General features: G+C 43.5%; 1 protein-coding gene across 1 annotated transcript; it reads right to left on the bottom strand.

The window, feature by feature from the left end:
- Window positions 1-42,607: 42,607 nt before the first annotated feature.
- Window positions 42,608-66,676, bottom strand: LOC147901138 (uncharacterized). The gene is made up of 16 exons (XM_087375722.1): window positions 65,965-66,676; window positions 65,438-65,529; window positions 65,077-65,182; window positions 64,636-64,764; window positions 64,437-64,528; window positions 64,246-64,299; window positions 64,050-64,121; window positions 63,729-63,803; window positions 63,454-63,546; window positions 62,940-63,089; window positions 51,123-51,221; window positions 44,103-44,207; window positions 43,774-43,869; window positions 43,520-43,599; window positions 43,269-43,356; window positions 42,608-43,070 (listed from the first exon to the last, which is right to left on the bottom strand). Exons 1-16 carry the CDS (start codon window positions 66,077-66,079, stop codon window positions 42,987-42,989), a joined length of 1,530 nt encoding a protein of 509 aa, XP_087231848.1. The 5' UTR covers window positions 66,080-66,676; the 3' UTR covers window positions 42,608-42,986.
- Between the last annotated feature and the right edge of the window lie 5,413 nt (window positions 66,677-72,089).

Here is a 72,089-nt window from a genome sequence, read left to right as displayed (position 1 = left end):
AGAGAATGAAAAGCAGATTTGAAGACGTCGAAAAAGTTCGGGATCATGTATATTTTTTGAAACTCGGATAATGAGGATCTCATACGTACATCTCTTCCTGAATTCTGTGGCACCGATGCTCTGCTAGAGGAAGACGTCTTTCACAAACGCGAGGAGTAGACTAGACTGCAGGGCCCTGGGAAGAAGTGCCCGAATTGAAACTACGTAAAGGACTTGATGAGGCATGGTCTACCCTGATAGCTCGCCCGTGCAAGGAATAGGTGCCCATGTTAGACAGAGCGACCTCGCCATCGGAATCCAAAAGGTAAGTCACGAATCCAAAACCTTTGGATCTGCCAGTGTCGGGGTCTTTGAGGATGCGAACGTCTATGACTTCACCGTGGCGAGAGAAAGCATTTAAGAGGTCAACTTCTTGGGTTTTGGGAGTGAGGCTACCGACGAAGATCTGGTTTGTGGTGAATCCTCGCGAGGGAGGGTGGGACGGAAAGCTGTCGAGGAGGAGGGAGTGGCGAGGCGAGAGCTTGTGCGCCATGGCGCCATGGACGAGAGACACAGACCAAACAGAGAGTTCAAGCAAACAGCAACAAATAATGGACGGAACGCCTGGCATGAGGCATGTGAGATCGAAAAGCAAAGGCAAAGGCAGGCAGGCACGGAATTGAATTTAGAGAATGAAAATTGAAAATAGAGCTCAAGGACTGCAAATAGAGGGACACGTAAGGAGAGCTTGGATTTTGTGTTTGATGGCACTGATGTTGTAATTTACATAATGCTCTAGGTGATTTGGTACAATGTTTGTCGGTAGAATATTGTATCTATCATTTTTGTCAAGGATCCATGGTATGGATCTCTCAAAAAAAAAGATTCTTGACCACCTTCTCTTTTCCATTCAAAAGAACAAGTCACAATTGGAAGAAGATTTAAAAGGATAGTACACGCTACACTCTATTTATAGGGAGCTATATCAACAAGGGATGGGGGGTGTATTGCATTGAGCTATTGATGCCATGGAGGTATCCTAAGTCTTAGCACATTATTTTGATGGATTTTGAAAAGGCACGACATGGCTGATTATACCTCCAAGAAGATTTTGCATATGGAGGGTATTATTGGCTCACTCTGTTCAAGGATATAACAACATATTGTAAGACATGTGAGTTATGCTAGTTTTTTGATTTCAAAAGTTTTGTGGCTCACAAAGTGTATGTTTGTGGCAACCCATCACATCATCAAATGGGTTGAATCTATGGCTCTTCCTACCACAAATGGTAGAGTAGTTTATGATTTTATTTTCAATTGCATCTTTGTGGACCACTACATTTCGATTATCTATTATCTAGCATTGAATGGTCAAGTGAAGTAGGCTAATTGTATCTTGTGTAAGTCAATTGAGAGGCCAATACCAAGGCATTACAGCTAGTTGGATCTTAACGTGGCTGTAGCAATCTGGGCATACGTAATCACACACAAGGCATCCATAGGTCACACTCATTTTGAGATGGTGAATGGAATGGGAGATGTCTTGCCATTGGAGTTTGAGATCCCTGCTCTGCAAGTTATCATTGGAGGTTGAGATCTTAGCTCTACAAGTTGTATCAGAACAATAGTTGTCTAATGTAGAGGATGGTGTATATTGCATCATACCTCTAGGGTATAGGGAAAAACCCTAATCCTAACCCTAACCCTAAGGGATTCACATGTATATATTCATGTTCATGTTCAATAAAAAATAGTGTGTAGGTAGCTATATCATTTACACTCTTCTCTCTCTATCTCTCTCTCTCGCTCTCACTCTCCCAATTTATCATGGTACCAGATCCGATGGTACCTCCACTCCCTTCATGAGTGTCAAGCCCTCCTTCTATGAGGCATCCTCCACTGAGAGAGTTTTTTGTTAGAGAGAGAGAAAGCCCTTACCCTTGTCAAGGCATCAGGCACAAGCCCTCCCTACTGAGGCATCTTCTTCATTTCAGTAGCTCCATCTCGTAGAGCTCCTTCCGTTCTTCATTTTGCTTTAAAAAGCTCCTAGATCTGATATCTGGAGCTCAAGTTATAGCCATTTTCATCTTTGATGTTCTTTGAGAGATTTGAAGGTCCATTTTGAGATATTTTGGAGGTTTATGAGAGAGAGAGTCCGACCCAAGTTTCTGTGAGAGGAGCTATCAAAGGAAACCACCTCTCCTGACATCTGGCAATGCTTGACCGGCTTCTTCACCGAGCTCTAGCGATCCAACTCCAAAGCCAGCCCTACGAGCATAGCCATAGCTACAGCTTACTAAGACGAACAGGTCCAAACAAACCTTCACGAGAAGCAATAGCATCTCTGTCTAACAGCGGCTCCTCAACAAAGGCACTCAACGCCACTGCAAACGTGCCTCTGGCACCACAAAGCAAGGCGACAGATGACTATCTCCTGCCAACAGCCGATAAGCCTGGCGCCTCCGGTTCCTGTAGCCTCGACAATCCATGGGCGGAATCTCCTATGACACCTTCAGTGGCTATCCCTCAAGCACCCTTCATCGGCTCCGAAGCCCGAACTGCTCCAAAGCTCATGGACAACTCCTCACAGACACCTATGATAGCAACCAGCATCTCCCGAGCTCCTGAACAGCTGACCACCGCAGCAGCTCCTCTACCTATAAAGGCGACTGATCCATAGCGTAGCAGCTCAGCTCCATGCCTCCGACTACTGCAGCCACACGAGCACTACCTCTCAGCTAAGCGAAGTCTACCACGCACAAAGCCTAGCAGAGCTCGAGACTACGAGCAACACTCGACGCCATCCTTGGACTGAAGGAAGCACTGACTACATGCACGCGAGGATGACCAAGTGACTGCAACCGGCACCTACAACAAAGGCTGCAACCACGGCTTCTATGACCACTTCAACGCCCGAGAAGACAACAAACACTTGGCTCACCCACATGGATGCAGCACCGCACTACAACGAAGCTCAGACAACGATCGCCTTCATGAAGCCCCTTCAACGACTCACAAAACGACGACAACGGCCCTCACGAACTACCAGCGACCGCAACTTCAACAATGCTCGCAACATGGGCCAAACAATGGCTCTATTACAGCGGTGCTAGCATACAGCTCTGAGCTAGCGTACACCAGTTCCTAGTGACTCCCAGCTCAAACGCCGCCTCCAACGCCGGCTGACATAGCTCACGGCGACACCTTGACAGAAGAGACGCTGAAAATGGCATTTCGAATGAAATCTTCTTATCCCTCCCGCTTACCTGCCAAGGTCACTCACCACAACCAACTATGGTTACCCAATAGCCACGTGGCAGCCTATCGCTGGTCACGTCACACTATCCATGTTATTGTGGCTCTCCTGCCACGTTACCCCACCACATGGCAGCCGCTTGCCACATCATCTCACCACATAGGCTTATCATGCCATGTCACTTGTGACATGTCATCTCCATGGGCCATAGTGCCATGTCACTATCCTAGCCATGTCAGCAGTCAGTGCCACATTAGCACTGTGCACAGTCAGTTGTGACATGTCAACATCGCTACCCCTATTGGCCTAGTGCCACATCATCATCACAAGCAACCACATCACCTACCTAGTCAGCATCCACTGACACATCATTAGTGCCACACAACCTGCACAGTCAACAATGCCACATCATTAGTCGCAACCTTAGCATGTGCCATATCATCAGTGGTCACCTTAGTAGCCTAGCCTAGCCACCTCATCAATGCCACATGGTAGAGAGCCCTTCTAAAAACAATTGCCTCTCCATAGGGACACAATGCATTTAGCATGTGACCTTCCATTGCCACATCACCCTTCATGCCACCTCATCATTTTGATCACCTTGTAGGGATCAAACTTTTGGCTATCCTTCCAGAAGCCATAACTTTTGATCTAGGTGGAATTTGGAGGTGATCCAAAAAGCAAAAATGATCGCCAGATCATGTTCTATATGGTGAGAACCTCAGTTCTACCATTTGAACTTTCCATAGGTCAGAATCATCCATTGCATATCATCATTAGAATGACCTCCAGATCCACTATAGCATACCCATCAATAAAATGAATCAAGATAAAATTCATTTGCTGCATTTATCACTTTGATGTGTAGTCTAGATATAGACTAGTACCGCCATAGAGGAGATACAAGTCCACCAAGCCAAGTAAGCGATTGCCATATTACTCGATTAGTTCCCACCAGCATCAATCCCATCGGATCTATCATTGGTGTACACATTCACACATCTAACACTAGCTCAGTCTCTTGGCATTCGGTAGTTCATCACTTCAGTGTGACACTTGGAAGAGTGATCTTCCTCAGATGGGGATTGTTCCATTCTTCTTGCACACACATGCTACCCATGTAAAGTCACACATTGTTGACTATTTTTTGGCATTGGTTCCTGCACACATACATTAGCCTTATACAGCCTCTTGGCTACTCCCGACACCCACTTGTCGTCATTTCACTACAGGCTTGATCTTTGGCGTACAAAGAGTTCTCACATGACTTGGTTCACAGATTGGCATAAGCCCCTCAGTGGTAGCTTTTACAGTGTTCTCATAAGTAGACACTCTCACCGCCGGTAACGGGTAAGCCTAGAGCACTAGTCCGCATCCAGCATGGAGCTCTTCACATCACACAATTGATGATACACCAGTCATGACTTTGGATGAGATTTGTGAGTGGAAAGAGAACCTACTTCGACCATTCATTGCCATAGTGTATGTACCAGTTTACGACGATGACTTGTGCCCCATTGGTCTTGAGTGATTGGATGCAGATGTTCCACATGTTAGCATAGATCAGCCCATAGGTTTTTATCACAACACTTCTCAGTAAGACCTCAGCATGAGGCACATTGAACAGTAAGCCCTCAGCACGAGGCAGTCCCATCTACATCAGCGCAAACTGATTCTAGTGATGTATAACCATCACATTCATGCATGGATCCGAATCCATCTACGGTCACATCAGATGTAGATATAGAGTAGGAGTTTAGTTATGATCATGCAGTTATTTAGCAGGTAAGTACTCAATACGAGGCACCCACATCTTCTGCTGCATGCATAGACACATGCCACCATGCATCCAGCTCCTTAGGTGGCTCATTCTAGCATCCATCATTGATACCTTCACCTTTGACACAGAGCATACCTTGGACGCAGTTTCCATGAGCATTTCAAATCAACACATCAGTCTTCAGGACATTCCAGCATCAGCTCAGTCATGCCGCATTGCACCACCCTTGGATCCAATTATCACCACCACCTCTTTCGATTAGTAGACCATTCCTCAACTTGAGGATACCTATGCATTAGTGCATTCCTACTGCAGTTGGACATCATTAGGTTCAGCCATAGCAAAACCTTGGGAACCTTAGTGTTTTAGCATGCACTTATGGCCGTCGTATACAGTCCATACTTGATGCAGATTAGTGGTTGGATCCTGAACTTCAGATTAGTCTCAACATTAGCCTTCGGCACCTCATATGCCTCAGGGACATCATATGCTTTTTTAGTGATATTCTAGGCTTCTAGGACTTCATACTATTAGCTCCTTCTTGATGAGCCTATGATGGATGCTACATCCCATTCCGATGGATGTTTAGCCATGCACCCTTCGGCTCATGACAATTTAGCATATAGGTTTGATGGGTTGCCGTACCTTGTCCATTTTATGGGCCACTTCATCAGTAGATTAGAGTATCATACCTGCACCTTCGACCCCAAATTTTCAGCTCCTGGATCACTCTATCTACAATGACTATGTAGTCTTCTACAACCCTGCATCAAATGATAGAGATTACTAGACTATTGTAGCATACCTTTGATGTTGCTGCAAGTTCTCTTGTATGTCACAACCTCCTGGATTATTCCTTCATAGCTACACTGACTAGCCTCAGATATGGATGCCTCTTCTTCATAGTAGCTACAGAGTCCATGGTGACTCATGACATATTTAGCCATGATATGCTCATCATGCAACCATACACACAATTCTCCATAGAGTCATCTTGTGATTGACCACTCTTTGATCCAGGTGGACTTTACTTTATGCATATTTCCTTCCTCTTTCCTTTGGCCTATTTTTTGGGTTTTATTCCCAAAGGCAAAGGATGACCCACAACTTAAGAGGGGGAACACATGCTATGTACATGATCATAATTTATTTTCATTGTACATGCTTTTGCTATGTAGTCACTATGCTCACATAAGCACATAGTACTCTGCTTTCTTTTTAGTTTTCTTTTCAGCTTTGGATGCTATCATATGCACCAAATGAAACACAAAAAGGTCTTGTACATGCACGCTCTACTTACCCAGTGCCATTTAAGATGGGGTATTGAGGATGGTGTAAATTGCACCATACCTCTAGGATATAGCGGCAAACCATAACCCTAACCCTAAGGGGTTCACATGTATATATTCATGTTCATGTTCAATACAACCTAATGTATAGGTAGCTATATTGTGTGCACTTCTCTCTCTCTCTTTCTCTCTCTCTCTCTCTCTCTCTCTCTCTCTCTCTCACTCTCTCACTTTATCAAAGGAAGTAGAAACTTGATTACTTTAGCTAAATATGCTCAACAAGTTGTGGAAGCTTGCATTGCTACACACAGAGATCTAGAAGAACCAAGAAAAACCCAACTGAATGCCAAAATCTACAAGGGATGGGAACAACACTTCACTAAACGTGATCTTGTCTTGTATTTTGAGAGCAAGCTTGACCACCAAATGGATAAAATCCTTATTTTGATATGGTGAAGACCATGCAAGTAAGAGATACATGAATCACACGAAAGGAACTTGTTCAACATACAACATATAAAACATTTCTACATATAGCTTTGACACAGGCACCGGCATGCTATACACTCCGTGTTGCAAGGGGGAAATGAATTGTTGATAAAATAAATTTACCAATAAAATAATTGTTATATAGGAATGTGTATGATGATGTGGCTTGATTTCATACCATAATGTGGCCGGTTGAGATGATGGGGGAAGGATGTCAAAAGCTGCTCCATGGCTATCTATTGAAGTTATGATGGTGCCTTAAAAATCCATACCCAATGATGCAAAAGAAATTCTCTTTACATGAGGCTATATTAGGGGCATGTGGTGGTAGTTGGGATATCCATGCCCCCTAAGTATGCACTTTCCATACAATGTTTATGATAATTTGATGGATTCCTTACACTGCAAAAAGAAAGCCTCCAAAGAATAGTGGTATGGAGGGAGGGAATGCCCCAAAAGTGAAACTATGTGGTGGCTTCAACATATTTCTTGTCCCCATCATACACTTCCCAAGTCTTCTAGTATAGTTAGCATACACTTCTTCTTGCATTGCTATCTGGTACTTTGGATTTTGAACTTCTTCCTCTTGGCTCTTTTTTTTTGGGCAAAGAAAATTTGATTTCCTCTTGGCTCTTTTGTTTTAGGATGGTTGTCATGAGAGAAAAATTCATGCTTTTATCTTTGAATAGCTTTTTCTTTCTGAATATATCTTGATCGTGGAGGTTGTCATCTTTTTCTTGTGGATCTTTCAAGCTCTTGTACTTTGGAGGTTCATCTAAAATTGTTAAAGACTTTGGACTTTTCTTTTCATAAAGTAAATTGAGCAACACCTTTAATTCTTGTTGGGCTTCTACCAAAGTTGGTTCTTAAATTTTTATCATAGCAAGAAAATTCACAAAATTTTCCAAGAAATCTAATTAGTATAAGACAAATGGCTATATGTTATTTATAGAACTATAGAAAGCTTCAAAACTTCATGAAAGGCACTATGAGGGAATAAGAGACAACTCCAAAGAGGAGAAGGAGAGCTTGTACTCTAATGTGTACAATCAACACGTGAAGACCAAAGTCAACCATTTGGCCTTTTATACATGCCACCTTTTGAAGGGAGAGCCAACCCTAATCTCTTTATACCACTCTCTTTCCTCATTCTTTACAATCAACTTGGGCCTATTTGGCTCCAAGGCACAATCCTAGCTCTATGAACTTGCCACTATCCATCAAATGACATCAAATGACATCACTAACTAGTGGTGACATATTGTTAACCAATCGATTAATGTGTTCCCCCCTTCTCGTATTTGATCTAGTCCTCTAGATCATGCAAAGGTCATGGTTGTTGGAGCACTGTTGATGAAGATCATTCTTGGTGTGCACCTCTATGAACTTTTGCCATTTACAATGCTTAATAGGTCTTCATTGGATCTTCCTTATGGAATTGTTGATGGGAAAATGGATATTGCATTTGGTAGCATTGGATTCCACTGTAATTGGCATGGCATCGAATCAGTGATTGCAATGGCTAGAGGTTGGGTGGGTTAAGTACTTGTAATATTTCAAAGCAAGAGGAAGAAAAAAAAATATGTGGTGGAAGCTAGTATAGGAAGATGGCGCTAGTAGGGGTCGATGTAAGATCTTAGTCGTGTTAGGGTTAGTAGAGTAAGGAAAGTGAATACTCATGCTCCTCCTTCAGTCCTATACTTAAGGAAAGTGCATAGTCCCATACTTGATTTGAGTGGGACTTGTATTGGATTCTCATCAGACTATGTCTTTGACTTGCCATGTTTTGTAAATCCAAAGTTTTACATGTCATTTTTCCTTGCTTCTCTGCTTTGAAGTTCTTTCAAAATCCATTTTATGGATTATATTTCATTGAGGGCTTTGCTTGGAAGTATTTGAGCCCAATAAGCTTGTGGCACCATCTGGAGCTTTATTTGTTTGAGTCATCAAATCCAGAGGAGTTTGATAATACTTCATACAAACTCCTAGAATTAGAACTATGGCTTAAGAGGTATAGAGCATCTTGGGTTCTAGGAAAGTCCTCTAAATTAAAATTGATATCACCTTGGGAGGCTCAAATGGTTAAGTGGGTACTAGTATTAAGCATAAAAAAGAAGACTAAAAAGAAATAAAATGAGGAGGGAGATTTGGAGTTAGCTAATGAAGGGTGGGGTTAGTAAATGAAAGTGAAAACAAATCTTTGAGGATCACAAGAAACTCATCTAGCCCCATTTTAATATCATTAGACTCGCTCTGCAATCAAACACATCCTGTAGAGTTGTTGATGTAGAATCACTTGTTGTTCTATATGTGGAGGAGTGCCTTGGGATACCAGGGGTTGATGTGTTTTTTATTGGACCTAGACCTTGATGAAGTTATTAGGGTTGCATACCCTTTGTTGGTGAAGATTTTCTTTTCCGTGGTAACAACATTTCATTAAGGTCTCTGGTATCTTCTATTGTAGCATGTGTTTGTGGATCTACTCCATTTTTAGGAGTAGGTTCTTATGGATTGACTGCTATGGAGTTAAACTGAATGTTGTATTAAAGGAGTGGTTTTATATTTCCTCGTGGGAAATCTCTTCAAGGCCTTGAACTATTGTTGCCTTACCCTTTATGGATCTTATAGTAGGTTCTTGTGTTACTACTCCCTTTTAATGAGTAGGTTCTTGTGTAACTATTGTCGCTGTATCCTTGATTCTTGCAGTAGGTTCTTGTGTAACTATTGCCAGTGTATCCTTGGTTGTTGATGTTGTAGACTCCAACCTATTAGGTCAGTCCTTTGATTTTTGTGGGTCTAAAGGGGTGAAGTTGGCCATGGTATAAGAATGAGAATGTGTGCTAATATGTTGATGATGCTTAAGGATCCACATTGGCATCATAAGATCCTTGATCTTGTAGTAGTTCTTCTTGATCCCATCTTTCTGGTGCCTTTTGCAATTACATCCTCTAGCTTGTTCAACTTCCATTGTCTCATCATAATAAAGTGATGTATGTCCTCTAGAGCAAATGTGAGTAGGACTGTAGTGTCTCAGAGATCTATCTCGGAGATCTTCTGCTTTTGTTGAGCCCAAGTTTCTTTTGAGAAAGTTGCTACTAAAAATAATTCATCATTCTCATTGTTGGAAGTTCTTGTATGCCTTCCACTATGTCTGGCATGGTTGGTGTGACCTGTATAGTGTGACATGAAGTTGGGGGTACTAAACTTCATGCACCTCTTCACTTGCTACTACTTTTGAATTGAGTGAAAAAGATATTTATCACTGAGAAAGGGACATTAAAAAGAAGCTTTTATGCCAAGATACCACACCATACTTTCCTTCCTTAGATGAGAATGAAGATGGTAACATCCCAAGTGATGTTGTACTCAAGCATAGGGAGAAGGAAAGGATCAGCAGAGGCCATAATCTCAATAAGCCAGCTTGCGCTAAAGAGAAGAGCGATACGTTGTTGAAAGAAGATCTTGTGGCTCAATATGATATGAACTGATATACATTGAGGAGTTTGAAGGGGCTGATTGGGTTGGATGGGTAGGTTCCGAGGAAACATTACACCTCCTTCATAGATACCTTTACAATTATCTCAAAACACTCTGCAAATTGTCATTAGACACAAAGGCCTATAACTTTCAATAGAGACATGATATCAAAGATTCAAACACGTATGAGATACACCTGGAAATGGGCTTTGCAATGATATACATTTCGTAAGAAACAAAGAAGCGGCCAAAAAGTTATGGGTGGTTTACTAGACGGGGGTAAAAACTATCATGAAAACAGACTGTCAGACACACAGACTCATAACTTTTTGTAGTAGTATGTGATTCAAGGTCTAATCATAAACAAACATGTGCCTTGAAGAGAGCTTCGCGTTGATATAAGTTTCATTCAAAGCGGACCATTGAGCAAAAAGACGGGGGTAAAAACTATCATGAAAACAGACTGTTAGACACAAAGACTCATAACTTTTTGCAGTAGTATCTGATTCAAGGTATAATCATAAACAGACATGCGCCTTCAAGAGAGCTTCGCGCTAATATAAGTTTTGTTCAAAGCAGACCATCGAGTGAAAAGTTATGAGCAAAATACTGACAGGGGGTCAAACTGTTATGAAAAACACCTACTCCTTCTGATTTGGGAGAATACTACCTCCATGATTAGACTTCATCGATGATCCAAGTCCCATAGAGGTTGCTAGGAGGGAAGGAAGAGCTCCCTTTGTGACTTGGGAAATAGATAAACCGTGTATGCGCAATGAGCGGCTGAATAGACAACACTTTTGAGCACTTTGGAAGAGAAAACAATGGAAAAAGGGAAGAGGCACTCAAGAGAGAGAAACTGAAGTGGCCTTGATTACCAATAGAGTGAGACTCCACTCCAACGCAACTCAAAATACTATAAACACAAGGGAGAAGAAGAGCTTTCATACGTACAAGAGGAAGCGGAAGCTCCAAGACTACTCATAGAGAGAGAATGAACTAGAGAGAGTTGGACTCAAGAGTCTACATAAGAGAATATCTACAAGAGGGAGAGAAGGCTCATGGAAGAGGCTTGAGGAGACTAGAGCTATAGCAACATGAGGCCTAATGGTGGAAGAGGTGATGAACAAGGGAGAGGAGGGCTCCTTTTATAGAGATTTTGTCACCCTCCTTCACCCATTTACAATTGCTACCTCTAGATTCCTTTCCCCATCAATCACATAAGCTCGTATGTCACCATCCATGTCCTTTTTGGCTACCCTTGCCATGTGTCCCATCAAAAGATCCTCAAGACTTTTAAAATATTAAGAAAGTTAAGAGTCTCCCCACATGGAGCCCATAGGGACCCTCTCTTTTCCATATGTCCACATCCTCCTTATTTCACAGAGGAATTCTAGAAGGATTCCTCTTGACTCCACACTCCTCATGCTTGGCATAAGGCCTCTCTTATATTATTGGAACACATGGACATGAGCCCACCTCTTTATATGACTCACTCTTCCTATTTTCCAAAAACCCCATAATATCCCATACACAAATAACTCTCACCCCATACCAAGGTATTTATAATTCATACCTATGGTATTTATAATAATCCATTCCACTCATCCTCTCAATCCCATACAATATCTTAGAAAATAGAAATAAGTGAGAGCCACTAGGCTATCACTTGATACTCAAACTCTTATCAAACATAGAAGAAAACAATACCAATGCCAAATAAAAAATATCAAATTTTGGCGTCATAGTAGCTATCAAAAAGCTTGATGCCTAATTTCTTACTAAGGAAGGTTCTTGTAATGCTCTCAAGTGTAGACTCCCTTCTTTTCATCGCAGGATCTTGTCTCTTTTTTGGAGACAAGTTCTTGTGTAACTATCGTTTGCCTTGAAGATGATGTAGTGATAGTTTTGGCCATAAAGAAACCTATGGGATGGCATGATGAATTGCTTTGAGAGTTGTTTCAGATTGCTTCTTGACTGGTTGGGCACATCATGAACTACTATGAGAGTGTTTTTAGATAGCTGCTTTGACACTGCTATGAGTAACTGCTTTGAGACTACTTCCAGTACTGCTTTGTGACTGCTCACAATGCAAAAAGAGGGCATAAAGTGATATGATAGTTTTGGCCACAAAGAAACCTATGGGATGGCATGATGAAGTGCTTCGAGGGTTGTTTCAGATTGCCTCTTGACTAGTTGGAGACATCATGAACTTCTATGAGAGTGTTTTCAGAGAGTTGCTTTGATACTGCTTTTTCTTAAAGACTCTTGTCGTGCTCCTATACTAAAGTTAGAAGACTCACTAAATTGGATGCATACATTGGCTATAATAGATATGCAAGTGCTAGAGGAACTCAATTTACGCACCTTCACAAGGATACACCTACGCACCATTACACCTTTTTAGACCACAAGAGTGGTATTACCTAATTAAATTGAACCTATTATTGATAATGCCATTCATACTAAAGAGATAGATATTAATCCATCTCAACTTTGGGTAGAGCTGGACATCAGCAGGTGCAACATGCTGAATATAGGCCGTGGCAGATTGGCGAGCGAGCAATAACCTCATCTCCTTGGAAGCATTAAAACTTCTTGGCCTGGTACTCCAAGTTTGTGATTTTGAAATTCAATCCATAGGAGGTACCTCAACTGACAAACCCGACATTGAAGAAAAAAATGTCACCATCCAATAAGGAAAGTACAATACCGTTGGGTTTCCATAAGACTACTAGAGGCCTGGCGATATTACCTTGGAAACAATTATATTTGGGTACCCTAGGTAATTAGTGTAACAAGACCACCTCCATCATCTTCAAGTAGTAATGAGAATGTTCTCAATAAAGTGCACAAGAAAGATTGGAGGCCAAAGCCGTTAAAATCATCATCAACAACAAATTAGAGGCAAACATCATATTCTAGCCGACCAACTATGAAAAATTAAGGCAAAGATTTGAGAGCAAAACCACAAGAACCTACCTTGAAAAGAAAAGGACAAGGGCTGAACCACAAGAACCCTTGTCCTTGCGACCCAAGTGTTTTGAGAATAGAACCACAAGAACCTGCTCGCAAGGACAAGGGCAAAACACCAATACAAGACAAAAAGTAGTCAGAAAAAAGTCTCAAAGCAGTTCATCATGGCTCCACAACCAGTCAAAAGCCATTCAAAAAGCAGTCTCAAAGCAGTTCATCATGGCTCCACACAATCACAAAGCAATTTGAAAACACTCTCAGTGCAGTTCATCATGGATCCAATCATTCACAAAGAAGTTTATCATGGCTCCAACCACAAAGCATTTTCAAAGCTACCTCAAACACTCTCAAAGTAGTATATCATGGCTCTAGCCACAAAGCATTCTCAAGCAGCCTCAAAGAACTTTATCATGAATCCAACCACAAAGCATTTTGAAAGCACTCTCAAACAGTTTAAAAAGCAAGTTTAGTTGGTGCTTGGGGAAGTCTATGTGGCCCCTAGCTTGGAGGAGTCCACATAACCCCAAGCAGTTCTGAAGCAATCAAAAAACACCAAGAATTGGTAGCTTTATTGCATCTGATATTCATTATGGCCCCTAGTAGCCATATAGCATTTTCAAAGTAGTAGAAAAGGACCTCAATCCAAAAATCCATAGAATTTATAGGGGGACAATGAATGTGTAAAGCACTGTTGTGACTATTGGAAGTACCCAATAGCAGTCCCATGAAAGCTATAGAGCAGTGAGTGCACTGACCTGAGGTTCCTGGAGAAGATGGATAGGATTCTTCATGAAGCTTTTTTTGCCTAACCTCTTTTGACATACATCTTTCTTGTTGGGGGACACCCTTATTTCTAGAGTCCAAAATGTAAAGACAGTATCCTAAAAATCCTGTGTAATGCTGCTACTTCATTGTTGTTATCTTCGGCACATGGATAGCAACAACATTCTTTAATCTTCGACCAACAAACTAGATTTTGTAGAGTAAAAATTCCTTCTATGGACACCCAAAAGCTTCGAGGCTTTTGTAATTTAAATTCTTGGTATTTTGGTCCATTAGAATGCATCACCATCATCATGGTATACCGTTTGAAGAAAACTTCATCAGAGGTTCGTGGTGGCTACTTGTTGACATGAGTTAAGGTGCTGTGGATGCTGGATACAATTGCTCCTAGCTTGCAACAACTAAAGTTCATCATTGGCATTATGCAAATGCTTGACATGGGGATGAGAAATGATTTGTTCAAAGATTTCATTTCTAGCTACTGAGTCCATTCTGCTTGTTTGTTTCAACATGAATGACACATTGTGAACCTAATTTGCTATCTTTCGTCTCTTGTCCACATCAACTTCAACAGTAGCATGATCTGCAACAGCTTGCTTCATCCTTACTTTTTGTCGATGCTTTATTTTCTTCATAGCCTCATACTCTGTAACACTGTTTACCTCTTGTTCTCGACTGGTCAGATGTGTGAGTGTCCCTGCATTAACATCCTTTGGTGCGAAAGGCAAATACATTAGACACACCTATAAAAAAGAAACATAAAAGATCACTACGTAGATCACTACTTTCATTCTAAAATATCAATCAAGAATAGAAAATCCAATGTATTTCTTGCAACACAAGCAACGACCATTTCGTTGACAAAGAAAAAAGTACAAGAAATGCAAAGCTTGTAAGAAAAGACAGTGTAGAGAGAGAGAGAGAGAGAGAGAGAGAGAGAGAGAGAGAGAGAGCTTTTAGCATTCTCAAAGTAGTGTCAAAGCAATGTGCTGATAGAAAATTGCAAAAAGATAGAGGTTGGAAGAGCAAACAACATAAAAACACACACACACACACACACACACACTTGTGTGTGCTTGGCTAGGGAGTGGTGGAAGCAACATACTGTACTGTTTTGTGGCGCTATTGTGCGAGAGAGGTAGTGGCAACAGTGCTTGAGCAAACAATGGGAAAGTTGGTGGTAGAGAGTATGAAGAAGCTACAGGGCAAGATGGGACACTAGCAACTTAGATCATAGAAAAAAAGGGGCAAACTCCTGGGGTAAAACATGGAGGAGGTAGTGCATTAAAGGCATGAAAGGCAAGGAGCTTAAACATAGTAGGTAGTTAGGGGGTCAAGTGTCACAATCGGGGATGCCAGGGAGTTGAGAAGTCGAGTGGGGGTGGGAGGATTAGTTAGAAGGTTTCGTAGAGAGTTTAGTTTGAGTAATTATGAAGGAGTCATGTTTAGGGAAAGAGTTACGATTGAAGTAGAAGCTTGGATTTAGTTAGGAGATAGTTGGTTTAGTTAGTTAGGAGCTAGTGGAGTTTAGTGAAGATTAGAAGTGTAATGTATTTAGGTAGTAATTAGGGGTTAGTTGGGGGGGGGGGAATGAGAGACAAGTTGGGAATAAGGAGAGAAGGTAGAGAGAGAGAGAGAGAGAAAGAGAGAGAGAGAGAGAGAGAGAGAGAGAGAGAGAGAGAGAGAGAGGGAGAGAGAGAGAGAGAGAGAGAGAGAGAGAGAGAGAGAGAGAGAGAGAGAGAGAGAGAGAGGGTAGATAGAAAAAGAAAGGGGGTTAATAGAGAGAAAGATAGAGCGAGGAGCAAGATTAAAGAGAGGAAATTAGAGAGCGGGGGGGAAATTAGAGAAAAATGAAGTGGGGGGGGGTGTTAGGGTGGGGTTGTTTTAAAAAGAGGATGGAATAGAGAGGGAAATTTAGAGATAGAGAGAGAGAAAGAGAGAGAGAGAGAGAGAGAGAGAGAGTAAGTGAAGATAGAGGAGGAAATTAAGGGACAAAATTTGTGAGAGCAGAGATAGGGAGTGAAGGGTTAGAAAAAAATGTGCGTGTGTGACAAAAAGACATTTTCCTCACATAAAACTTAGGTGGGTACATTTAATAAAAAATTCCATCACATCATGCCTTTCAAACTAAGACTACATAGCCCATATTTAAAACGATCCAAGATACTTGAGTCCTATGCCGTGTTGCTCCTTAGATGCTTACCTTGTAAGTATAGGGACCAAGAACCACTCCCCACCATTCCAAGATCACAATAGTTATGTAACAAGTTTTGAATAGAATTGAAATGCACAATAAGAACATAATACTAAAAACACAATTCATGCATTTGTGTATGCATGCTTGCGTGTGCGCAAGGTCCATGCATGCATCCATGAGTGCATGCATGTGTGTGGGTGAGTGCATGTATGCATGTGAGCATGAGTATGTGCTCACGTGTGTGATTGTGTGCACTCCGTCTCAAGAACTCTCAGGCACACTCTCTTAGAGTTTATCGCAAAATCTCCACAGGTCTCTCATGGAAAGTGGACAAGATTCAAAATAGCATAACTTTCTCAAAATACCTCCATTTTAGGATATTTTTGAAGTAAAAAATGAAGGGAAGAGAAAGCTCTCTAGGGTGGAGTGGACCTTGGATGAGGCCAATCAATTGACACATTAGTGTTGGGTTAGTAAGCTCAGCCTCATGAGGTTTAGTTTAGTTAGCAAGTGAGTTTGCATGTCCATGTGGGCTCCATGCATGGAAAGAACCACATAGAAGAGGCTCTGAAGGGTACTGTTGATGGTGATGAGGGTTGACTCCCGCAAGATCAGAAAGGGAGCATGACCCTTGGCTCATACACACAATCAAGGGCAAGGTGTTTGCTGGCGACCACGTGAGGTAGCACACAAGTGGTGATATTGATGGTATTATCTCAGAGGATCTGATTGATTTCCTAAGTTGTTGTAGTCATATATGGTAGTAGTGTGTTATGCCTTCATGGCTTCATCTAAATGGTTGTAACGAGCAACAAGCCCCATAGGGATGAGATGTGTGTGAGAGAGTGGATTGTGATGCTTTAATGGGAGTTATTTAGTCATTTTAATATCTTGTTCTTTCTCCACAATCTTTTGTGACTTTGTCTTGATTAAATACATTTCATGCATCATTTTGTATAAGAAAATAGGCTTTCATGGTATCAGAACCTGGTTGTCGTCATTTTATCCTTGTGATAATTGTTGTGGTGGTGCTTCCATGTTTCGGTCTTCTGTACGGTGTTGGTTAGCAGACATCAAAATCGTGAAGCGACAAAGGAGTAAGCAACGTGAACAAAGAAATTATGTACACATACTTGTAGAAGCTTGCTTTAGAGTTCTTCTCAACCCTCATAGATTGTGAGGATCCATCCATGAAGGATAAGCATGGACATATCCTAATCACCTTTGATGGAAAACCATTTGCATCTTGGCAGTTGGCCACACGTTTGTTGTTCATGCAGAAAGGGCTATGGAGTATTGTCTCGGGCATAGAGAAGAAGCGGAAAGAGAGGTCGAATAATGCAAAAAAGATACCAGTGTGGGAGCAAAAAGAGAAGAAAGTGCTGGGGTATCTAGGTAGAGCTTTAGGGCTAGAGTATTTTCACCATTTCAATATCAAATCTAGAGCAGCAGGGAATTGGCAGACTTTGGAGACTCTCTTTGGAGTGCTCATGCAACACTCCAAGTCTAACTTGAAGCAAGGTCTCTCCGACTTAAAATGGATGAGTTAGAAACCTTGGGAGTCTTCCTCAATCATATAAAAGCGCTCTTTAGGTAGTTGAGTAATCTTGGATCTCAACAAAGCAAGAAGCTTATTCTTTTGAGAAGCTTACCCCCAGAGTAGTTCAGTGAAATTGTACGCATACTATGCCTCGACAATGACATGTAATTTTTGGATTGTGTAAGCATGCTTCTTAGTGAAGAGAAGTGCAACAGTTTCACTTGGCTTGATGGAATAATGTTTTGCTAGTGATTAAAGGAGGAAGCAAGCTCAAGATACATGTAAGTGCAACTACTGTGGCAAAGAAGAACACATTGAAAGATTTTGTTACACCAACCAGCCCTACAAGATCTTAAAACAAGACAAAGCACTAGTGGTGGATGATGAAGAAGAGAACACCATGATGGTTGATGTGGATCACCTCAAAGAACAAGACTGGGACTTTTAGATTGCAAGAGGGTAAAGTTTACTACTAAGCTCTAGGATCTTCGTGAGTAGATGATGATTGAGCTCTTTCTGAGCATGCTTTCAAGTTCTTTGTATTAGTTGTCATGTGTTCATGATGCTCTTTGTGAGCTTTACTTTCACTAAGAGTTGCTGTCAGTTGTCAAAATGCTCTTTATGAGTATAGTCTTTTGCAGGAGAATATTTTTTACTTGCACAATGTCATCTTTTCCCTCATTTTGGCTAGGCAAGGGATTGTTGGGGTTAGTAAGCTCAGCTTCATGAGGTTTAGTTTAGTTAGCAAATGGGTTTTAATGTCCACATGGACTCCATGCATGGAAAGAGCTACGTAGAAGAGGCTCCAGAGGCTATTGTTAATCTCCTGTTGATGGTAATGAGGGTTGACTCCCGTAAGATCAGAGAGGGAGCATGATCCTTGGCTCATACACACGGTCAAGGGTTAGGTGTTTGCTGGCGACCATGTGAGGCGATGATATTGATGGTATTATCTCAGAGGATTTGATCGATTTCATAACTTGTTGTAGTCATGTATTGTGGTAGTGTGTTATGCCTTTGTGGCTTAAGTGCCACTTAGAAGCAAAAGTGGCAACTACTACTGTTTATTGCCAACTTGTAATTACAATGTCAGTAGAGAAACATGTTCTAGCCGATGTGGCATACAAAGGTACCACATCATCACTACCACGTAGGTAGTCCATGTGGTGAATATAGTGCCAAGTAAGCACTGTACCCTCCACCTAAGCACATTGCATGCCTACCACATCATCACTATGCTTCACAGGCACACCTCATCACAGACACACATGACATGTGCATCTAATTATTATATCATCCATTTTAGGATCTCTAGTTAATCAAAGTTTAGAAGATAACACACCAAATCTAGTTCAAGAGAAAGGCCTTGTCCCTATGAAAAATTTCATTGGACAAAAGGATTGGTGAAAGATGTACACTATGCTCCAAAGCTCAACAAAAACCAATAAGCCATAACTTTTGAACTAGGAAGAATTTGCAGGTGCTACAATGAGCGTGAGGTGATTCTTGTTAAGCATCATAAAAGCTTGTGCAACATGAGATATGCTATAAATACCATTAATTAAAGAGTGATCCTCCAATTGTGAGCACCAATTTTAGTCATGGTGGTAAACCTCTAGTTGTGACTGTAAGAGCTTCATGATCCTTGTGCTCAACGAGCCTTAGCTAATTACGGCTAAACTATCCAATAAATCACATCATTTGAAGAATGCACATCTAGTTGCAAGCACCACCTTGAGATAGGGTAATCACCCATGCGTCAAATAGCCATCAACCAACACATGAACAATATGTCATTTAATCACGATTTGCAAGCGTATTCTCCAGCCAAAATGTTTTGCATGTCACTAAAGCAAAGACCCTTGACCTTCAAAGGTGCCAAACACCCCAACATGCGAGGATTTCCCAACATTCCTGAACGGGGGGATCAACAAACATACGAGAACAAAAAAAGAAGAACTAGCATCCTACCACCAACTGTCAAACAAAATAATTGAGCCAATGACAATCTAAAAGGTACAAGACTTGCTTGCTCACTAAGAGCCAAAATATGGGGGGCTTACAAGTATAGTTAGCTAGTTCCCGCGTAGTTACACGAGAGTGGAGCATTGATATCTAATGCCCCCCCTCAATGTCCACCTACAAGTGCACTTCCTTTTTCGGCCCAATGCCAAGTCGATGAAGATGCCTCTCCAACAAGTCTCTTTTAAGAGCCTTCGTGAAGATGTTCGTAGCATTCTCTGTAGTCGGACAGTACACCAAGTGGACCTCTCCATCCATGATGGGCTCATGTACAAAGTGATATTGAATCTCAATGTGTTTTGTGCGAGCGTGGAACATAAGGTTCTTTGCAATTGCCATGCAACTTTGATTGTCACATGATAACTGCATAGGCTTGTTCTGCACTACACCCATGTCCCCTAAAATCCTCCTCAACTAGACTGCCTCACAAGAGGCAAAACATGTTGATTTGTACTCAGCCTCGGTAGAAGAAAGAGCAACTATGGGTTGCTTCTTGCTGACCCATGACACAACTCTAGATCCAAGTGAGAAGTAGTAACCTGTCACTGGTCTCCTGCTGTCCACGTCTCCTGCACCCAATCCAAGTCAAAGAATTCAGTCAAGGTGTTGCCCTTGGTATAGGTGATGCCATAATCAAGTGTGCCTTTGATTTATTTCAACACCCGCATCCCTGCCCTCCAATGGTTTTCCCGAGGCTTATTGGAAAACCTGCTTAGTACACCAGTCGCAAAGCTGATGTCCGGCCGTGTGTTGCACAAGTAAATCAAATAGCCCACAAGCCTTTTGTACTTCGCTTCATCCACCAGTGGTGATGAATCCTCGTTTGAGAGCTTCACGTCAACCTCCATAGGAGTGCCAACTGTCTTGCACTCAGCCATGCCAAATGCCTTCAGTATCTCTCCAGCGTACTTCAGTTGTGAAATGAAGATCTGCTTTGGCTCTTGCCAAACCTCAATCCCCAAACAGAAATGCATCAGTCCGAGGTCTGTCATTTCAAATTCTCTTCCTAGCAAATGCTTTGTCTGTAAGATCTTCTCTTCATGATTCCCTATTATGACAAGGTCGTCCACATAAAGGACCATGATCATACACTTGTTGCCTTCTCTGTAGATATACAAATTTGCATCAGATGGGCTCCTCCTGAACCCGTTTTGTAGAAAGTAGGCAACAATCCACTGGTACCATGCTCATGGGGCCTGTTTCAGCCCGAAAAGTGCCTTCTTCAGTTTATAGACTTTACCTTCTAAACCGGGTATCACAAAACTTGGTGGTTGTTCCACGTATACCTCCTCCTTCAGATCTCCATTCAGAAAGGCAGATTTTACATCCATTTGAAACACGGGCCAACTTTCCTGTGCTGCTAAAGCCAAAACATTGTGAATTGTGGTTAGTCAAGCTATGGGAGAAAAAGTATCCTGATAATCAAAACCATGTACATGTGCGAATCCTTTTGCCACAAGTTGAGCCTTGTACTTATCCAACATGCCGTTGGACTTGTACTTGGCCTTGTACACCCACTTGGTGCCGATTACCTTGCATTTTGGTAGTCGATCCACAAGGTCCCAAGTGTTGTTCTTCATTATGGAGCCATACTTCGACTGCATAGCCTCCATCCACCTATCATCACCATGTTCTTCTTTAAGACACTTGGGTTCTTTAGCATGGATCACCTCTGTCATCAAAGCGTAGTTGACCAAGTGTTCCTACGCCCTTCTTTGCTCCTCTAATCTCTTGGACCGGTAGTGTTCGAATGGTTCCTCCTCAATGGCTGGAGGTTCTTTGCCATCCAAAAGTTGCTTTACCCACTTCGGGAATGGCCATTGCCGTTGTGGTTCTGTAGGCTCTTCTTCCTCTTCTTTATCTTGAATCCTCCCAAGCACCATTGGGGGAGTTCGGTCTGCTATTGGTGGTTGTACTGGATGGGTATCCTAGTATTGGTTGTCTATGAAGGAAGCATCCTCCTCCAATTGATGCGACTGTTCTGAGAAGACCACATCGCGACTTACTATTACCTTCTTGGTAACAGGATTATAGAGATGGTAACCCTTTGCCTCTTCACTGTAGCCCAAGAAAATAAACTTTCGGCTCTTTGGTTCCCATTTGGTCCTGTTAGCATTAGGGACATGCACAAAACAATCACATCCAAAAACTCTGAAATGTGCAGCTAAAGGTTTCTTACCAAAAAAGGCCTGTAGTGGAGTCATCCCGTTCACAGCCTTCGTGTAGCTATGATTCAGAATGTAAACTACCGTGTTACATGCTTCAGCCCAGAAAGTCTTTGGCAAATCCTTCCATTTCATCATACTCCTGCCCATTTCACAAATGACACGCATCTTGCACTCTGCTACTCCATTTTGTTGTGATGTATGTCGCGGGGGTTTCTGCCTCTTGATCCCGTGACTTTTGCAGTAACTTTCGAATTCACTTGATGTGAACTCTCCACCTCTTTCTGATCTCAACTTCTTCACCTTCCTCCCCGTTTCTTTCTCAACCATTACATGCCATTCTTTGAACTTACTAAAAGCCTCATCTTTAGTCTTCAGGAAGTATATCCATATCCTTCTACTGTAGTCATCGATCAGCGTCATGAAGTAGTAGGAACCACCCAAAGCTTTTGTCTCCATCTTTCCACAGAGGTCCATGTGAATGAGCTCTAGACGAGCCTTTGCCCTGCTGGCCTCTTTAGGAAAGGGATGCCGATGCTGCTTGCCCATCATGCAAGCTTCACATACATCGGGCAGATCAGTAATTTCTAGTAGGTCTGCAATCATTCCACTTTTATGCATCTCCTTTAAAGAACTAAGGTTTAGATGACCAAACCTCTCATGCCACAGCTTAGTGTTGCTCACATCGGCTCGAGCACTGAAAGCTGAGAGTTCGTAGATGTTGTTGTGCTTTGTACCTTTACCAATGACCTTCCCTTGAAGATCCAAAATTTGTGTGCCATTCTTATCGAAGTGATTTTTGAGGTCTCGATGTGTGATCGTAGAAACAGACAAGAAGTTCTTCTTGATATCTGGCACATAAAGAACATTGGACAACTGTTTTACAACTCCATCTGACTTGAGAGAAATTGTACCTTTTCCTTTTGCTAGACATTTTGCATCATTGCCGACTACTACTAGAATGTCGTTCCCTACTGGATGTAGAGAGGTATACCAATCCTTATGACTGGTCATGTGGCGTGATGCACCACTGTCAATAATCCAAGGTTCATCCGTAGGTGCATGAACTGCCTCCGTGCAAATATCCTCAATTGCTACGAACAGCTCTACTGGTACTGCTTGTGCACTGTTGCTGGACTCTTTCTTTACTCCGTTCTTCTCATCTGCAATCTTCTTCTAGCACTCATTCTGCTTGTGCCCTGCCTTGTTACAATAGAAGCACTTGATCTTCTTCTTTCTCTTTTTATCATCAGAGGAAGATGGGTTACCATAGTCCTTACCCTTACCTTTCTTTGATCCAGCCGAGAAAGCCAAATCTTCTCCAATCCTCATCTTTTGACGCATCTCCTCCTCCAGAAGCATCACACTGAAATCCTTAAAGTTGAGGGGCGGATTTCTGTTTTGGGTATTCAGCACCGTAACAAGACCGTCGTACTTTGGTGGGAGAATCCGTATGCACTGTGCTAGATTCTCGCTGGTGATGGTGATGCCAATCGCAGTCATCTGATCACACAGATTCTTCACCCTGGTAAAGAACTTCTCTGCCGTTTCGGACTCAAACAGTTTTGCATTCACGAGTTGAGTCTCTAGATTCTGAATCCGCGTCTGATTCATGGTCTCGTACTAATTTTTCAAGACCGTCCATGCCTCCTCCGCTGTGGTGACATGTTGAATTAACGCCATGACAGAATCACTTACACTGCAGACAATGGAACACAACGCATCTGCATTTCTTCTTGTCCACATGAGAATCTGATCCGCACTTGGTACTATCTATTGTCCTGCATTGGCTAGATTCGATCTCACAACCGGCTTGACGTCCACCCTAGTAGTAGTATCCCAAAGCTCGTATGCACTTAGGATGGTCTTCATCTTGAACTTCCAGAGTGGATAGTTAGTGCCGTCCAACTTTTCGCTTTCGCCGAACGGTGGGATTCACAGTCTTGCAGGCTGGGCCATCTCTCACAATCTGCTCACAAACAGAAACACACTACCAAATCTTCTTGCTAGAGCCTAAGCTCTGATACCATGTAAGAAAACAATACAACGTCTGTGCTCAACAGATAACAGGATCTCGTATGCAAGAGAGAAAAGCAGATATTATGGAGAATCAAAAATTTGATTACTATAAAACTGATACAATAGATGGCGCTGCCTCTCAGCCATGCACTCTTGTGTGAGAAGCTTTGATGTGATGCTGGAAACAATAGAGGACGGAGGCTGGATGCTAAGAAATCAGGGTTGCTATAGCCAGTGATGAATATGGGCTTCATAGGCTTGCTCTTATATAGTCACCAGTCGTAGTTGGTTAGACCCAATTGGGAGACCGACCGAGTTGACTCAAAATGGCCGACTACAGATCGGTCCCAAAATAGGCCACTGACCACATGTTAAAACTGTGGCGCAGAATAGAGCAACTAACCTACGGGCTCCGTTCGGCCCAGAGCCATCCGGGATCATTTGGGTTGCACTGGGAAACGCTCCATCTACCCTCAATGCGGTCAGTCATGGGATGCCTTCCCGCACTTGCATGTAGCCTAGTTGGCAGTGTGCCAACTCTATCTGAAGCTGTCCAGCCATTAGGTGACACATGGCCCCCATCTAGTGTCCAAACTAGGACCTACTGGATATCCTAGCTACTCAAATGCCTTCTCCTCATATGGGGGCCTTACAAGTAGAGTTAGCTGGTTCCTGCGTAGTTACATGAGAGTGGAGCATTAATATCTAACACCCCCCCTCAATTCCACCTGCAAGTGAACTTACTTTTTTAGCCCAATGCCAAGTCGATGAAGATGCCTCTCCAACAAGTCTCTTCTAAGAGCCTTTGTGAAGATGTCCGCAGCATTCTCTGTAGTCGGACAGTACACCAAGTCGACCTCTCCATCCATGATGAGCTCGCGTACAAAGTGATATTGAATCTTAATGTGTTTTGTGTGAGCGTGGAACATAGGGTTCTTTGCAATTGCCATGCAACTCTGATTGTCACATGATAATTGTGTAGGCTTGTTCTACACTGCACCCATGTCTCCTAAAATCCTCCTCAACCACACTAACTCACAAGAGGCAAAACATGCTGATTTGTACTCAGCCTCGGTAGAAGAAAGAGCAACTGTGGGTTGCTTCTTGCTGACCCATGACACATCTCCAGATCCAAGTGAGAAACCGTAACCTGTCACTGATCTCCTGCTATCCACGTCTACTGCCCAATCCGAGTCATAGAATCCGGTCAAGGTGTTGCCCTTGGTATAGGTGATGATGTATTTCAGCACCTGCATCGCTACCCTCCAATGGTTCTCCCGGGGCTTATTGGAAAACCTGCTTAGTACACCATGTTAAAGAATGTAAGATCATGCTAATTCTAGTGCATCTTATTGAGCAGAAGACTACGAAAGCTCAAAGCATAGAAGAAACTCCATGAAAGAGATGATGAGCAACTATGAATCAATCCATTCCAAATCTATGGTTTTGTAATACAAGAGATAGGCTTCTTATAAAGAGAGCCCTTAGAATAATCAACACTTCTGTGATCCTCTCATCCACATCTCTCCTTGTGGATATCCTCAATCCACATCTTCACATCATGTAGTCCACATCCTAGGTGGCTACTTTTATTCTTTCCTATACCATACCTTAGCCTTTAATTATGTGCTTATGGCACCACAACTCTCAACACCTCCCCTTGGTGCCATGATCTTTTGGCTACTGCAAGGTGGTCAGATGTGAGTTACATTCCATCACCTCCCCTTAGTGCATGCATTGCTACTTAAGGTGGTTAAGTGTGGTTTCTACATGTCAATACCTTCCCTGGGTGCTTTCATAGCTACTCTCAGGTGGTCAGGCTTGATTTACAAAACATATGGGCTGAAGGTGGCAAGGCTTTTGCTTCTCAATGATTGATGTCAATGGCATTCGCTTCTTTGCTTGATGTAGCTTGATGCATGATGCTTTGTTCTTCCATGTGCCTTGATGCTTTATGTGTGGATACCATGCTTCATGCTATGGTCATCTCATGCACTTGTGCTTTTGGCATGCTTATGACAATGATGTGTGCATTCATGCTTTGATTTGTCATTTGTTGCAAAGGTCTTACCAACTGATTTCTTTCAATATTGGCAATGTCTAATTGCATACAATGATTATGACTTGACACGCGTGTAGAGCTCGAAAAGACGATCACTTTTCCCTTTTGGAGCATGTACAAATTCTTCTTGGATTGCAAGTTACGGCTTGTTGAATTTTTGTGAAGAAGAGGGGGCCTTGATGATGTGGCATAGGGATTCACATGCTGAATTCCATACTGTGCTTAGCAAGGGCCTCTATGCTTAGGTGGAACTGTGATGACTTTGCATGCTTATGTGGCAGTCTTCTAACCTTTAGACTTAACCATGGTATAGTGTTGAGTTAACTTAACCATGTTCACATTAAACCATGCAACTAAACCTAACCATACTTAACTTAACTACACTTATCTACCACGTGTCTTTTTTTTTTTAAATTTTTTGCCACGTGTCCTAAGGTCTATACCTTAAGATAAGAAGCTTTGAAGCTTCTGCACGCAAAGCCGTAAGGCTGGTTTGGCCGGTGGAGCTTGGAGGTCGAGGTGGGGAATCGATGTTGAAGAAGGCCTAAAAACATGCTCCTGCCTTCACGTGACACAGTCAACTCTGCGGCTCGATGGAGTCCGAGGTGGCATCCAGGTCCCATTGAGCATGCTGCACTGCTATTTGGAGGAGCTCAATTGTGGGAGAGCCGGTAGTAGCATCTTCTGTGCACAGCTTCAGGCCGTAGGTGTCGAGTGAGCATAGAAACTACTGGACAACAAGGCTATTGGTGGTTGTTGGATACACAAAAGCGTTGCTGGAGCATGGAGGAAGCTTTGGGCTAATGTAGAAGCTCGGTTGGCTAGCCCGTGTCATCGTAGGAGCGAATGGCGAGGGAGCTCAGAGGTCATTGCATAGAGGCCACCTTGCCTTGAGGGTCATAGAAGGCAGAGTATGAAGGCTTTGGAGGAGGCTGGTAGTTGTCTGTGATGGCAAAGTCTATTGCCAGCTAGTTGTAGAAGTGTTGTCAGCTATGAGCCATGATCCTTGCTGGCCGGTGTAGCTGCTAGGCCCTTAGCTTGTTGCAGTTGACTGCATCGAAGTCGATGCTTGTGATGGCTGCTGGTGAATTTGCTTGCTGCATTGGAGGCATTACAAGTTGGTGTTAGAGTACATGGTTTTTCGATGGAGAAGCGCTAGAGCCACTGCTAGTTGGTACTCGATGGAGCTCTTTGAAGTGGCTGTTGTTGAATAGGCTGGAGGCGGTTGCTACTGAGAAGTAGATGGGAGAGCCAGCAGCAGTAGCTTCTGTGGATAGCTTCAGGCCGTAGGTGTCTAAGGAGCGCCGAAACCTGCTGGACAATGAGGCTATTGGTGGTTGCTGGATACGCAGAAGCATTGCTGGAGCATCGAGGAAGCTTTGGGCTAACGTAGAAGCTCGGTCAGCTAGCCCGTGTCATCGTAGGAGTGAATGGCGAGGGAGCCCAGAGGTCGTTGCATAGAAGCCGCCTTGCCTTGAGGGTCATAGAAGGCAGAGTATGAAGGCTTTGGAGGAGGCTGGTAGTTGTTCGTGATGGAGGAGTCTCTTGCTAGCTAGTTGTAGAAGTGTTGTTAGCACTGAGCCACGATCCTTGCTGGCCGGTGTAGCTGCTAGGCCCTTAGCTTGTTGTAGTCGACTGCATCGAAGTCAATGCTTATGCTAGTTGCTAGTGAATTTGCTTGCTGCATTGGAGGCATTGCAAGTTGGCATTGGAGTACATGGTTTTTCGATGGAGAAGCGCTAGAGCCACTGCTAGTTGGTACTCGTTGGAGCTCTTTGAAGTGGCTGCTGTTGAACAGGTTGGAGGCAGTTGCTGTTGAGAAGTAGATGGAGCACTACTGTGGTAGTTATGGGCTATGGAGTTGCGAGAGATCAAGCTATGGGAAGTCCATCGTGGATGAAGCTTGTTGATGGAGAACCTTTCTTCCAACCGCCTCACAGATTAGAGTCATTTCCTTAAGACAAACACACTCTCTTGAATGAGATTTCTCAAAGGATGAAATGGAATCCTAACAATGAAATCTCAATGCTAATCAAAGAATTTCCTAACTAAGAAAAACATCTCTCTCAAAGAACGGAAATCTCTATCTACCTAAGGATTCTTAGATCTATCTCTCAATGACCTTAATCTAATCTAGGCTTTGCTAAACCTGCTCTGATACCATGTTAAAGAATGTAAGATCATGCTAATCCTAGTGCATCTCATTGAGCAGAAGACTACGGAGGCTCAAAGCATAGAAGAAACTCCATGAAAGAGATGATGAGCAACTATGAATCAATCCATTCCAAATCTATGCTTTTGCAATACAAGAGATAGGCTTCTTATAGAGAGAGCCCTTAGAATAGTCAACACTTGTGTGATCCTCTCATCCACATCTTTCCTTGTGGATATCCTCAATCCACATCTTCACATCATGTAGTCCACATCCTAGGGTGGCTACTTTAATTCTTTCCTATACCATACCTTAGCCTTTAATTATGTGCTCATGGCACCACAACTCTCAACACACCAGTCACAAAGCTGATGTCTGACTGGCCGTGTGTTACACAAGTAAATCAAACTGCCCACAAGCCTTCTGTACTTCGCTTCGTCCACCAGTGGTGATGAATCCTCGTTTGAGAGCTTCACATCAACCTCCATAGGAGTGCCAACTGTCTTGCACTCAGCCATGCCAAATGCCTTCAGTATCTCTTCAGCATACTTTAGTTGTGAAATGAAGATATGTTTTGGCTCTTGCCAAACTTCAATCCCCAAACAGAAATGCATCAGTCCGAGGTCTGTCATTTCAAACTCTCTTCCTAGCAAATGATTTGTCTGTGAGATCTTCTCTTCATGATTCCCTATTATGACAAGGTCATCCACATAAAGGACCAATATCATACACTTGTTGCCTTCTCTGTACATATAAAAATTTACATCAGATGGGCTCCTCCTAAACCCGTTTTTCAGAAAGTAGGCATCAATCCACTGGTACCACGCTCATGGGGCCTGTTTCAGCCCGAAAACTGCCTTATTCAATTTACAGACTTTACCTTTTGAACCGGGGATCACAAAACCTGGTGGTTGTTCCACGTATACCTCCTCCTTCAGATCTCCATTCAGAAAGGTAGATTTTACATCCATCTGAAACACGAGCCAACTTTCCTATGCTGCTAAAGCCAAAACACTACGAATTGTGGTTAGTCGAGCTATGGGAGCAAAAGTATCCTAATAATCAAAACCATGTACCTGTGCGAATCCTTTTGCCATGAGCCAAGCCTTGTACTTATGCAACGTGCCATTGGACTTGTACTTGGTCTTATACACCCACTTGGTGCCGATTAACTTGCGTTTTGGTGGTCGATCATCAAGGTCCCAAGTGTTGTTATTCATTATGGAGCCATACTCCGCCGACTGCATAGCCTCCATCCACCTATCATTACCCTATGCTTCTTCAAGACATGGGTTCTTCAGCACGGATCACCTCTGTCACCAAAGTGTAGTTGACCAAGTGTTCTTGTGCCCTTCTTTGCTCCTCTAATATCTTGGACTGGCGGTGTTCGGATGGTTCCTCCTCAATGGCTGGAGGTTCTCTGCCGTACAAAAGCTGCTTTACCCACTTCGGGAATGGCCATTGCCATTGTGGTTCTGCAGGCTCTTCTTCCTCTTCTTTATCTTGAATCCTCCCAAGCACCGTTGGGGGAGTTCCGTCTGCTGTTGGTGGTTGTACTGGATGGATATCCCAGTCCTGGTTGTCTGGGAAGGACGCATCCTCCTCCAATTGATGCGGCTGTTCTGAGAAGACCACATCGCGACTTACTATTACCTTCTTGGTAACAAGATTATAGAGATGGTAACCCTTACCCTCTTCACTGTAGCCCAAGAAAATACACTTCCAACTCTTCGGTTCCCATTTGGTCCTATTAGCATCAGAAACATGCACAAAATAGTCACATCCAAAAACTCTGAAATGTGCAGCTGAAGGTTTCTTACCAGAAAAGGCCTTAGTGGAATCATCCCGTTCACAGGCTTCGTGTAGCTACGATTCAGAATGTAAACTGCCGTGTTACATGCTATTACGCTCTTCTACTCCATTTTGCTGTGATGATGTGGCAGGGATTTCTGCCTCTTGATCCCGTGACTTTTGCAGTAACTTTCGAATTCACTTGATGTGAACTTTCCACCTCTATTTGATCTCAACTTCTTCACCTTCCTCCCCGTTTCTTTCTCAACCATTACATGCCATTCTTTGAACTTACTAAAAGCCTCATCTTTAGTCTTCAGGAAGTATATCCATATCCTTATACTGTAGTCATTGATCAGCATCATGAAGTAGTAGGAACCACCCAAAGCTTCCATCTCCATCTTTCAGCAGAGGTCCATGTGAAAGAGCTCTAGAGGAGCCTTTGCCCTACTGGCCTCTTTAGGAAAGGGCTGCCGATGCTGCTTGCCCATCATGCAAGCTTCACATACATTGAGCAGATCTGTAATTTCTGGTAGGTATGCAATCATTCCACTTTTATGCATCTCCTTTAAAGAACTAAGGTTTAGATGACCAAACCTCTCATGCCACAGCTTAGTGTTTCTCAAATCGGCTCGAGCACTAAAAGCTGAGAGTTCGTAGATGTTGTTGCGCCATGTATCTTTACCAATGACCTTCCCTTGAAGATCCAAAATCTGTGTGCCATTCTTATCAAAGTGAACTTTGAGGTCCCAATCCGTGATTGCAAAACGGACAACAAGTTCCTCTTGATATTTGGCACATAAAGAACATCGAGCAACTGTTTTACAACTCCATCTGACTGGAGAGCAATCATACCTTTTCCTTTTGCTGAGCATTTTGCATCATTGCCGACTGCTACCAGGATGTCATTCCCTACCGGCTGTAGAGAGGTATACCAATCCTTCCGACTGGTCATGTGGCACGATGCACCACTGTCAATGATCCAAGGTTCATCTGTAGGTACATGAACTACCTCCGTGCAAATCTCCTCAATTGCTACAAATAGCTCTATTGGTATTGCCTGCGCGCTATTGTTGGACTCATTCATTACTCCGTTCTTCTCATCTGCAATCTTCTTTCAACACTCATTGTGCCTGTCCCCTGCCTTGTTGCAATAGAAGCACTTGATCTTCTTCTTTCTCTTTTTATCATCAAAAGAAGATGGGTTACTAGAGTCCTTACCCTTACCTTTCTTTGATCCAGCCGAGAAAGTCGAATCTTCTCCAGTCCTCATCTTTTGACGCATCTCCTCCTCCAAAAGCAACACATTGAAATCCTCAAAGTTGAGGGGCGCATTTCTATTTTGCGTATTTAGTGTCGTAACAAGACCGTCGTACTTTGGTGGGAGAATCCGTATGCACCTTCGTGCTAGATTCTTGCTAGTGATGGTGATACCAATTGTAGTCATCTGATCTCATAGATTCTTCACCGTGGTGATGAACTTCTCTGCCGTTTCAAACTCAGATAGTTTCTTGTTCGCGAGTTGAGTCTGTAGATTCTGAATCTGCATCTGATTCATGGTCTCATACTAATTTTTCAAGACCATCCATGCCTCCTCTGCCGTGGTGACATGTTGAATTAACACCATGATAGAATCACTTACACTGCAGACAATAGAACACTGCACATTTGTATTTCTTCTTGTCCACGCGAGAATGTGATCTGTAGTTGGTATTATCTATTGTCCTACATTGGCTGGATCCGGTCTTGCAACCGGCTTCACGTCCACCCTAGTAGCAGTATCCCAAAGCTCATATGGGCTTAGGATATGGTCTTCATCTTGAACTTCCAGAGTTGATAGTTAGTGCCGTCTAACTTTTCACTTTCGCCAAATGGTGGGATTTGCAGTCTTGCGGGCTGGGCCATCTCTCACAATCTGCTCACAAACAGAAACACACTACCAAATCTTCTTGCTAGAGCCCAAGCTCTGATACCATGTAAGAAAACAATACAACGTCTGTGCTAACCAGATAACAGGATCTCGTATGCAAGAGAGAAAAGCAGATAGTATGCAGAATCAAAAATTTGATTACTATAAAACTGATACAATAGATGGCGCTGCCTCCCAGCCGTGCGCTCCTGTGTGAGAAGCTTCGATGGCATGCTGGAAACAGTAGAGGACGGAGGTTGGATGCTAAGGAATCAGGGTTGCTATAGGCAGTGATGAATATGGGCTTCACGGGCTTGCTCTTATATAGTCACCAGTCATAGTCGGTTAGACCTAATTGGTAGACCGACCCAGTTGGCCAAAAACGACCGACTGGAGGTCTCGAAATAGGCCACCGACCACATGTTAGAATCGTGGCGCAGAATAAAGTAACTAACCTACAGTCTCCGTTCAACCCGAAGACCAACGTGTGGGATACACAAAGTATTCATATACTTTTTGCCTTAATCTCAATGGATGAGACACACTCAGAAAGAAGAAGAAGATACATGGCCATGCATGAAGAGTAGTTGAGCCAAAAAAATTGGCTACATCTGACCACGAGAAATGGAGAGGTCTGAAAACCACTTTTCAATGCCTAAAGGAGGCTAGCAAAAGCACTGTACAACTGAGTGAGTAGCACAAGGAGAGAGACTTCACTACGCTACCCCAAGGATGGAAGTTGTCTCTTACACAGAGCCACTTGAGCAAAAAAATTGGTTACATCCGACCATGAGAAATGGAGAGGTCTCAAAACCACTTTTCAATGGCCAAAGGAGGTTGGGCTAATCAATGTATGCCCTTGTAACCCACTCGTCCATGGGAAGCTTTTCAGAGATGGGGTTTGGACTTTGTTGGTCATTTTAAGCCAGCCAAGTTCACTGAAAATAAATACATCATTGTAGCCATTGACCCTGCCACTAAGTGGGCATAAGCTAAGGCACTCCAAGACAACTCAGCTCCAAGCACTATTAAGTTCATTTTTGAGAATACCATATCCAAATGCGGATGCCCTTTGCAGCTTGTCAGTGACCAAGCTACACATTTCCTTAATAATATTATGCAAAATGATAAGAAGGAATTAAAAATCATGCATACCATCTCCCTGACCTACTATCCTTGTGGCAATGTTGAAGCCAAGTCAACTAATAAGACACTTAAACTCATCCTCACTAAGATAATACAATTAGCTAAGGGTAAATGGGATACAAAACTGCATTCTTCTTTGCGAGTGTATAGGATTGCACAAGGCGACTACCAATCTTACACCCTTTCGCATGGTTTTTGGCTTGGAAGCAGTTGTTCCCTTAGAATTTATTGTTTTGAGTCTTCGAATTACTATCGAGCATCACTTAGATGACTCGGGAGAAATCAAGGGGCTATTGCATCAGCTAAGCCACTTGGATGAGTTGTGTCTCCAAGCAACCTGATCACAGTTGGTGAAACAAGGCAAGAGAAAGGCCTGGCATGATAGGCACATTGAGCCTAAGCATTTGGAGAAGGGTATACTCGTGTTACTCTACAATGCTAAGTTAGGGCCTATCAAAACAAATTTCAAGTTGGGCTGAAATGGACCCTATCAGCTAGTTGAAGTTTTTACAATGGGACAGTTTAGCTCGAAGATTTACAAGGCAATGTGTTCTTTGAGTTGTACAATGAAAGAAAAGTAAATCCATACTGAGTAGCGAGTTCTTCGAAAGGACAGAACTCAGACACAAACCACTCGGTTGACAATTCATTGGTGAATTGCATAGAAGAAAGAATGCCGGTTAGCTGATTGATCGCAGTAGGGAGATGCATCGTATACTGTCATGTGGAAGTGTTAACAAGGTGGGCACAATAATGCAAAATCATCATGCTAAATAAAGGGAGGCTCATGCAACCATTGATATGACAGGATGCCTAGTTGCAAATTCTATTCGACTACATCTAGTAAGGGACTCTAGTTATCATCTTCAATTGCATTCTTAGTATACTACTATTTTTACCTCTTCATTGTCATCTTCGTCATTGTCTACAATAGCTACTTTTGTGTTATCGTCTACAACAACTCCAAGCTTTTCGTTGCCCTTCCTACTCCCTTTGTTTCTATTGTGCCAGCTTGTTTCCTTTGCTACCTAGCCTATCCTTCTATCATCATCTTCTTCACTCAGCGCTTGTGTTGTCTTCATGGTCATGGAAAGGGGAGAGCATACCCATCACCAGAAGAGAAGGAGAACCTCTCATGTATGACCTTCGCACCCTACCGAGGATTTCTCCAATGATGTCCTCACAGGAATTTTGCAAGCTAATCACCTAAAAGTTTGGGAGGAGGAGCTGGCAAAGGAGATTTTGGATTCTTACGATGAGGAGGACCGCATCCTCATTCATTATCGACAGCATGCATGTCCAAATTAGCTCTGAGCTGCTCAAGAATGCCTTTAAGCTGAAGCAGCATTCTAATCGTGTGGATGCCAAGAGGTGTGATGTCTACTTTAGGGGCACAAGCTATTCCTCCTCTAAAGGTCATTTGATTAGCAAGGCATCAATGAGATGAAAGCCTGAGGAAAACTCATAGATTCATATCCGCACTCATTGGGCTGAAGAAGAAATATGTGGTTGCAGTGTCTTGGTAGTGGAGGATTGGTTGTTGGTGGACTAATTCACCATTTTTGAAAAGGCATTTGAGACCTAGCTAATGGGCAGTGAGCCGAGGCGAGTCACAATGCAAGCTTGGCCCACATCTTTGCATGCTGCAACATCGTCTCAAGACAGGTGCCTTGGCCCAATGCATTACCTCTATCAGGTGGAGTAGGACCATCAGGGTCCAAAAATGACAAACACTCGAAGAAGGATCGGAAGAGCAGGATTAGAATTAGGATGGGCAAGGGCCAAGCAACTAGGAAGGTAAGAGGCAAAGGAATAGAAAGCACAAGACAAGGGTGCCGAGCAAAGGAGCGGGAGGAGCAAGACAGGGAGCAGGATAAGGGTGTAGAAGGGGGCCAAGATAAAGTGCCATAGGGGAACATCAACGAAGGCACCTCCAAGACCAGCCAACAAGACAAAGCCAGAGGCGAACAGTGTTAAGGACACCTCTAAGGAGCCATATGAGGACAATCTGGAGGGTAATAGCCAAAAGGGCACCTCCACAAATGTGGAGAAAGAATTTGCCAAAGGGAGAGAAGGACACCCAACTAGCGGGAAGAAGAAGCCACGCCTAAGGAGCAGGGAAAGGATGGAGCAAATTAGGGCGATATTGAGCCCACACAGTTTGCTGAGCAACAAAGGGGCGGTACCACCTTGGCCACCATCACTCTGTCTCCACTCCCTTGCCTCTACAGAGCGTACCCCATGCAACACCATTCCCCTTAGACACCTTGCTAATAGAGAACAATCATCAGGATCAGGTTGCCACTGAGAGCAAGTGGCAGTTTCTTAGGGAGAAGATGGTGCATGCATTGGACTTCTCGGCCAACCATTGGCTCCCTCCATAGGTACTTGAGCATAATCTCTTTCTTCATACGTGGTATCGGGAGGTGTCCTGATTTTTTGAAGAGCAAACCGCAAGCCTACGATGGATTGAGGCATATTTGTCTGCAGAGTGCAAGCCCTTGTAGGAGCAGTTGGATGGAAGAAACGTGGTGTACGAGGAGGTGCTCCAAAACTACTCCTAACTACAGCAAGCACACACCGAGCTAAAGACATATTGTGATAACCTTCATTGCGAGGTGGACAGATTAAAACCACTCTTGATGAGACTATAACAGGTACTGAAAGAGATGAATACCTAGAGATGCTTGATGGGTTTCCTAATCTATTTGCAATTAGTTACTCATAGGTGCGCCAAGTTATCTTAGTGGAGCACAAAATTGACTTGAAACCTCAAAGCAAGCCAGTGGTGCAATGGCTTAGACGGTTGGGAATGGTACAAGTAGAAGTGCTAAGGAAGGAGGTAACTAACTTGCTCCAAGATAGGTTTATTTTTCCAGTTGAGAATTCAGAGTGGGTTTCTCCAATGGTGGTTACTCCCAAGAAAGGAAAGAAATGGCATGTTTGTGTGGACTTTCGCCCTCTGAATGCATGCACAAAGAGGGATTATTTTCCTCTACCATTTCACGATGAGATATTGGATCAAGTTGCAGGCCATGAAATATATTCAGTATGTGATGGGTACTCCGGATACTTCCAAATTCGGATTTGTGAGGAAGATCAAAGGAAGACTTCATTTGTTACACCATGGGGGGTGTATGCATATAGGGTGATGCCATTTGGTTTAACTAATGTACCAGCAACTTTCTAACCTTTCATGAGCCAGGTATTTGCACCCTACTTGGGAAAGTTCATAAGAGTGTTTTTGGATGATTTTTGCATTTATTCAACCCGTGTGGATCACTTGGAAAAGTTGAGGATTGCATTGAAAAGTATTGATGATGCAAAAGGTTGCCTTAATCCTGCAAAATGCCGTTTGGCCAAGAAGAAGGTGGCTCTGTTAGGAAATGTTATCTCAGAGGAAGGTATAGAAATGGATCCCGAGAAGGTACAACCAATGATGGCCCTTCCACCACCTAGTAATGTCAGAGAGGTGAGGGGCATTTTGGGTAAAACAAAGTATTACCAGCGCTTTGTTGATATGTTTTCTAAAAAGATGTATCCTATAAATTTATTGACAAAGAAAAATGCATCTTTCCAATGGGGACCAGAGCAAGATGAGGCATTTTGTTTGCTTAAGGAATGCATGAGCCAAAGGCCAATTATGCAGCCTCCTTGGTGGGAGGATGATTTCTATGTGAATCCAAGTGTGTCAACTCATTCAGTGGGAGCTATACTACTTCAGAAGGGTGAGCAAGGATGCATGCAACCAGTGTATTATGCAACTCGGCAACTGACGGAAGCTGAGGAGAGGTACAGTGAAATGGAGAAAAAAGGTTTATCTTTGGTCTTTGCAGTGAAGAAGTTTAGGTCATACTTGCTGCCTCGCCCTTTTTTCTTCCTTAGGTCTCAACCTGCTTTACAATTTTTGGTTTGCAAATCCAATCCTACTGGAAAGTTTGCTAAGTGGATTTGTGAGCTTCAAGAGTTCTCTTTCACTTTTATTACAGAAAGCGCCACTAGAGCTTCTCTGCAGATTTGCTTATAGGTAAGGAGGAAGAAGAAGTAACAAAGGAAAAGGAAGACTTAGATGAAGAGTTGGACACCTCGCCAACAGCTTTCAAGCTGCATTTTGATGGAGCCTTTAGCCCTTCTAGGAAATGTGGGGCTGGGGGAATAATTCTCTTTGACACAGAAGGAAAAGAGGTATGGGCCAAGGGTAGGAAATTTCTTGAAGCAATATCAAATAATGTGGCTGAGTACAATGCATTGATCTATGGATTAGAAGATTGCCTAAAGGAAGGAGTGAAAGAGGTAGAGGTTAAAGGAGACTCTCAACTAGTCATTAGGCAAATGAAAGGTGTTTATAAGGCACGGAGTCCTAATCTACAAGATCTTTATAAAAGAGTGATGGAGTTAAAGGAAGCTTTTGAGTTTTGCAAGTTTGTGCATATTCAAAGAAAAGATAATCATTAAGCTGATGAGATGGCTACTAAAGCTATGGCTTCTTTCACTGAAGTTACTCTTGCATTGATAGATATAGGTTGGCCAGAGCTCCAAGATGTTCAATATTACTTGGATGAAGGACATTTTCCTCATGGATTGACCCCTCAACAAAGGCAGAGGCTCACAAGGAAGGCTCATCCTTATACAATCCTTGGGGATGTTCTATACAAGCAAGGTAAAGATAAGGTTCTTTGGAGGGTAGTGAGCTTGGAAGAATCTAAAAGGATTATGGAGCTGTGTCATGAAGGTTCAGGTTACTTTGCTTCAACTAGCACTACTCGAAAGATCCTTAACATAGGGTATTATTGGCCCTGACTCAACAAAGATGTCCATGAGTGGTGCTGAAGTTGTGAGGTATGCCAAGCATATGGATGCAAGCAATTGGTTCCTGGGCCCTTGAATCCCATTCCAGCATATGGTTCATTTGAGAGGTGGGGTTTGGATTTTGTTGGCCCCCTTCCTTGTTCTTCACAAGGGAAGTATTATATATTAGTTGCAACTGATTATGCAACTAGATGGGTGGAAGCAAAAGCTACTGTCAACAACAAAGCAACATCGGTGGCATCATTTCTCAAGGAGTTTATATGTGCCCGTTTTGGGTGTCCTTTGGAAATCCTTACAGATGGAGGGAGGTCTTTTAGGAATGACTTGCTTGAATCTTTGGTGAACAAATTGAAAATAAATCATGTCATATCAACTCCATATTATCCCCAATGCAATGGTCTTGTGAAAAAAACTAATGGTTTGCTTTGTGGGCCCTTGTCTAAGCTAGTAGACACCATGAAAAGAAAGTGGGATGTGCATATACCAAAGGTTTTGTGGGCTTATAGAACCACTCATAAGCTCTCCCTTGGTTTCACACCTTTTCAGCTAGTTTATGGAGTGGAGGCCATCTTGCCAATAGAATTGGAAATCTCAAGCCTCCGCACGTCTTTTTCTCAATTGTGCAACAAAGAAGAAACACATGCCCAACGTCTAGTACAGCTGGAGACCTTGGATGAGAAGCGGCTTCAAGCACTTCAACTTTTGGAGGCAGCACAACAACTTCATAAAGCAAGGCATGATGCTCTTACAAGAAGAAGAAGAAGCCAGAACTTAAAGAAGAAAGCTTGCTCATGAAGTTCGATGGTCATGTGGAGAAGCGGCTAAAAAAGAAACTCCTTCGACGCTAGAAAGGTCCCTTCAAGGTGAAGAAAAAGTTCAAAAATAACACTTACCTTTTGGAAGATGCAAATGGTCAAGAGGTCCTATATGCAAAGTTCCTTCGACGCTAGAAAGGTCCCTTCAAGGGATCTACTGGGGGGGGGAAAGATGTTAAAACAAAAAATGATATTTTGTTTTGAAACCTGTGGGAGGATTTGTGGGGCCCGCAAGGTGACAAAAGTTAGCCACGGAGACAAAGAACCAAGAAGCGTGATGGAGAAGTTGGTGGTAGGAGACGACTCTTTGCGGCTTGTCAATCTTTTGATGTCGACTACTCTATTTCATATAATCATTAATGTGGGTTTGACACTAATTAGAATAATTAGTGAAAATGATTGCAAATGTGATCATGAGTGGAGTGCATCATTGTAAATACCATGGGTATGAATTATAAATACCTTGGTATAGGGATAGAATGGTTTGGGAGATATATTATTTGCTTTGTAATTGGGAAATAGAAATGAGTCATATATTTAGAGTGCGGCCAAAAGCCTACATGGACTCAATAATGTACTAAAATAATAGGAAGTGCACATGGAGAGCATGTGGAGGGCATGATGAAAAGTGTGGAGGAGTGTGGAGTCAAAAGGAATCCTTCTAGAATTCTTACGTGGAATGTGGAGGATGTTGACATGTGGAAAAGTGGGGGCTCCATGTGAGAGGACTATTGACTTTTCTACTTAAAAGGATAAAGAAGCATCTTGTGATGGGACACTTGTCAAAATCCTCCTAAAAGGACAATTGATGGTGACCCATGCCCTTATGTCACAAAGGGATGAAAGAATCTATTGCCAACAAATGTAACAGGGTGAAGGAAGGTGAGAATTGCACTATAAAAGAAGCCCCTCCCCTCTCTCTCAAGCATCTCATTTTCTCCTTGTGGCCTTGCTGTTGCCTTGTATCTAGCTCCTTCTATGTCTCTCCTTTCCCTTGAGCCTTAGCCCCTCCTTTCTTTGTAGTTCTCTCCCATTGGGAAGCTTTCATGGCTTCCAGAACAAAGATCTTCCCTTCTTTTCCCATTTTCTCATATTTTTTCCCTCTTCGCTCGGGAGTTCCGTTTGTGCTCATGTATGGCTTGTTTTAGGATCTATTCTGAGGGGATTCTCCTTTAGGGCGACCTCATTTCATTCCAATATGTACTGTGGAAGCAACCCCTTCAGTAAGAGAAATCGTTGTCTTTTCCTATTGCTCAAGTCGCTCATGGACAGTTTTGGTACCCGATCGTAAAACGGCCATAACTTTTTGCTCCCTACTCCGTTTTGGTCGAAACCTATATCAAAATCTTCGTCTCTTTGAGCTCTATCCTTTTATGTCTTTAATTCAATGTTCTGATTTGCCGAGAAAATGTTACAGTGTGCAGAATAGAGTAGACTTGGATTTGGGATAGTTTTGGAGTCTGTTACTAAAATGGTCCTAACTTCTCATCTCTTGTTCCATTTTTCCTGAACTATGTGTCAACATTCTTGCCTTTTCAAACCCTACAAGCATGCGTTCTTTGTTTTGGGTTTTGAGAGTCAAACGAAGAGCTATTTCCATGCTATCATAGCTGTATTTTTATTTCCAATAATTGTGGGTTCTCTTGTGTTAAGCTTTATCAAGATGATGCGACCCAACAACCCCATATGTCAGAATGTGCCCTACCAATTCAGCCCCTTCACTTCCATCCATGTAGTTCTTAGTATGAAAATTTTCTTCCAACAGAGGCTTGCTCTTACGTTTGGTGCCGAACGCTTGGCAGAAATCAATGCTTCCCCTCAACCTTTCCTCTTTCCCATGTTGAACTATGATCTCACCTTTGATGTTTATATCTTTATCTTGCTTTGATTCATCTATTTTCCTTTCCCTCTTGTTCTTTTGACTCTAAGAAGTGACTAGAATTAAGCCCCCAAATTCTGTGTCACAGCACCTTAGAGAAGAAGTCAACTGAGGGAGGAGGTGCTTCACAAACTAAGACAGTAGAAGGTATCTCGGTACAGCACTTCCCATGCTCCATTCAACAGGCCGAGCAGAGTGCAAAGAGAGATATACTCAGACCTATTGCGATTTTGGGGACGCTTTTGGATGCGGCAGTACAGGTAAGAATTTTAGCGGACACGAGTGAGTGGGTATACAGACCAAGAAAATGATGGAAGTCAAGCCCATTTTGCCCACTCAAGGTATCCCTATCGTAATTCGAACTATGAAAGTTTTGCGCCGAGGTTTGGATCGAGAGGAGATGCCTATCTATTATAGGGTTTATCGACAAACAGAGGAAATGGAGTTGTTTGCTCCCCCACACTCAATGCACCAAGGTGCCCCCGATCTAGTACAACAGATGGTCTCTATGTATGACCAAATAATAAAGGCATTCAAGCATTTTGTTGAGGAGTGCGCTCAATGTCAACACAACATTTTCAAGACGGAGCACATGTCGATCGTCGCCCAAATTCGCCAATTGTCGAAACCGTCCATTCCCGAGATTCCTTTTTACTATGGTAATCTTATGTAGGAGCTCAAAAGCTTATCAACAATCATCATGTACCTTTGTAGAGACCTCAATTGGTCGTTCATGCTGCGGAAGCAACTCCACTCCACGTTGCACCCAGCTCCATATGCACAAAATTGTTGTCAACAAGCACATGAGCAGTTTGTGGGACATGCACGCTTGGCAAGCAATACTCTCTAACCAAAATGTCACACATGTCACTAAGGAAACACCCCCCATGAGACGGATTTCCAACATGTGCATGGTAGCAATCTGTCAAGTGTGTGCATGTGGGTGAATCGAACGTGGTGCGAGTGCGTTGTGCGACCCATGGAGTGTGGGCGAATAGTAAAATCCATGTGCGTATGCATGTGCATGTGCATGTGCACGTGCGCGTGCATGTGGGTGTCTTACAAACATTGCAAACGTGAAGTGGGAATGTAAAGACTAGGGGTCAAGCATGCCAACCCCGTGGCTATCCTATAACCAATTGGGCTAAGATGAGAAGTCGGGTCCACAAGGTGACATAGCAAACGGGTTGTGAGTCGTGACCACCTCTACAACGAAGGCACCGTGTGCCCAGAGGGGGACCGTCTAAGGACGAGGACTTCAACGTAGGTTCTCGGCTAAGCAAGGCAATGGGAATTGGAAGATCACCGTTGTGCGGATCTTGAGAACGATACCAAAGTGGCGATGAGAAGGCCGGGCGAGGTTGGTGCACCATTTCGACGTGGACTGAGTGGTTCGGTGACTCCTTTGTGGTGTTCAAAGTTGGCTTGCAGGATGGTAACCGGTGGCAATGACTTGGATGAGAAAGACTTGGATGGGTCCAACTCAAAAGAGGATTCGGAAACGAAAGGGAGAGGCTCTGCAACGTTATGATGCCATGTCGTGGGAGTGCATGATTGATCCATCCCAAGGTTAACTTTGGAGCTCTATAAATTTTGTTTTGGCACACTGAAGAAAAGGAACTGCTATAACCATTTAGTGGGGAGGGAAAAGAAAACAACAAAACAACACGGACAGGGGATGCGAGTAAAAAGAGCCACTATGAGCCTTATTATTTAGTCACTGTAGGACCAGAGCAGGTGCTTAAACATCAATGTTTCTATAGTGACATCGATCTTCAATTCTAGAAATCATGTATCTTTACAAAGAGTCACCACTTTAGCAGAATTATCAGACTTCAGAGATCCTTAACATTTTCAAGTGGGCTACTAACTTGGTTTGTCAATAAAGTGAACAAACACTTGATTTCTTCAGATCTTCCCAATACATATGGATTTTTTGCCCCAAAGAAAAGATCCATCTATTAATGTGAAGAAAACAGTACAATTCCGTGAAGGGCTGAAAAGAATGGCGAGCTGCAATTAAATGCAGCCAGCTCCTCAGGAATCCGGCTTACTGCTATGGTATCCCAGGAGCAGGTGCCAGCAGCCAGCGTGGTGGGCTATACAACCATCGACTTTTGACTTTTAATCATACATGCATTGGAAGCAAAGTGAAAATTCTAAGCTTGTAGTAGCAGCTAAATGGTGCAGATTCAGCTTGTATTTGGTTGAAAATTTCAAGCAAGAAGCTTTGTAATCTAAATTGTGGAACCACCTAGAAACCATCGGATCCATCTATTCCAGTAGCGGCCAGAAAGATGGTTGAATAGAATGGATGCATTGAACGTGATAGATTTTGATGATCCACATTTAATGAAAAAATAATCAAAATTATTAGCTGGACACCTTTGCAGTATTCCAGAGTATTTCATTAAAATACCTAAACGAATATAGAAGGTAGGGCAAAATTTGTTATGGAAAAATTCCGCTGACCCTGTAACAAGTTGCAATCCTCTCAATAGCAATGAGATATGCAGCTGTTCGGAAGTTGCAACCCTACACAAAATTGTTGGAACACGTGACATTTTGGGAATGTTGTAAGAGTTAAAAATAGACATAGGGCAATGCAAACTGAATTTTTGACATTTACATGTCCAGATTGATGAGTAGCATGAAAGTAAAAGTTCAAGGAACAGCATAAAAAACAACCTAAAAGAGAAGCGCCACGACGAGTGGCAAAGAGAGTTTTCTTACCCTCTGTTTGGCTGTGAGCCTCACTCTTTCCCAGCTCACCAGCATGGTCTCTTCGAGGCCAGAAGAAACAAAATCCACCTCAGTGTTCCTGCATTGACACACAATCATAACATTAAGTACTGCTGTTGTGCCTTAGGGTTCAGAGTTCATTAACCAGAAACTAAGATCTTTTCACATAATATCATAACTCATAAATGCCTTTTCCTATTCATTTGAAGTGTCTTCAATGAACGTAGCGGTTATTGTTTTACCCCTTTATAAGTTGCCCTCTAAGATCCTCAGAAAGTTTTCGCCCATTGCCAAATTGATGCTCAATTGCATCAAGGAAAACCTTGCCACAAATGAACTTCTTGTCAGAGAGGGATTAAAATAACTGATCCATGTATGCGACTCCTGGTGATACATCGATGTTTACGACAAGTTAAAGTTTTAGTGCCTCAGGGTTAAACATATATGGGACCAGGACTGAAGGGAAAGAAAAACTGCTTTGGTAACGAGGTCTTACCTTTTTCCCATGTTCTTCCATCCTACGACTCATCCGACCAAAATGGATGTGATTGAGATTTTTGAGCCACTCAAAGTATGATACAGTTACTCCACCCTGAAATCAATGTAACCAGAGCTTTCTTTCTAAGCCTGATCATGTATGCAATCATTACTGAGACTGTGTAAGGATGTGCTGTATTCCTATTTTCAGTATTATATTAAGAGAGTCCTTTTTCACCTTTCCAAATCTTCTCTATTAAAAGTATAATTGTCTCAATTTTTACATGCTCAGGCTTCTCTGAATGCAGGCAATCTGATTGAGCTTTGAAATCATTTTCTAGCACATACCGCGTTGAGCAACAAGTCTGGCAATATAATGGTGCCCTTTTCCTCCAGAAATTTCTCAGCAGGAGGAGTGATTGGTCCATTGGCAGCTTCTGCTACGATTTTTGCCTGTGACAGTGGTAAAAGAAGAAGTTGATTTTCCAAACATCTATGCTTGTCCTTGAAGATGGTCAACACTGTGTATTTAGTGTTTGCCTTTCCTTTCTGTAACATCTACCAGCTTCAAAAAAAATCACTCGTTACATAATACACAACTCCCTATATAGCCTTCAATCTTATTCCACGTCCTCCAGGCTTTAATCTCACATAGATGCTCTTTTGTACTACTACTAACCCTATAGAAGGCTGATTCTGCAGTTTCCCCTCCCTCCTAGGCATACAGCTCATTTGTTGTAGCCCTTAGTCACCAAGGCTTTCCATTTACTTGAAGTGTTCAAGGCTTGTTTGGACTTTTCCATGCCACTTATTTCCTTAAGACTTTTAAGATCCATGAAAATCCCTAGTGCTGCTATGTGGATTTCAGAAAGCCTTTGATACAGTCCCTGAGATCTGCCCTTTGAACAGGGGATTGAAGAAGGAATCCATGTAACATGCGGGGACTAGCTGTGTGGAAATGATGAACATACAAGGAAGAACTCAAGCATGAGATACACTAGATATGCCTGACCAACCCAGCCAAGCAGCCGACTGGCTGGTCGCCCAGTTAGGGCTGGTTGGGTCTGCCAAAACAGGCCCTTCCAGCCTCTATACAAGGACAGCTTTGCCCTCATTTTAGCACTCAGCTCCCAGCCTCCAGCAGCGCCTTTCAGCCAGCATATGGGCAAGGTTGGGTGTCCTGTTTCAGCAGTGTAGCTCCATCCGCAGTGTTGTATGCCAATGTGGCAATCATGTACAACAGTAGTCAGGGCATGTATGCCCAGTGAACTACAGTTAGGACTGTTTGCTCAGCCCTAGGGGCCAACCTGGAGGGGGTTAAGGATGCTTATAAAAGGAGCCTCCCCAAGCCCATTTTCCATACATGCTGCTGCCCTTTGGAGGTCCCAAAACCTGCCAAACATGCTGCGTAGGGAGCTGCCATTGGCTGATAGGGCAGCCAGTTGTCACTGCAACCGGGGCTTGACCCTGACCATTTGTCTTGTTCTTCCCTTCTTGTTTCTTGCCTTCATCTCGGGCAGGCCTAATGAATAGAATTGTGACATTCCCCTTTTCTGAACTTGTTGCTAGGTGGATACCTCGCAACGCTTTGTCCTGGCCACCCAAAGTGCTCCCCGTGGCTTATGACTTTGGGAATAGGGAATGGACCCCTGTAGCTCATGCCTAGGGCTCACAAAGGGGTCACGGCATACGACAAGATATCTGGGTCAGACTGTGTCACAATGCTCCCAAGTGCAAGGGTGCATGTCACATTCCCTCCTGCTTGAGTGAATCTACCAAGCGAAAGTGATCTAGACGACCACCAACTGTTGGGCCACGCAGCAAATGTCACGTGTTCAAAGGATTCGTGCCAGGGGTAGGGTCCCTAAGCCGGCCCCATAGCCATGTGTAGATGCTCCACAGCCCCCCAAAGGTTCCAGGAGGGGATGACTGTGGAGGGCTGAAGAGGCTTTTAAATTTTCAAGATCTCCCCAAGGGCCAATGCTTATGGGATGGCAATCCCTCTTTGTGCCAGTGTCATTAGCGTGGGGCATCCCCGATTCTTCCTTAGCCATGCGTGCAATAGAGGGGTGAAGGCCACCACCTCCAACAACTTCCCAAAGAGCTGGAGAATAACAATCTAGCACTGGGACTGATTTGGTACCGCTCCAAGAGGCTGAGGAATGAATGCTCTATTGTGATAACATGGCAGCTCAATAAAAACTCCTAAGAATCAGTACTGCGGCGAATACTGGAGGTTGAACTCCTAAGGCTAGTCATTCCACCACCCTACAATTGTGAACCCATGATCCTCGAGTGGTATGGCACTCTAATAGGCTCCTAGAAATATGAACCGCATGCTGAAATTGCTAAGGACTGACTAGGTTGTTGATGCGGAGGCATTGCACTCTAGACGGCTAATGGCATGAAACTACCTACCAACTGTTGGCATGCACCCTCCCCACTGCGGAAGATCCACCCACATAGAAATGCTAGTGCTACTCCATGAACTGTTGGGGTGATGACAAAGCCACTGAGGCCAGGCAACCAAAGCTGAAAACCAGGAAACTCTGCTGGCTTGATATCTATTGAGGGCTAGAATCTGGACCTGTGGATGTAAATGTCTCCCGAAGAACCTGGGTGATGCCAGGAGCTGCTGAAACTGTAGATGTATCTCTGAGAAATTTTCAGTACCTGCTTCCGTATAGGCATCGTACATGTTTTCGTACCGTGCTTCCGTACATTCGCCATACAGTGCTCCGTACAGCGTACCAGATCCGTACAGCGTAACAGATCCGTATAGCTTGTACCTGCACCGGGTATTCTAAATAGTTTCACACGTGTGAAACTGTTGTCAGAATCCGTACTAGCTAACGTTGGCTGTGAATCCGGACATTGGCAGTTCTTGGGGCTTTCAGTTCTTTTCGCCTTCTTTGGTTGCAATTTCTTGCAAGAACATTGGGACTTTGGGATTTGGGGTTGCAATCTCTTGTTTGTTTGCAGTACTTTTGGGTCAGATTGCAGGACATTGAGTCACTTTTGCAAGACATTGAGTCAGATTCGCATACATTGGGTCACTTCGAGAGAGGTGGAATTGAGGATGTCTCCCCAAGGAGCTGAGAGACAATTGACACTGTAGAGAACCCCTCCAAGGTGTAGACTCTACTAGATGCTCTCCGATAGAATGGAGGAGCTGCACCCCTCTAATGGATCTACTAAATGGGATGCTGCTTGAAAGGACTGTGAGATGTCTGCAATGACTGACTGGTAGGCCTCTCAAAAGGACTAAGAGATAGATGTCATAGCTTCTTCCCGAAGGGATATTGGGACTGAGCCTGTGCCCAAGAGGTACTGATGACAGACTAAGACTGATGAGCACACCTTTGATGAATTGGCCCAACTATTGTCATCACCAAGGGAACTATAGCTGTAGACACTGGTCATTGCTATTGCTCGCGGCTCGAGCTTATGAAGAGGAAACTGCATGACTAACCTCCCCGAGTGAAGGACACAATAATGGGAAGGCCTCATCAACCTGTCTAGTGACTAGTACTGCAACTGTTGCCTGCCTAAAGAACTGACGAAGGGGACTTGCGGAGGGAACTGTATGACTATCCTCATGGACTATTGAGGAACCGTTAACCTCCGTATTATTGATAGCTACACCTGCTACTCCAGCTATGAGTGTACTTCCTCCTGCTAGGCATAACTCCCATCTGGCAAACTCCTGAGACGCCCTCTCTGCTGAGCATCAACGACAGTGGGACTGGAAACTGAGCCCACTAGTCCTGAACACTCCTGATGAGAAGGTGAAACGTGAGTCATGCTGATGAAAGCTAATGTGGCCAACTGAGCTCCAAGGGTGGAAGCCCCATAGGGGTGGTAGACCCAAGAGGCTCATCATTTGGGCGTGCTAATTGAGCTAAGATGGCCCCGAGGATGGAAGAACCCTGATAGCTACTGTGGAAACTGAATGGTCCCTGGTCTGGTAGACCCAAGGGAAGCCCATGTCTGAACTATTGCAGAATGGTCCATTGGACTGTGCTCAGAGATGGAAGACTCCTAAGCAGATAAAGGACTGCCTGGCTGATGAAGAACTGTCCGTGGATACTCAGAAGGATAGTCCACTACAATGTGCTCTAGGGGTGGAAGACCCCTAAGCGGGTGATGGATTTACACTAGTAGCTGCTGAGCAGGAGAGGAGCTGTGAGTAGGCCATGAGAAACTGTTGATGCTTTAAAAGCATCTGCTCTCGGTCTTACACTGAACCTCGTACGCTGCCAAGTCAACACAATGTCTGGATTGATGTGCAGGCCTCCTCAAGACGTTCTTGTGCCGGAAATGGTCAATGTTGTTGCATCTGCCTTTGTCTTCTTTTCCTGCTCCAGCAAGAGCTGGGGTTGCTAAAAAAAGAGCCGATTTTGCTCAAGGAGATGATACTTCTCCCAGAACGCTTGCCTGAGAACTACTATACTAGACGGGTCCATGATGGAAGATTGATAGACCCATCAACTGCTGCAACCATGACTGGCAGAGGAAAAAAAATTCCCCCTAACCTTGCCCCACAAGGTGTAGAGATGGGAGCCGGCCCGGATGCGTGATGAAGAGAGGGAGGAAGAGGCTAATGGAGTATCGTACTACTACTAGTCCGAGCCTCGAGGTAGGGACAAAAATACAAAATTAGATAATATCCCAAATAGGCTCCCTCCTCTGCTAGCTGAGTCCTCATTACTAAGCTATATCCCAAACATGCTCCCTCCTCTGCTAACTGAGTACCCATTGCTAAGCTTTGCTGCCAGGACTCCTTCCAACCTATTTCAGATCAGAAGGAACCAATACTGCTCTGATTCCAATGTAACATGCGGGGACTAGCCATGCAGAAAAATGATGAACATACAAGGAAGAACTCAAGCATGAGATACACCAAATATCTTCCTAACTATAGTGCACTGCTTTATTTATATTGGTGTAAATGTCCTAACTACTGTTTTACATGATTGCCAAATCGGCATACAACACTACAGATGGAGCAACGCTGCTGAAACAGGACACCCAACCTCGCCCATATGCTGGCTCAAAGGCACTGCTAGAGGCTGGGAGCTGAGTGCTGAAATGAGGGGCAAAGATCTCCTTATATAGGGGCTGGTTTGGCCGCCCCAACCAGCCCTAACTGGTCGACCAGCCATCGGCTGCTTGGCTGGCCTGGTCGGGCTGTCTCCTAAGCCCTATGGGCCGACCTGGAGGGAGTTGAGGCTGCCTATAAAAGGCGCCTCCTCCAGCCCACTTTCCATGCATGCTGCTGCCCTTTGGAGGCCCCAAAACCTGCCAAATATGCTACGTAGGGAGCTGCCATTGGCTGACAGGGCAGCCAGTTGTCACTGCAACCTGGGCTTGACCCAGGTACATGTGACAATCCACTAACCATGTATCATATGAGAATATTGTGGATTAGCCTAGCTTAAAAGATGGTTATGAGTGGAGCATGGCGGCTTACTCACTATCCTTCACCCTATATGAAATGTATAGTGACCAGCTATATGCACTCATCTCAACTCTTTTCCATGCCTCGCATGCCCAGATAAAGAGCAGCAAGCTTATGCTAACACCCTCATGGGGAAATTAATAGGTAAAGGATCTCACTATTCTCTCCAATCTACTGTACTTTAAAAAAGTATACAATGGAGTGAATGATGAAATACAAGATCTAGAACAGAAAATCTAAAAGTGTGGATCATGTAGGTACTGTTCCTACCTATTTCTAGTCCCAAGATGCTGCTGTAGTCCTCTTCTCTGCATGACTTTTGAGTGAAAATGGGGTTATTATAAAATAAGGAGAACAATCTGCGCTGCCGCACTGTCCCCCCCCCCCCCCCTCTCCGCGCCTTTGTCTCCCTCTTCTATGAAAACTGACTGATTTAGTGGCCAATCAATCTGTAAATGGGCGACCCTGGTTGGCCAGCTGGGCTGTCAGAGTTGTACATTTTGGGGCCCATCTGTGCAAAAGGGAGTCAGGGGACCATATGCAATGAACGCTTTGCCCACCCAAACATGTCCGCAAACCGCATCCTATCCAACTCTTTCAAATGTCTCCAAACTCCAAGAAAATTGAGTTCATACCGGCAATCTCTACCTCATCAAGATATTCCTCTCAGGCCAACATGTCTATATCGATGTCAGAAGTGGGATGATGTAGAAAATTGACCTTTGAGAGAAATATGTATAAATAACTGATCAAGTTCCTCATCCTTAAGTTTACTCTTGTCCCTATGACTATTCATCAAAGGTACGAGGCACAGTCCCATTTCAAGATGAATCGTAGGTGATAGATTAGAAGGATGCAGTGTTAGAATCCATGGTCAAAGAAGGGAGAGAAGCAATCACATGATGATGCAATGAAGTGAAGGTCAAAGACTTGATGGAATGGGCAAGCCTCACACCCTACATCACAGGTGCAGTCATCGGCGGAGGAATATCTCCTGACCTCACAATGTCACACAATAGTATCTAATCTGGACTAGACTTGGTCCACTTGCACAAGTGTCCCAAGGACTCTTCACACCCACATAACTTTAGGACAATCTCACTCTAGGACTCTAGGATACTTACACTCATGATGATGCAATGAAGTGGAGGTCAAAGACTTGATGTAATGGGCAAGCCTCACACCCTACATCACAGGTGCAATCATCAGAGGAATATCTCCTGACCTCACAATGTCACACAATAGTATCTAATCTAGACTAGACTTGGTCCACTTGCACAAGTGTCCCAAGTACTCTTCACACCCACAACTTTAGGACAGTCTCACTCTAGGACTCTAGGATACTCACACTAAGACTCCGAATTCCAACAAACTCCCCTTCAGATCTAGGGTGAGTGGCTTTGGAAGACAAACATGATGGTGACATCCAGACTATGCATCCCATGCAACTCAGAGGCTAAAGTCTGAGCATGATTCAGAGGCTCCAAGAACATGAAAGGCCTTGTTGGAGTTTTTTGATGGATTGCCATAGCTCATCCATTGTTGTTGTATTCTCCCTCAGGATGGTGATGGAATTGCCATTGTAGTTGTATTCTCCCTTCAAAATAGCTATGGACACAATCAGACACAGGGAATTTGAAAATGGGGAAACCAATTGGCCATACTTTAGCCTACAAAAATCGAGTGTGGAAACCAAAAATCTACATGCTTTGAAATCTCCAAAAATTCATCAACAACCATGTCAACTAACCAGACCCAAGGCTCTGTGCGGTCCCTAATGACTCCAGTACAAAAGTATTTATCTATGCATTTGCTTAGATACTTATACTGTTAACGGAACCCAATTTCATCAGGGACAAGGTAGAATTTCCAGCATCTTCATGGTGAGACATAAAATCAATCTATACCTTGATACATGCAACGTTTCCTGTATGTATTTGTGATTCCAAAGCTGCAGGAATCAAAACATCACAAGGGAGCTCCAATATCTTTGATGAATCTTTCATCTGTTCGAACAGCCTTCAATAATCAGTATTTTGTTTGATTCACGGCTTCCCAACAATTTGCAGTAACACTTCTTTTTACAAATAACATTCAACCTGCAGGTTGCGTGAGCTTTAATTAATGATCTAGTTCAAAGCACAATGATAATGCAAATTTGTAAGGGTCTCATTCAAGTTACATGGGCAAGCAAGGCTACTCACGACACAATATGGTACATCACACCACAGTTACCATTGTCTAGCATACAGCTGGTCTTTTTATGCAACTTCGGACTTTTAAGAACTATTATGTATATTTTACATCATACAACATGCCAGTTATCATTACAGTTCTTTTCTGCCATTTGATACGTGTGTAGTTTTATTTTAGCTAAAACAAAAAGGCCCTTGTGCACATGGTCATTCCATTGGACCTAGTTGGGAAATGATTCTAAAGAATATTTCTTCATGATTCTTCTTAAGATTGTTTTAACACACGCCATTTTTGCCCTAAAATGGATGCATAAAAGTAGTAATTTCCGTTATCTTCTTTTCTCAAAAAAAGGATACAGTGAAACACCCACATTTAAGGCATTTTACTGGCTAAAATGTTTGGCATTTCAGGAACGCTGAAACATAAGTCCTGGTGACAAGACCATGGGTCTTATAAATAGCACGCGACTTCCTTTCAAGTAGTTATCGTACTCACGATGATTTGCTCAATTCTCTCTTTAGTATGGATATATATTGCGCTTCTAACTTGTTTTTAAAGTCACATAATTCCAGAGAAGGGTGCTAAAACTTTGACCTCTTCGATCCCTGAATACTTATTGCCGGACTCGTCCCTGGAGGATTGTTTATTTTGGATGGCAAACTTCCATTTTGTGACCTTGATGAGATGGCATTAATTAGGCTCCCCTTAAAGTTGTACGAGACCTGAACCTTAGCCAAGGATATGACAACTATTCACTTTTGTTTACCTTTGCAATGAAGAAGTATTCTTCTCATTCGCTGGTTTATTTGTTGAGGTCACCCCCCACCTATGTGCCCCCATATGAGGAGGACTAGGGTGCAATAGACCAGGGTAGATATCGCTAGTTGCCGGGGGACAGGCTGCTGTGGGCAGCAATGTAGTACGGCTACAGCAGCAAGGTGTACGGCTACTGCAGCATGGTAGTATGGCCCATTTATAGGCCTGGTACTCCACAGACTAGATCAGGTCCAGCTGGCTGACCCAGTCAGGACTAGTGTAAAACAGACCAACCAGCCAACCATCCCACCACAGACCACCTGACCTGATCTGTGGATCTGCCAACCTGTTCATGCCTATATAAAGCTCTAATCTGCAGCCTTTGTGCTGCCGGGTCCTGCTTGAGCTCTGCTGCAGCCAACCGACATCTCCTGCACCTGCAATAGCCTACTAACACATTTGTCCTTGGCGACAGACTGTACTTCTACTGCGCCCCCTTTGTGTGCTGCCTCTACTGGCCTTTTCTCCAGCAGCAAACCACCAGCTCCTGTGTAGTCCTGCATAGCAATCACACACATGATCCAAGTGCCCGATCGATGCTGAAGGAATCCATGCAGATGTCGCCATACAGTCTGTACCTCACACACCGTATTCTTGCTGCATGCTGTTCACAGGTTTGCTTCCTTACTAAGCTTCTGCTCACAACAGTGGATCATGTGGCAGCCCACATGGGGCAGCCTACAGTGCTGGTCACGTGGTTGCCTTGTGGATAATTCCCTCCACCTAGATCTACCCATGTGGCATCCATACCTGATGCTCACACATTAGACCTCATGCCTATCTTGGCACCATGTCCATATGCTCTCCTCCTGTGGGGGACTTATAGGTGGGACAATGGGCCATAATTTCCAACAAACAAGAACGAAACTCAAGCCTAAGGATGTCAAGGACGTTTCGGGGAAGGTGATAGTTGGTGTAGATCCAAACGAGGTCAAAGAATAGGAAGACAAATTTGCCGAAAAATTGTTCATAATCATTGGGACTACAGTGGACTCAGTCATTCCTCACATCCAGAATGTAGATATGTTTAGTGATGTGTGGACCATTCTGAATGACATGACCATCTCACAAATGTTAAGGTCGTGAGAGATCAACAGGTAGCAGTTGGTCACAGGATGGACCTAAGCCAGCTAGCAATGCTAGTTCTAGGAATGCTTCCAAGGAGTTTCAAAGGGTTTGTAGCGACCATGATAGCTAAAGCGAGGACCGGGCTCCTTAGATTCGAAGAGCTTGGGCCCTTGTTGCTGCAAGAGGAAGCCTGGGACAAACTGTATGAAAGCGATAGTGATGATTCCTTTCTGGTGAAAGAGCCTAAAGATGATTCCAAGGGCAAGAAGTCTGAAGACAAGAGACAAGAAGAATTAAAAGAAGGGCTTCTAATATGAAACGCTCGGTCATTTCGCGAAGGGATGCAGGAGAAAGAATGCAAATCTGAAGAAGAAAAAGAAAGGAAAGCCCAAGGAAGAAATGGAATCTTATTCAACCAATTTAACAACTCGAGAGTAGTTCATAGTCATTGCGCATTGTTCCATGCACTCAGCAACTTGGTGGGTTATTTCAGAGCCAAGTGTGAGACCTAGGCCTCTAATTTACGTGTGAGTGTGAAAGAGACTTTGGGTTTGTGACTTGTGTGAGTTTAAAAGATCACTTGACCTTTGGGAGTATATATAAAGGTAAGGCCCTAGGCCTACAAAAGTATGTACTTGTAATGGTTTATCATATTAATCTTCAGCTTGTAGAAATTGACTTCCGTGTCTAAAGGACAGGTTCCCTTGCGAGAAGGAGGGAGATCCAGATTCAGGCAAGTGTACAAATTCTTACGCCCTTCACATCTTTGACATGGCTACTAATAGACTGATCCCTAGCTTTGGGGAAACAGGTTAGTTCGATAGAACGAACTAACCATTATGGAGGTGGTTTGGATGATTTGGGAAATTACGACACGAGTAGAGCTAAGGCCACAGCCTACCACAAATGCGGTTGGAGTGATGACACTGGCAGATCCTGTTGCAGTGAGGGGTTGTGTACTACTGATGCAGAGGCCTTTGCCATTATTGTTGGCAATACTGCAGATTCAGTTCTCCCACATATTCAACATGTAGACACAGGATTTGGTGCATGGACCACCCTTGAAGACATGTACGAGATGAACACTGATGCGAGAATTCCCAACCTCGAGACAATGCTGCATAGCATGCACATGGATGAGGGGGACCTAGTTCAAGAGCACATCACCAAGATGAAAGGTGGTACTCTCCACAGTTGGTCAAAAAATGGATTTGGCTAGGCTCTTCCTTGGCATGCTCCCTAGGAGCTACAAATGGTTTGTCACAACCATGATTGCAGGGCAGTGATCAGCATCAGTGACTTCTGAGGACCTAGTGCCTCTGCTTTTGCAGGAGGAAGCCTGGGAGAAGAAATATATTGGATCTGATAGCAAGGGCTTGAATGTTCCAGACGAGTAAAGGCACAGTAAGGGCAAGCCTGGCAATGGCAAGCCCAACGACAACAAAAATAGAAATGACATGACTGATGAGGAGGACGAATCTTCATCCAATGGGAGCAAGAAGAAAAAGAAATGCTTCTACTGCCACCAACCAGGGCATTTTGCAATGGATTGCAGAAAGGAGAAGGCTGACTAGAAGAGGAGGAAGGAGTTCAATCAGGAATTAGAAAAGTCAAAACCGGCAGCAAATGTGTAATCACTGAGGAGCTTTTCTTGTAACACATTCAAGTGATGCTGAGGTAAGAATTGCAGACCTTCGTGTACCAGTATGTATGTTTGAAATTGAAAGGTGATCCGGAGAGGAACCAACAATTTTTGTGGAGATGGACAGCAAAGAGTGCTCAGATTGCTCTGTCCAAAGCTAATATCATTGGCATTAGGGAAGTCTCTTTGAAAGGACCTCAGGAGTCAGAGTCAGATCGAAGCTGGGACACTAAATAAAGCACTAAAGGATTACACAGGGAAGCTGTGAGTGCCTCCAAGAGGTACATGGCTTGTTTTCAGAACAAGCAAACAACTGGGTTGATCTACATGTATTATATTCATTGTGTATTCATTCAAACCTTAGTAACATGCTATTGCCAAAAACTTTGCTGTATGTTTCTCACGTGAAGATAGATTGAAGGGTGAATGCCTTCCTAGAAGGCAGAGAAGGAAGACTTGGTGCTTCTTCAAAGCTCTTTTGCAGGTTGCTGGAAGGTGGACTTCATGAACGTGTTGATTTCTTGCTGGTGGAGACGGGGACATCTACAGGTGAAAGGACCATGCTGTCATCAAAAGGTAGTTGGCTGACTGCAGGAGGTCAGGTTAATAATCCTAGGGTCGGCTCCAGGTCAGCAGTGTGGTTCGCTGGTCAGGCAGCAGGCTGACTGGTTGAGCCCCACAGACTGGTTGGTCAGCCAGCAGCAGGTGGAGGGGGCGAGCTAGCCTCCTATAAATAGGGCATTTTCCTCTTGTTTCTCCATCTCGCAGAAGCCTATTTTAGCAGTGCAGGAGGAGAGGCAGTGAGGCCAGCCTTGATCAGAGTTTTGCAGTTGTTCAGACCAGCACCGCTGGATGCTTCATGCTCCCTTCAGCTCTGTCATTCCCACAGTTCCAGAGTTCTCTACATCTTCTCTATTATCTGCGTGGTGATCAGTATATGTATGTGTGCATCTGAATTGGAAGAGAGAGTTCTCTAGATCTCTCCACTTTTGGGGAGGTTGTGTTGGAAAATAGAAGGAAATGAATCACTCAAACCTCCACCCAAGATCTCTCCCACTCTTCTTGACACTCAACTTAGATAACTGATCACAGATGCAATAAACACTCACTTAGAGATAACTTAAACGGAGAGAGAGAATATATTCATCCACCGGATGGTGGGCAGAAAACTGGCTCCAGGGGAGCAATACAAAACTCAGCCAAGTGCTGAGGAGAACTGATGGAACTCTCTCTGTCAGATTGGACCAGCTCTGAGTGCACAGCACAGCCTAGGAAGGAGGCTTTTTGTCCTGCATTGGATGCTGGAATGAAGGAGTGGGCCTTTTATAGGCACTGCCCAGGCCCTCTGGATTGGCCGACCAGCAGGGTCGCTCCCCTGACTGGTGGCCGACCAGACTGTTCTGAAAATCCGACCAGGGTCGGCCCTGGTCGGTGGCCCTGGTTGGGCCGACTGGCCCTGCCACAGGCCCCTATAAAAGGGTGCCCTGTGCAGCCAGTCCATGGGACTGTTGACACCTCCAAGGGAGGCACAGGGCCCCCCCTATTTCTCTGCTGTTGCAGGCAGCAACCAGCCCGTGTGCTGGTTGCCTATGATGTCAGCCTGGGTCTCTCTTTCCCAGCCCTCCTACCTCTCACTGCCCCTTGTCCCCTCAAAATGGGGGCTCACAGGTGGGCACAGTGAGTCTCTAACACCCCCCCTCAATGTCACAACTGTGGGCCAATCCCCATGCATTTGATGAGGTGCTCCATCTATTCTCGAGGGAGTGCCTTCGTGAAGAGGTCGGACAAGTTGTCGGCGGTCGGGCAGTAGATAAGCTCGATCACGTCGTCGATGATGAGCTCTCGAACAAAGTGGTAATGAACTTCGATGTGCTTGGTCCGCGCATGGTACACTGGATTCTTGGCAATAGCTATGCAACTCTGATTGTCGCACATCAGCATTGCCGCATCCTCCTGACACACGTCCATGTCCTCCAGAATCCACCTCAACCACAGTGTCTCACAAGTTGCTGTACACGCGGCTCTGTACTCTGCCTCTGTAGATGAAAGGGCCACTGTGGGTTGCTTCTTACTTAGCCAAGAGATAGCACCAGATGCAAGTAAGAAACAATACCCTGTTGTCGATCTTCTAGTGTCAGCATCACCCGCCCAATCACTGTCACAGAACCCGCCTAGTTCGATGCCTTTAGTGTAGGTGATCCCATAGGTGCAAGTACCCTTCAGATACCTCAGCACCCGTAAACCTGCATCCCAATGACTCTTCCTGGGAGAAGCAGAGAACTGGCATAATAGCCCAACTGCATAACAAATATCAGGTCGAGTATTGGTAAGGTAAAGCAAACTTCCTACCAATCGTCGATACAAGGGACTATCAACCGGCTGAGATGTGTCGTGAACACTTAGCTTGAGCCCGACCTCCATTGGAGTTAATGCTGTTCTGCAATCCTCCATCTGAAATCTCTTCAGAAGTTCTCTGCAATATTTCTCTTGTGAAATGAAGATCCTGTCTTTGGCCTGCTTTACTTCAATCCCAAGGAAGTAATGTAATAACCCAAGGTCAGTCATCTCAAACTCAGACATGAGTAGCTCCTTAACCTGTGAAATCTTCTTGACATGATCACCTGTCAAGATAAGATCATCAACATAGAGGATGAGTACCAGTCACAATCCCTTCTCAATGAACAAGTAAAGGTTTGCCTCAAAAGGACTCCGACTGAGCCCTATCTTCTGAAAGAATATATCAATCCTTTGGTACCAAGCTCTGGGGGCCTGTTTCAGCCCGTATAACGCCTTCTTCAACCTGCAGACCCTTAATGGGGACCCTGGATCTTGAAAGCCTGGTGGCTGCTCCACGTATACCTCCTCCTCCAGGGTTCCATTAAGGAATGCAGACTTCACATCCATTTGAAAAATAGGCCACTGGAATTGGGCAGCAAGGGCAATCACTGTCCGGTAGTAACCATGCGGGCTGTGGGAGCAAAAGTTTCATCAAAATCCATGCCTTCAGTTTGAGCAAAACCTTTCACCACTAACCTTGCTTTATACTTATCCAAGCTGCCGTCTGATTTGTATTTAAGTTTGTATACCCACTTAGTGCCGATGACTTTCCGTTGTAGGGGCTTGGCCACTAAGTCCCATGTATTGTTCTTCAGGATAGCATCCATCTCTGCCTTCATGGCAGCCTGCCATTCTGGATTGTCCTTCGCCTCCTCGAAGGTCCTTGGCTCATCAAGCTGAGCCACCAACGCAGAATTCACGGATGGGGTCTTTTGAAGACATTGAGACCGCTGCAATCCGGAACTGCTACTCTCAGGTAATGCAGTGACCCGAGACTTTTCCAATGTCCGTAGGTACCATTGGGGCAACCTTTTCTGCTTCTCTGTGGGAGGAGGAACGGGAACTTCTTCTGAAACATCCTGCTCTTCCTGAGTATCTTGTGGAACATCAGCTTCTGATTTTGCCACCTCTTGGATGGTCAACCTGGGACGGGGTGGGTTTGGGGGTTGAACAATCTCCTCCTCCTCAATCTGAGGCTCCTCTTGGGGTTCAGGTTCCTTTTCCGCGAAGACAACATCCCGACTGATAAGGATTTGCTTCTTTACTGGGTCGAAGAGGCGGTAGGCCTTGGATTCTTCACTATACCCAACAAAGATACATTTTCTGCTCCGGGAATCAAGCTTGGTCCTGTCTTCCTTGTGCACATGCACCCATGCGTTAGAACCAAAAATGCGAAGATGAGTGATAGAGGGCTTCTTACCATAAAATGCCTCATATGGAGTCTTATCCTTGACGGCCTTCGTCTTGGTCCGGTTGAGAATGTGTACGGCTGTATTGATAGCTTCACTCCAATAGGCTTTAGAAAGATTCCTCCCTCGGAGCATAGCAAGCCCTATCTCTGTGGTGGTTCTATGCTTCCTCTCAGCTACCCCGTTTTGCTGAGAAGTATGTGCCGTGGTGAGTTGTCGCTTGATCCCATGCTTGCGACAAAATATGTTGAACTCACTTGAGGTGAATTCTCCCCCCCTGTCTGTGCGGAATGTCTTGACATCCTCCCCTGTCTCCTTTTCAACTTTGGCCTTCCAGTCTTTGAATTTCTCGAAAGCCTGAGACTTTTTAGCCAAACAATATACCCAGGTCATTCTACTGAAATCATCCACAAAGAGACGTGAGTACCTGGATCTTGCCCACGATGCTGTAGACATTGGACCACAAATGTCGGCGTGAACCAACTCAAGTGGTTTGCTGGCCCGAAACGAGGCCTCTTGTGGGAACTTATCCCTGTGCTGCTTGCCTTCTAGACAAGCCCTATAGACATCATCCTTGCCTGTAATTGGTGGAAGTCCATCCACCATCTTCGACTTTGACATTTCAGCCAAGATTCCATAGCTGACATGACTGAAGCGCTCATGCCAAAGTTTGGACTTTCCGTTGTCTTCATGAACCAACATTGCACTGAGACGGTACAGTCCATTCTCTTTAACGCCTTGAGCCACTAGCTGCCCATTGCCTTTGGATGTCACGGTGACCTTGCCATCTTGAAAGAGAACTGCCATGTTGTTTTTGTCCATCTGACTTACAGACTGTAAATTCTTGCAAAGGTTGGGTCATAAAGTACTCCAGAGATATCCTTCTCCTCACCCGCCGTTGTAATGAAAGGAATGCTACCGATGCCCTTCACAGGACATGTCCGGCTATCCCCGACAGAAACTTTGGAATCCGGGTGTGTACTTTCCATGGTTTTGAACCAAGTCCTTCTGTTGGACATGTGCTTGGAAGCACCGCTGTCAACATACCAATCCTCTTTACCTTCACTGACTGCATATCCTGAACAATGTTCACTGAGTAAAAATAACTGTCCAGTCGTCACATTGGCAGAATCATTCTTAGGCTCTTCTTTGTTCAAGAGGCTTCTCTCTTCCGCTTTTGATCCGCCTTCTTCTTTCGGCATTCTTTGGTGGAGTGGCCAAGCTTTTCACAGTAAAAGCACTTCATTTTCTTCTTGCGTTCAGCGTCCTCTGACTTCTTGGAATCGTTTGGCTTGCCATTTCCAGGCTTGTCTTTGGCAACTAATGCCTTCTCGTTGGTTTGCGTAAAGAGTTTCTCTCGAGCCTCCTCCTGAAGTTGGAGTGGACCAAGCTCCTCAAAGGTGATTGGCTTAGTCCGTTGACCCGCAGTGACCGTAGTCACAAAACTTTTGAAACTCCGTGGCAACTTGTGGAGTGTGAGCAACGCCAATTGACTCGTGTCCACCTTCTGACCAACCGCTGCGAGCTGGTCCCGCACAACTTTTACCTTTGTCAGATGATCATGCACACTATCACCCTCATTCATATCAAGATTATAAAGCTGATGCTGAAGTGTAATGATACGAGCTGTATTATCGGTTTCATACAGCTCCTTCAGTATGGCCCACATCTCTGAAGACGTCTCTGCCAACTGGATTTGAGGAATCATAGCATCTGCTGTCGTGCCTATAAGCATTGCTAAGGCTTGAGCATCCCTCTCCTCCCATGCATAGAGTTCATCCGCATCTGCTTCAACTAAAACTTCACCTCTTTTGTCCACAAGGTCCTCCGGCTTCTCTTCGGTCCCATTCACAATCTTCCACAACCTCCGTGCCAACAGATGGCTTCGGATCTTGACTTTCCAGATTAGATAGTTCGTCCCATCGAGCTTTCCAGCTTCACCGAAATTGGGGATAAATGAAGAAGGAAGATGACTGGAGAAGGAGGAAGGACGAGCAATGGATGTAGAGGCTTCTGAACGCTGATCCATCTCGGTGAATAGCAAAACTGAATAACTGAAACATAAATAAATGTACTGACCCTCTGTGCTAGCCTGAGCTGAAAACAGAGTCGCCTTACTGCCAAGGGACTCCTTCCTTCAAAGAGTGCTTTGATGAGGAAGAGTTGAGAGCCTATGGCTCTGATACCATGTTGGAAAATAGAAGGAAATGAATCACTCAAACCTCCACCCAAGATCTCTCCCACTCTTCTTGACACTCAACTCAAATAACTGATGACAGATGCAATAAACACTCACTCAGAGATAACTTAAACGGAGAGAGAGAATATATTCATCCACCGGATGGTGGGCAGAAAACTGGCTCCAGGGGAGCAATACAAAACTCAGCCAAGTACTGAGGAGAACTGAATATATTCTCTCTCTCCGTTTAAGTTATCTCTGAGTGAGTGTTTATTGCATCTGTGATCAGTTATCTGAGTTGAGTGTCAAGAAGAGTGGGAGAGATCTTGGGTGGAGGTTTGCCGACCCTGCTGGTCGGCCAATCCAGAGGGCCTGGGCAGTGCCTATAAAAGGCCCACTCCTTCCTTCATTCCAGCATCCAGTGCAGGACAGAAAGCCTCCTTCCTAGGCTGTGCTGTGCACTCAGATCTGGTCCAATCTGACAGAGAGAGTTCCATCAGTTCTCCTCAGCACTTGGCTGAGTTTTGTATTGCTCCCCTGGAGCCAGTTTTCTGCCCACCATCCGGTGGATGAATATATTCTCTCTCTCCGTTTAAGTTATCTCTGAGTGAGTGTTTAGTGCATCTGTGATCAGTTATCTGAGTTGAGTGTCAAGAAGAGTGGGAGAGATCTTGGGTGGAGGTTTGAGTGATTCATTTCCTTCTATTTTCCAACAGGTTGAGAAATGAGTATCTTGGTATTTGGCATTGTAAGTGCTGGAATCACTGATTGAAACATTTTGTATGAGGCTCTCACAGGAATTTAGCCTGGATTTTTTTCTTTTGGTCTACTTGATGGAAGTTCACTATTTTGACAAAAAGAAAAGGAAAACTAGTTCACATTTAGGTTGAACGTATCTATGTGCTCATCACACTTGTATTTCATATTTCTATCCCATCATCCATTTTGTGATCTGCAGAGAGAGAAACTACAGGAGCAAATAAATGTCCTCCCCTTCCATTATGCCAGGTTTTATTTCCCTGGAGACCTCTTCAAAAACGTATTTAAATTTCCATAAGCAGGACTTGCATAACTGGGACACTCACACAGCTACATGAATGCCCTTTCATTAAGCCAGGCATCAAACTCATTTTAAAACATACAAACTCAATTTTGGGTAAACTTAAGAACATGCATTCCTTTATGATTCTTGCTGCTTACCACCATATAAGCATTCTCTTCATCACAACACTGTCTGTCTTTCCTTGCAGACATCAAGTGTACTTTTTGTAAAACACTACAACTATTCCAACTGCAGATCACGGGAGCAGCACCGTTACTTTCCTCCCAGCCATCCTTGTTGAAGCACCTCCCAGCCATCCTTGTTGAAGCATACGAGCTAACAGAGAATTACGAATGAAAAAAACATACGAAAAAACACACATTCTCCTCTCTCTCTAGCTTCAACAAGCCCCATCTCCCTAGATGGATCTAGATGCCACATGTCATCATCACAGGGCCTTCCTAATGCAACATTTCACCCCTCTCTTGGGATGCATTAATATCCTTTGCCCCTAGGCCCCTTCCTTGCATTAGGCCCTTAGCCTTAGATCCACCTAGCCTGGTGCTATCAACCCTCATCTAGGACCTTGACATTAATTCCCTCCCGATCATTTACATGAAGCGCAAACAAATAATTACAAACATAGATCCTTTAAGGGAAATGTCGACTGATTCTTCCGAGGTCATGCTACCTCGGCTAGAGCATAACACTTTTCAACTGGATTGAGCCTTCTACTTGCACCATTTGTCAACAAAGGCAAACATGTCCCAAGGACCCAATGCTGTATGGCCTGTAGGGCCTCTGTCTCATGCCATAATTGACTTCCCAACTATGCTATAATCAACTTCCCCCTTTACTAAGCTGACTTATTTCCAATGTAAAATTGTTAGGCCAATAAGCATGTATCTTTTATGTGCCATGGCAAGGACCTATGATTATGACCTTCAAACCAGGATGTGGCATCTCCAGAAGCATGACATCAGAAGCGCTCTCCATATGTACAAGTAGACTACGAGGCCTAGGAATAAAAAGTACCGTCTTTGCTCCAGGAAATCCTGTGATCGTGCCCTTCTGTTTGTGGTACTCTTCAACTTGTGCAATATTTAACCCTTTTCCTGTTTCATCAACTAAGCCTCCATCACGCTCAGCAATGGCAATCACCCTGCCCCCTGCACCCTGCACAAACTGTGCAAAAGAATCTTTTTTATAAAATTGCAGTCACTTACCTTAGGTAAAACAGGATATTCATAAAATATGTCTCAATGTGTAAACTAACATTATATATTGGCTTGCCAGGTATTGAAATTTCAAGTTGGTGAGAAAAAAGTACAATGTTTCAAAGCATGAATGTTGCCCTTAAGAAAACATTCTATACAAAGATTTTATTTGAGGCTCTGGGAAAAAAGCTAGGGTAGATCGGACAGACTGCTCAAAACACAAAATGTCATGCACGACATTGATACCAAAGCATGCAGGATTGTAGGGAAGGTATAAGCAGATTTCAAACAGCGAAAAAACAGAAGTCCTATTTTAACTATCAGCAACTCACCATACTGGTGTGTCTACCAACGTTGCCAAATCCTTGTGTAATGAAAGTTTTTCCCTTCATGCCTAGGTCAAGGTCCAACTTTCTCATGATATCCTGCAAGAAATTTAAGTTATCCGAAGTCAAGTATGCCAATTTTCACAGTTGTCATGGACCTTTGTCCTAGCCCTTCATTCTATCAATGCCCTCTCCTAACTCCCTTCAGTAGATTTTAAACTTCGAGCATAGTCTCCATAAAATAGGACTATGAGTGCAGAAGTCATCTGATATATAGTAACCTGGTTGTTGAAAAACTCTCTCAAGCAAAAGAATACTCCGAGACCAGTAGCTTCCTGCCTGCCATGGATTCCTCCCTGAACAACATACTTTATCAATGTCAGCTGCTTAAAGCTATAGAGTAGCGTACAATATCCTGCTATATTGGTAGCTGTCTTAAGGAATAAATTATATTATCACTGCCCAACAAAGTCATTGGTCCTTTACAAAATCCAGCTGTCTGAAGGTTGTCTTTAGCACCGTATCATGGCCCACCAGGTTGGATCCACTGAGCAAGTTCTAGTCAAACTGATTATAATTATCCATATGGTTTCCAAACATACCTCTTCAAGAGGCTTTCCAGTCACACAGGCTGTGCTATTGATGTCATTACTGCGTAAATGTTCATATGTGTCCTGCAATATAATGCACGATAGACATCTTAATAATATGCACTTTCTTTTACATTGAACCTTTGTTAGATCTTAAGTTTGCATCGAGCTCTGCATCAAAAAGTTTTTTCATCATAGCATGTCTTACTTTGATCCAAGCCATTTCTTGGGGTCCTGTCCCATAATCAGGGGCTGGCACATCCTGCAAAGGCTTGTATGCTTTGATCAGATGAGAAACTTTTTATAGAATTCAAAGATCATGTAGGGTGAGAGATGCCAATTCAGCTCATGTATAAAGTTTTAAGAATAGAAGATAAGAATTTTGAAGACTCTGCTTACAAGAGCTGGCCCAATGAAATTCTTCTTCACAAGTTCGCTTGTATATCGCCTTATAATTGCCTCTTTTTCACTTGTTGAGTACTTTGTGGGGTCTGTGTGACAAGTCTTAGGTATCATCTTAATTTTACTTTGTCATGAAGTGACTATAGATATCTTGGCTTTTCACAAAGCTCAAGTCATTTATTGAATTGCATCATACCAATTTTTATGCCACCTTTTGCTCCACCAAAAGGAACATCAACCAAAGCACATTTAAAGGTCATCAAAGCTGCAAGGGCCATGGTCTCATTTGCTTCCACATTGGGGGCCATGCGGATTCCACCTTTGACTATTATCAAAGATCCATGGTTACATGACATTTTCCCCCAAAAGGAAACTGTAGAGAAACCTACTTACACATCCAACTGCCACCAACCAGCCACCACCAATGCATCCTACCACCAGCCATCCACCACTACTACCCATGCATGCCCCACACTTCCCCTCCCTTAACAAAACAGAAAGACTCGCACACATTCAGTGGCTGATATGCGCAAACTCATCTATGCACATAGAAGAAAGAATGTGAGATGGTCATAGCATTACCTAAATTGAACTCACATTTGATACGGAAAGAGGAAATGGGTATCTTGAAAGGCACCTGGAAGACGATGATGTGAATGTTGCGCTCTGTAAGCTTCAATGAGCTCGACACTTCCATTTGAACACTTTAAGGGAAATTGAACTTTTAGGAGGTTGTTGCATGCCTAATCGTAATCAACAAGGATACTTAAGGTACTGATGCGCTTCCTATGCTTGAAAGCTAAAAGCATAGCATTCATTTATGGCAAGATTGTATTTTTCTTTATTTGAAGAAAAACTGTTAGACATGTCTTATAACAATTCATCCGTGGAACATCAGCGGTTATCACAAAAAGTAGCAGAATGCACATCTTATCCTTCAACGTCTGTTGGTCTTGTGATGTAGCTAGATAACAAAAATGTATGTCACTTTATAGTACCTTGATTTGATCTAGGATGTCCGGAGTAGAGGATGCTAATTTGGCTGCCTTGTCAAAGTAAATGTCTACTGATTGAAGGAAGGAAGGATCTCCTGTAATGAGGTGAGGTTTCGCCATGTAAATCCTTAGAAGATAATTTATTCTTTGAAAGTTTTCGTGGAGTTCGGTATAAACAAGTTCTAGAAGTTTCAAGAATCAGAGAGATATGTATCTACATATCGATAGGGAAGAACTTTGAACAAAAAGAAACAACGAAGCCTGCCTAAAATTTTTCGTGGAGTTCGGTATAAACAAGTTCTAGAAGTTTCAAGAATCAGAGAGATATGTATCTACATATCGATAGGGAAGAACACAACAAAGCCTGCCTAAAATGTGACTTAAACACGTGTACCTGTATCAGTGTGCACATATCTACTTCTTTTAGATTGTTGTGTGATGCATGCGCACGCAATGTATATGCGGCGGCAGGAGAGAGAGAGAGAGAGAGAGAGAGAGAGAGAGTTGGAGGCGAAGAAACGTTATCTTACCGTGTGTGAGGGAATGCAGCGATTGGAGCTTGTGTTTTGATGTGAGGATTACGTCACGACGGACTCTATATCGTGGGGTTGATGCAGCTATACAAATCGCTTGCCTTAGCCACATTTTTAGCCTTTGAAAAATTTTTGTGATGCTTGGTCAATGTCTGAGAGCAGAGGAAGTCTCTGCGTTTAGACAAAGTAGGCTTGCTCTTTGAAAAATGTAAGGTGCGATACAGGAGTTAAATGATTTCCGGTGCGATATAGGAGGTAAAATGATTTCCAATTCGTCCGATCTCTTAAAGTCTTTAAGCTGATCGTCACAAGATGTACGATCATGGCGTTGAATTTAAGAGAGAGCTAAGCCTGTTATAGAATGCTATTCGCGATGAACTGTGACACAAAAACGGAAATACAACCAGAGAATTGGCCTCGCGGAGTGACAAGTGCTTGAAACGCGTCTTCATTTACCGGTTGTCCGAGACATAAAGAAATGATTTTCGAGCCACGCTTGTCGTCGCAAATTGCGAGCTGATACCATGTGTGGGAGCAAGACGAACTAGCAGGAGATGTTCAAAAAAGGCAGAAATGAGCTGGTGATGAAGAAGCGTAGGGAGAAACCAAAGAAGACGACGATAGACGGACGAATTTTCTGTTGCGATGGAGCATTGTGGAAGAAACTGTGTCTGAGAAACGGAAATCATCGCGAGACGAAGATTTTGTATCAAAAACAGAAAACCTTCATGAAACAGAATGACGTTTGGACACACGAGTATTTTTATACCCACATTCATCCACACGTGTTTGCACACGTACCTACATTCATACACCTTCCCCCCCTCCCCCTGCCGTGATTCTTTGCGCATAGGTCTCGACCCTCACACATTTCTCTGTATCCGCTCTCATCGGTCCACAGGAAACTGCCGTCCGGACGAGCTTGGCTTTTTTTTTTTTAATGAATGAGCTCCAATCACGAAACCCACACACCCCTATAAGACGTAGTCGGCCGCTCAGACAAGTGTGGTATGCACCTTAGAGACGCATCCCCACATTCTCGGAGCATTTTCGAGTTGTATCCGCCCATCGGGCACGCGCTAACACCCTCGGACGAGAAATTGTCGTTCGAACAAGCTCAACTTTTTATTTTAATAAATGAGCTCCAATCACAGAACCCGCATGCCCCTCTTGGATGCACCCATCCGGGCAAGTGTGAAATGTGCCTTAGAGACGCATAGCTACATTGCTCATATGATTCTCGAAGCATTTTCGGGCTAGGAGCATACGTGGGAACGTCTGCTCGCATCTTCTCAAGGTTCTTGCCATCTTTTATGGGAGATACATCAAAATGCTCTCCTTCGATTTGCTAGAGATGATGAGGCTACACATCCAAAGCTCCTATTTTCAAGGCTAACATCACTAAAAAGCTTGACGTTAGCCTTGAAAATAGGAGCGCCTTGAAATTCGTGGATCTTTGTGGAATAGTCATCTAATGGCAAAGAATTTTCCTACTTTCCCATGCCAGACAAGGATTACAACCACGCGGAAATGCTCTCTTACATGCGCAGTCTCCTTTTTTTCACCCCTAGAGAAAAGAACTTTCTATTAATGCTTCGAAATCCTTCTGGCACTGATCCCATAAAATCAAACAGACAAAAATTGGCTATCAATCAGCTTGCATATAGAGAACCCATCTCACTTCCTAGGAAACCTTTGAAGCATAGGCCAACATGTACACTCTCCCTATGAACACTTCCCTTAGAGTGCAGCCACACCCAAGAGAAATTTTATATCACCACATTAGTCATCACATGAGATGGGCATACCCTATTAACCGTTGTAACATGAGATCTATGATGTCTAGAATAGAGGCCACTAATATAGTTGCCTTGTCAAATTAATGTCTCTTAATTGATGAGAGGAATGATTTCCTACCAATTTAAGCATGTAAATGCTTAGAATTTGAGGGCATTATTTCTTAAATGGAGTTTATAACCAATTTCTTGAAGCTTTGAGAATGGGAGAGACACAAAGAGACATACTACTCTTTTTTTTTGTGACTCTACGTTCAATAACCTTGAACAAAAAACATGATACAAGATGCATGGGACACCAAGTGTCCTTTGTAGAGGCAATGCTCAAAAGCTGGGTGCATGGAAAAGTAAAGGCATGCAACACAAAAAGCAAGAGACAAAAAATAATTCTTTGGGACTTAACTTGGTTGAATCTTCAAGAGGACCTTAGCGAAGACAATATGAGAGCCCTAAGAGTGCAGCTGCATGCATGTCCAAACATCTTTGCTCAAAGTCACAAGGCCTCCATTGCTCCTCAAGAGACTAGTCCAACTTACTTCATCACATGGCATGTGGGACATGTTGGAGGTCTAACTCCATTGCTCCTCAAGAGAGTAGTTCAACTTACTTCATCACATGGCACATGGGATATGCCACATTGGCAATTGTCCGCACTTTGCTAAGTTTGCATTGTTAGAGCCCATTTTCATCTCAAAGTTTGAAAACCATACATCGAGCTTAGTGTTTGCTTGTTTTGCAAGCCTTGGAGATGAAGCTCACTATTTTTGCAAGCTGTCCCTCTGTTCGTGTCTGGAGCAATGGGGCTTTGCTTTTGACCTACCTGTGGGACACCCAACAATTCCTTACACATATTGTGTGACCAACTTCAAGGGTGCAAATATTGAGTCCACATTTATAGATATCGGCACTAGGTGGAGGATAAGGGTGGGTTGGTATGTCAGCCTTGTCCTTGTTTGTTCCTATCTAGACTTGTAATATTATACCTCTCACATGATAAAGCATTATGTTTGGCCATTCAATGTAGACCTTTTTTTAATTAAACAGGACTTAAAATTATGCTACACATCCTTTATATCTACGGTAATAGGGATCAATTGCCGCAATTGCCTCCTTCCTTAGCCTAAGATTCATAGACAACACTGATAATTAATTAGAGATTAGAGTCATAATGATATTTTTAGCTCCTAATAGTACATATCCCAAAGGCATTTAGTATGTAAAAAACACATAGAGCGCGTACATTCAAGGGGTACTTAAGTAACTACCCACCTACAAAATTTAATAAACCTATATACATCCCTACTGTAGTTTTTGAGATGGCAAAAGTACCTCTTTTATATGCATGTTTGAAATAAAAAGCCCCTTATGTATGTATAATTTATGTAACTCCCTAAGAAAGTGAAATCCCTTTTTTTGAATGCATGTGCTGTGTTATATATTTCTTAGTGAACTCCTCAGGGTACATATAATTTCTCTCAGATCGGATGATCTGTTGCAATTAGTTATGTATAATTGGAAAGACATACATGTGAAGATTCTTGTATATTGGACATACACTGTTGATGAAATTTTAGCATGGCCTAAAGGGACTTCTTACTATATATTAAGGAGGGAGGGAAGCACAAGACGTTGCCATGTGTCGTGCAAGGGAGAGCCCAGTGAGAGCCAGGTGGCACTCAGAGGAGAGTCGTTGGCAAGAGGAGCATTGGACACATTTCAAATTTTGAATCTTCCTCCCACCTTGCAGCACGGCTTCAACCTTGGTGAAGCTTCTTGGGACTCATTCCGGTGTCCACCGCCTCCTCCCCTATTCCAACCTTAGTCTTTCTGGCGCAAAGAGACGCCTTGCCCAAGACCCTCGACATAATGTACCTTTTCGTGCCATTCCGGCAATTGTGACTCCTCTGTCTCTCTCTCTCTCTCCCTCTCTCTCTCTCTCTCTCTAAGCAAGTCCCTTATAGTTTTTCTCCCCAAATAGCTCTCACTTACGCTATGCAGGCTTTTTGATATTGAGAGGTTGTGTTGGGTCAATGGCTTAGTTTGGGATGGTTTTACATGCCAGTCGCTCTTTGTGGATTTCTCAGGTTGCTCATCAACAAGTTTATGGGCTAAGCAACCACCTGCTCAAGGTGGACATGGAAAGTCTTTCATCCTCTGTTACGTCAAGCATAACCACGGAAGTTTAAGGAGCGTTTATGGTGAGGCCGGAGACTAAGAGGTCTTGAGAGTGCTTGGTTGATGGGTGCCTAGAGGGTCGGGGACTAGGAACTATCCTAGGCCTAGGCAAGAATAGGGAGTGCAAGGTTAAGGCGCAAAGGTCTGAAAGGTATTAACGTCCTTTATGGACATGTGACACTCAGATGGGCTCCAAGTGGCAAGCGCTGGGCTCAGGGGAGACTTCCAGAGAGAGGCTCACAAAAGAAAGAAAAGAAACAAGGGAGTTCACGTAAGTGAAGGGACAGGGACTCGAGAGAGCACTCTGGGAAGTCATGGCTGGGTGATGAATCTAGAGAGAGCCCTCTTCGTTTTGGTTTACGTAACATTGGCATCAGAGCATGGCAGATGACTTGAGGAGTTGGTGGGATATGAGGAGCTGATGCGCGACTGGTTTCCATCACAGTTGGTAGTTCAGGGCGCCTTTGAGGTGTTTCTCTACTCTGGAAAGCCGGGTCGCATGCCACTGTTGTTATAGGATTGACAGTCAGCTGCTCGCGTTGGAGGAGGATCAAGAGATCTTGGAATGAATTGTAGAAACACTGCATCGTATAGCAACACGAGTTGTTTGGCCTCACACCATGTTTAGTCTGATTGAAACGACGCCCATATAACCTCATCGGTGGCTCGAAGATCTGCAGATTGAGGACAGAATGGATGCAAGATTGTCCTCGGATTCTTCTATCGCTGTGCAAGAAGGAAGCTGCTTCTGTGAAAGAAACGTTCGAAAGCACAACACAGTGTTCCCAGCATTGAGACTCTTCTTCTATGAGTAAAGGAAAACATATTACGGCAGATCGAGAGATATAAAGAGAAAACAAGCACCGGCATGCATTTTGTGAGAGTGGCTCGTTTAGCTTTGCAGGATCCTCGCCAAAGACTCTGTTTTTTGGCCACGATTGGATCAAAGGCTTTGAAAGAAAAGCAAGAAGATAATCGTAGAGATTGGGTGAAGGAGACCATCAGCATAGAGACAAAAGCCACGTCATCTAAGGTGTTTAGACCTTTGATAAGGCCACGTCAACAAGGCCTTTATACCCCCTCCAACCCCTCTCTTTCCAAAGGTCTTAGGGTCCTTTTTCACCCCTCTTCTCTTCAAAGTCTTAAAGGCTACCTTGTCTTATAGACCTTCTTTTCACCTTCTAAAGGTCCTTTCCTATCTTTAGTTCGTGAATCAAACGAAAGCATGAAGACGAATCCAAGGCCATCGAGCAAATTTTAGGGAAGTGGCAATAAGTATTCTTCTTTATTTTTAAAAAAACCTAGGTTTGTCCCCTGAGAGAGAAGTAGGTCATAAAATAGATTTAATTCCTGGATCTACCCTTGTTTGTAAACCCCCATATAGGCTTAGTCAAATGAAGGAAATTGAGGTTGAAAGACAATTAATGGAATACCTTAGGAAGGGCCAAATTCAACCAAACTTGGTCTACACTCGTTTTATTGGTTTAAAAGAAAAAGGATGGTACTATGCGTTTATGCATAGAGTACCGAGCGATAAATAAAATCGCCATAAAAAATAAGTATCCTATGCCTTGCATTGATGAGCTCTTTGATCAATTGCAAGGGGCAAAATATTTTACTAAAATTGATTTAAGGTCAGGATATCACCAAGCACAAACTAGGGAAGAGGATGTTCCTAAGACATCATTTCATACTAGGTATGAGCATTATCACTTTGAAGGAATGCCATTTGGATTAACAAATGCTCAACAACTTTCATGACTTATGGATAGTGTCTTAAGGCCATATTTAGGAAAATTGGCTGTAGTATTTTTAAACGATATCCTTATTTATAGTAAAACCAGAAAAAAGCATTTGGAACATTTGCAAAAAGTGTTCCAGCTGCTTAGAGATAATTCACTCTTTGCTAAAGAATCCAAATGTGAATTCTTTGCAAAAGAAGTGAAATACTTGGGACATATAATATACCAAGAAGGGGTTTGTATGGACCCTAAAAAATTAAGGGCCATATTGGAATGGCCACATCCTACAAATCTAGAAGAATTACGTATATTCTTGGATTTGTCCCCATTCTATAGGAGATTCATCCAAGATTACGCTAAGATTGCTGTTTCGATGACAGACCAACTTAAGGGGAAGGGAAGCACCTTC

This window comes from Dipteris shenzhenensis, chromosome 6 (genome assembly GCF_047967505.1).
Source record: "Dipteris shenzhenensis isolate YYH24624 ecotype China chromosome 6, Dip_SZ_1.0, whole genome shotgun sequence".
NCBI classification, from domain to species: domain Eukaryota; kingdom Viridiplantae; phylum Streptophyta; class Polypodiopsida; order Gleicheniales; family Dipteridaceae; genus Dipteris; species Dipteris shenzhenensis.
The sequence above is the reverse complement of the archived record's forward strand: the minus strand, read 5'-3'. Positions and strand labels throughout refer to the sequence as shown.

Excerpts from the sequence above, each read along its gene's own strand:
- LOC147901138 (XM_087375722.1), bottom strand. The coding sequence starts at position 66,079 with ATGTGGCTAAGGCAAGCGATTTGTATAGCTGCATCAACCCCACGATAT. Across the intron at positions 64,300-64,436 it reads ATTTCATTGGGCCAGCTCTT|GATGTGCCAGCCCCTGATTA; the intron begins GTAAGCAGAGTC and ends AAGCCTTTGCAG. Across the intron at positions 63,090-63,453 it reads TTGGTAGACACACCAGTATG|TTTGTGCAGGGTGCAGGGGG; the intron begins GTGAGTTGCTGA and ends TCTTTTGCACAG.